Source organism: Dipodomys merriami, unplaced genomic scaffold (genome assembly GCF_024711535.1).
Source record: "Dipodomys merriami isolate MVZ:Mamm:240054 unplaced genomic scaffold, mDipMer1.0.p SCAF_12, whole genome shotgun sequence".
NCBI classification, from domain to species: domain Eukaryota; kingdom Metazoa; phylum Chordata; class Mammalia; order Rodentia; family Heteromyidae; genus Dipodomys; species Dipodomys merriami.
In genome coordinates, this window is record NW_027202493.1 from 26,225,978 (window position 1) to 26,298,066 (window position 72,089).

Sequence of the window (72,089 nt, forward strand, 5' to 3'; positions counted from 1 at the left end):
TATTAATAAACTATACTGAGTATCTAAAAAGAAAAGTTGGTGGGGTATGGATTAAAGGCTCAAAAAATTAAGTTTATAAATCAGACTTGAATTCATTGTTTCAACATTATGTTATGTAAGATTCTATAAATCAGTATTTTCAGTAATGATTGTTTAATTTTATATGAAGACTATATTATAGTAATTTTGTTGCTTTAGTTTCCTCTTTGTGTGAATTTTGCTTCACAATTTCCTGATTTTTATGTCTATTACCAAAGAAACTTTTCACTTTCACAAAAATATGTCAGTAAATAATGTATAGATTTCTTTGATGAACCTAAGAAACTTTTGAAAAGTTTCATGACATATAAAAATATCTGTATAACAATGGAATTCTATGCCTCCATCAGAAAGAATGACATTGCCCCATTTGTTAGGAAATAGAAAAACTTGGAAAAAATTATATTATGTGAAGTAAGCCAGGCCCAAAGAAACATAGGTCCCATGGTTTCCCTTATTTGTAATATCTAGTATATGTATGAGTCAAGTGGAAAAGGTCAGATAATGTGATGTCAGGAAAATGAACCCTTAAATGTTTATTTTAAGGTTTTTTTCTTTCATGAATGTGCTTCTAACGCATTTATAAGATTATCTCTTTGTTGCTTTGTATGTCCCTCCCCCACAGTATAACCCCTGCTTTCACTATATTTGATGTCAGTATAACTTGTGGAGGAGATGGGGAAAAACCAGTTGTTTAAGGATACCGGTGGACCTGTTGCAACAATGAGAAGTACAAGTTGTCATGTCCAAAACGAGCTTTACAACGTAGGTGGGGGTGGGGGAGGAATAGGATTGGGATGGGGGGGAGGGGGGAGGCTGGGAAGGGATGTGAAGGGTAAACAAAGGAGGAGGCTGCAATGCTTGGTAAGAAATGTACGCATTATCCTGCCCATGTAATTGTAACTCCTCTGTACAGTATGTTCACAAATAAAATAAAATTAAATAAAAAATATCTGTATATTTCTGCAGGATCAAATCAAGCAAACAGGCTAAAATTTTGAAAGAATTTACAAATTATAACTCAAGATAACTCAAGTTGTTTTGATAATTTCACTTATAATTCAGGTGAATTTTTCTTTAAGATCTTTCATATTAGGATGCTTGTTATAATATGAAAGATAACATCTAATCTTTCTCAAGTCAGAAATTGAAAGAAAAGACATTGTAAATAGAAAAACGTTGACATTTATAGTTTAATAATCCAAATAGGGACAAAGACTTTCCTTTTTCAAAATGTCACCCTGACATACAAAATTCAAAGATTAAGAATGAGGAGTAAAGAGTAAGTGTACATTAGTACCAAGGAATAAGTTTGTCAAAACTCTGAATTGTTTGGGATGTGTTATTTTCTACCGCTATTTTCAGACATGGTTGGCATCTTGAAACATAGAATCATTCACTTGAGAGAAGGGTAGACTCCACCCTTTGATAATCTTTCTTTCATTTGCTCGTTTATATGAATTAAATTAGAAAAGGAAGATATTGATATCTGGAGAATGTGGGTTTACTTGAAAACTTTTTTTAAGTCGCACTCTGTTTGTATGTAATTCCATTGCTTTATGTTGAGTATACAAATTACTGGATAAAGTTATAAACAAAACCTTCTAAATACAAGTAATTGTCCCTGAAGCAGTGACATTGGTCAAGATGCATTCTAATTTAAAAAATTCAAATACGTTGAATCATACCTCTTTCACACAATTACTTAAATATTATACAATAAGAAAATAAAATACCAAATAAGTTGCTTGAAAATGAGTTTCTGAGCATTTATTGAAGAACTGTTACATTTCATATTCATATATAGTAAAACTAAAGAGCTTTGCTTACTTTTCATGCATTTAAGATGAGAAAGAATTATCTCTATTTTGTCATTCAGTGAGAGGGACACATATTTAATACATATTTTCATGTAGATTATTTATTACTTTTACACTTAAAATATTCTTCCACTAAAATATATTATAACACACCATTATATGACCAAAGTAGCATTTTATTTTTTTTTTTTACTTTTTTTTCTGAGATAACACACTGGTTCATTTTTTTCTTTTTTCTTTCAGAAATATTGTACATAGGGGTTATAGTTACCTGAGTAAGGTAATGGGTCCATTTCCTATCGAGCATTGTTACCTCCTCCTTTGTTTTTCCCCTACCATCCCTTCCTTCCCCACCTCCCCAACACCCCCCCACCAAAGTTGTAAAGGTCCTTTTCAACATAGTGTCTTCTACATCTCATTGTTACAATGGGCCAAACTGAATCCTTATTTCAGAATTTTGTTATTTTCCTTCCCCTCCCCAAATTAGAAAAAAATGTATATACAAGTTGCAGGGAACCAACATCAAATACAGTGAAAACAGGGGTTATATGGTGGGAGAAGAACATAGAAAAGAAAAAAAAAAATCTCATGGTTCATTTTAAATACGTTAAAAACAATAGCAAGAAAGAAAAAACAAAAAAAAAACAAAAACAAAAACAAAACACAGTTGTGTCACTATCTTGGGGTTCCTTTTACTTAAGATCATCTTATATGTTCATACGTACATAGCTTTTGACCTTTTCTGCTTGCCCCAGTTAGACTGGCTATAATCAAGAAATCTAATAACAACAGATGCTGGAGGGGATGTGGACAGAAGGGAACATTACTGCATTGTTGGTGGGAGTGTAAACTTGTTCAACCACTTTGGAAAGCAGTATAGAGTTTCCTTAAAAGACTCCACATAGAGCTCCCCTATGACCCAGAAATCCCACTTTTGAGCATTTACTCAAACGATCACAAACAAGACCATACTGAAGCTACCAGCACAGCTATGTTTATCACAACATTATTCACTATAGCTAAGATATGCAATCAGCCAGGCACTGGTGGCTTACGCCTGTGATCCTAGCTACTCAAGAGGCTGAGATCTGAGGATCATGGTTCAAAGCCAGCCAGGGCAGGAAACTCCATGAGACTCTTATCTAAAATAAACCACTAGAAAACCAGAAGTGGTGCTGTGGCTCAAGCGGTTGAGTGCTGGCCTTGAGCTGAAGAGCACAGGGAAAGAGTGCCCAGGTCCAGAGTTCAAGCCCCATGACTGACCAAAAAAAAAAAAAAAGGTATGGAACCATGGAACCAACCCAGATGCCCCTCAATAGATGAATGGATCAAGAAAATATATAACACACACACACAAACACACACACACATACATACACACACAAACAAACACAATTGAATTCTATGCCTCCATCAGAAAGAATGACATCACCCCATTTGTTAGGAAATGGAAAGACCTGGAAACAATTACATTAAGTGAAGTAAGCCAGGGCCATAGAAACATAGGTCCCATTGACTCTGTTATTTTTTTCAGTTTTTTGTGTGAAAACTTTAACATTTGAAATTTTGACAGTATCTTAAAATGTGAAACAGAAAATCGTAAATAATAATTCAGGTTTGTTCACTTAATCGTACGTGTTCTATTGATATGCACCAATTTAACTTTAAGTACTATATCAAACTTCAGTCAGGCTAATCCAATTATTTAAACATTATCAGGCAATATTGTACCTTTTCAACACTTTTTTCAATACCACTCACTTAAGAAAATTATATCCTAAGAATAATCATTGCTTTTAAAACTTTCTAGACATTGCTGAATATTCATTATTTTTCATTGCACAGAAATAACAAACATTATACTTTGATTTTGGTTAATGCTTTTTGAAAGGCATCATTCACAATCTTAACAGTTCAAACAAAGTTTGCTTTGACAAAATTTACTTCTTATTAAGTCAAATAGATCTGGAATTATGGGAAAGTTTTAAGAATAAAACAACATTTAAGATTAAAACATTCATGTTCACAGTCCTTTTAAGTACAAAATAAAGTACTCATGAACAAGCTTTGTCTAAAATATTACTTGGAAAACTGAAGAAATGATTGTGAAGTTTTGAATTAAAACAACACAAAATTTCAATGTGCCTCTGTGTATGTTCCTTTGAACTTTAACCTATTATTTTATGCCATTCAAATCTAAATAGTAGAACTGACAAGATGAATTGTCTACATTTTACAATTCATATAAAATATAAAATTGAATTTCAGTAGGCAGTAAACTCAATCTTAATTTTTATATCACTAGTAATTATCATGTTTTGTTTATTATTCTGAATTTTGTTCTTTTGGATAGATGAGTTTTTCCTCTTTGAAATTTCCTATTCTTCATTATTTTGCATAATGAATTATTGGATATTTTTAAACTGCTTTGAGTACATTCATTGTACATTTGGGTCAATAAACACATATTTCTACTATATAAACATAGCTATATTCAAAAATCTCTATGAATACTTATATATACTATGAATACTTATGTATAATACATATCCATATATCTATATATTATTTCAGTTGACATTAAATTTTATTTATGACATGTACTAATTTAGTTGCCATTTAAGTGTCTTAAATTTTAGATCAATTTATTATTTTAAGGTTAGAATTTATGAATTTTACTATGTGCAGTGTATTTTTCTAATATATACTGAATTTATTTCATATGTATATGCATGCACCCTATAAATGCTATAATAGTAGCATGCACTAACTGCTCAAGTTCTCTGGAATTAAATTAATATCTGGAATTTAATATTCTATATTTCTTACACAAGACCTCTTCATCTCACTGAAAAAGCAGTTAGGTTTAAAAAATTAAATGTAAACTTAACTTTTCTAAAAACAACAGTCACAGTGTATCTATCCATCCTTCCTTCCTTCCTTCCTTCCTTCCTTCCTTCCTTCCTTCCTTCCTTCCTTCCTTCCTTCCTTCCTTCCTTCTTCTTTTCTTCCTTTCCTTGTCTTTCTTACCTACTAACTGTTCTCTATAATCTAAGTGCTCAATTTTTCCTTAATATTTTTAAATGCTTACTTGTGTAAAACAGAGAGAATAATATAGTAAGTAACATGCTAAGGTTGATTAAAGAGTCTCCAAAGTGAATATATATATATATTCAATATATATATATATTCAATAGTTTCTGTTATTATTGTTTTATATATATAATATATTTGCCAATCCTGGGACTTGAACTCAGGGCCTGGGCACTATCCCTGAGTTTCTTTTCTTCAAGGCTAACAAGCTAGCACTTGAGCCACAGTGTCTCTTCCAGCTTTTTTTGTTTATGTGTTTCTGAGGAATCAAACCAGGGCTTTGAACACAGGGAATGGAACCCATGCATACTAGGCAAGCACTCTATCACTAAGCCTCATTCCCAACCCAGGTGTAGCTCTTTATAGTAATATTGAATGGTTATCACTAGAATCTTACTAGCTGTGTTAAAACTAAATTTAAAAACAAAATTAATGTTTAAAATTTATTAGCAACATAAAGGTTAAAATTTATCTAATATATTGACAATAATAATAATAAATACACATCGAATACTTGGTATTTGTTCTAAAAAGAGTTGCATATATAAAACAAGAAAAATAAAGCTAAACATTATCTTAGTTGTAGTTACATATAACAGAAGCTGGTGTTTTTCAACCAGTTATTTCATTATATTGTAATATAATTCATAGTTATATGTATTTATCAATGTAGGTGATAGATTTGACATCTGAAAAATATACATTTAAAGCAAATTATTTTTATGAACACATTTTTCTATGTATGTGGTCCTGAGTGATGGAAACCAGGGCTTCAGGCATGCAAGTGGGAAATGTGGGCAGTTTTTTCTTTCCATAATTATTTTTCTATTTGTATTATAGCATGCTTTAAAACATTTCTTTCAGAATTTTATTCCATTCACTCTAGGCTTTGATGTTTAATTTGTGGGAAGTAGAAAACATCCCACTTTTATCCTTTGCTTTTTTGTACACCCATACACAGATTTTAACTACATGATACTAGTGAAATTAGTAGCTGCAAACTTTATTGAAAATCACCAGCAGCCACAAACACAAACAAAAGAAATTGACAAACAATAAAATTAGGTACTTGTGCATAAAGTTAATATGTACAACCTAATTCTTACTCTTAGATTATAGGCATTTATTTTATACATAAAATTCATCATAACCTAATAAAAGATTTATTTATTAATAATACCAGTTTTGTGTTATTGCGTTACTCTATTCATTGATTCTAGATGAAGAATATATTTTTAAGGACATTATGTTTTACCAATCAGATTCTATTCTCCATCTAAAGCTCACCTCCTGACCAATTTTTTTGAGAGAATTAATGTGATAGTTACAATTCATTTAATAATGATTTCTTTATTTTCATTTTTTTATTTGTTAAAGGTCACATGTGAACTTCCCTTTTCTATTGAACTTTAAACTTACTACCAGATTGTGGGAATATAGCACAGTATTTCTGAATATGTTTTTCCATTCTCATGATTCATAAAGTCTTGAATACATGGGTAAGAGTAACCATACAATTGTTTGTTATCAAGAGAGTTCACATAGAACTCCCCTATGACCCAGCAATCCCACTTTTGGGCATTTACCCAAATGTTTACAAAGAAGACCACACTAAAGCTACTAGCACAACTATGTTTATTGCAGCATTATTTACCATAGCTAAGATATGGAACCAACCCAGATGCCCCTCAGTAGATGAATGGATCAAGAAAATGTGGTATATATACACAATGGAATTCTATGCCTCCATCAGAAAGAATGACATTGCCCCATTTGTTAGGAAATAGAAAAACTTGGAAAAAATTATATTATGTGAAGTAAGCCAGGCCCAAAGAAACATAGGTCCCATGGTTTCCCTTATTTGTAATATCTAGTATATGTATGAGTCAAGTGGAAAAGGTCAGATAATGTGATGTCAGGAAAATGAACCCTTAAATGTTTATTTTAAGGTTTTTTTCTTTCATGCATGTGTTTCTAACGCATTTATAAGATTATCTCTTTGTTGCTTTGTATGTCCCTCTCCCACAGTATAACCCCTGCTTTCACTATATTTGATGTCAGTATAACTTGTGGAGGAGATGGGGAAAAACCAGTTGTTTAAGGACACAGGTGGACCTGTTGCAACAATGAGAAGTACAAGTTGTCATGTCCAAAATGAGCTTTACAACGTCGGTGCGGGGAGGGGGGGGTGGGGGGGTGGGGGGAAGAGGGGGGAAGGAGAAGGATTGGGTTTGGGGGGAGGGGGGAGGCTGGGAAGGGATGAGAAGGGTAAACACAGGAGGAGGCTGCAATGCTTGGTAAGAAATGTACACATTATCCTGCCCATGTAATTGTAACTCCTCTGTACAGTATGTTCACAAATAAAATTAAATTTAAAAAAAAGATGTGTCAGTTCATGGTTACAACCTATTTACAGCTTCAGTAAAGCTATTACAGCATATATCGTTCATTTAATTACAAATACTATAGTCTACAAAATTCATACCTGCTTTGAATTTAATTCAAAATTATCTTTCCATCAATGATCCATGAAAGATAATTTAACAGTAACCAAAAATAACTATCACTCTTTGCCCATTATGTCTAGCATCAACAATACAATTTGAAATTTATTAGATTAGAATACAATGAAGGTGAAACATGATCCAGTAATAAAACATGTCACACACACCCTGGTTGCAGAAGAAGATATAGTTTGTAGTAGTGAACAAGGGAAAGTTGTCAATAACTTTGCACCATATTAGATGTTCAAAAAATTCTAAGATAGGGTACATGGCATGTGAGAATGTAATTGATTGGCAGGGATACTTTTAAAGCCCAAGTACAATAACTTTGTGTTCTTCCTATTCACTACTGGAAGTAACTGGTTATTCTACCAATGGCTTGTAAGTGGGTCACTGTGGAAAGGACAGGGCTGCCAAGGAGAGCCAGTGATTTTTTCCCCTCTTGTGTTTATGCACAGTAGCTTAAGTGAGGTGAAAGAGAACAGTATGATAGCACTTAAGAGTGTGATGCTCTCTTGATCAGCATTGTCCTTTTTCTCTATCCTGCGTAACTTTGCTGATATACATAAATCAGAGTACATTAGGGAGCCCTTGTTCACGAAGCATGTTGAGAGTTCCCGGGGAGACATGTTGTAGAGCACTTCCTACAACCCAGACTGCTTTTGTCTGATAGAGAGATTTATTTCCTGACAGCTGACAGAGTGCCCTGTAATATCTGACAATCCCTGGTGTGTCTAGATCAGTAGCTTCAGGAAGACATTCTCTGAACTCAAAAGCTCCCAGTCTTGACTTTGCATAGAATGACTATTTTAGCACTACCGAGTATCTAAGTGGCTTATTCTCTAATCTTTTAAAATTTAAACCTGTCCTCTTCACTGCCTTTAAGCATAAAATTTCCTTCATAGCCTGTCTCTTTTAGCTTGATTTTTTTTGTTGTTATTTGCCCCCTGCCCCCAATTCTATCCCACTAAAATAATGCTGGAATCAAACAAAAAGACTTGTCCAAGATCCTAAGTCTAAGTACATCTTCCAGTTGGACTAGACTGCTCAATGTTTAATTCTCACTCAATGCTTAATCAGAAATACAAAAAAATCACCAGAATTATCTAGTTCAATTCCTTTACCATCAAACATTAACAAATATGCTAAAAGACTGATATATGTTAATTTAAACAAAACATAATGGATTTATTTAAATATTTTTAATTTTTCATTTTATCTGTTAAATATAATTGCCTAACATAACTAAACTTTATAAGTTATAATTCTAATAGAATTAGAAATATCTGTGGTCATAATTCTTTATTAAGGACGCTTTTATGTAAATGGCTTGTAGATTTTATTTTTAATTTTGCATGTTTTCTTTTCTAGGAATACAGGTGATAATAAAACTAAAAGCTAATGCCATCTTTTCTAGTCAGTCTAAATGTAATGTATTTATTCTTATAATTATTGCATTAAAATACAAACTGATTACATTAAAATTACATTTTAGGGGACTTTATATTCCCATTTAGACAAGAAATATCTAAAGTCAGACCTCTACACCAAGAGATTCCATATTTGCATATTAGAAATACTTTTAACAGTTGTTTTTGCATTGATGATGTAGATGTTTTCTTTCTTGTCATTATTCCATAAACAAATACAGCACAACAACTTATTTACACAAGATTTACACTGTATGAAAAGTTTAATCTAGACACAACACAAATTTATGTCTATGGGGTAAATGCATAGGTTACATGTAAATACTCTACTGTTTTACATTAAAGACATATGCCAGAGCAGGTTTCTGGAACCAAATCGCTGCCGATATTAGAGAAACACACATAAAATATTGTCTTACCTGGATCATACAGTTTTAGTTATAAAATCTTATTTTAAGATTGTGATAACTGTTTTCTCTTACTTTGTTTATGGAATTATAAAACTAGCTGTTCGAAAACATCAGTAGCTTGACAAGAGCCGTAATGGATGTGGCTTGCCCAAAATCAGACTTCAATCTTGATTTACTGTCATGCGCTTTCAACCATTTTCTCTCTTTTAAATATCACATCTTTAAAGAGAAGATTATTTTTTCATTGCTTTGTATGTTCCTCCCCCACAGTATAACCCCTGTTTTCACTGTATTTGATGTTGGTATAATTTGGGGAGGGGAAGGGAAAAAACAAATTGGTTAAATAGGGATACAGGTGGACCCATTCCAACAATGAGATGTACAAGTCGTTATGTTGAAAAACGAACTTTACAACTTGGCTGGGGGAGGGGGGGCGGGGTGTACGGTATGGGGAGGGCAGGGATGGTAAGGGAAAACAAAACAAAGGAGGAAGCAACAATGCTTGGTAAGAAATGTACTCATTACTTTGCTCATGTAATTGTAACCCTTCTGTACGGTATTTTCACAATAAAAAACTTATTAATAAACAAAATAAAGAGACTGATACTTTCATGGTTCACCATGAACTATGGTCACTTTCCAACCCTTAATTAGTGACCATATTTGATCCAAATTATTGATGAAAATAAGAAGCAATGTCTGTTCCTATTATCCTCCTATATCTAGTTTAGAGTTTCTTTCCAGAAAATCCATAGTTAGCATTCTGGAAATTGTTATTAAAGCAATAATATATTTACTCTTAACGGCAACCAAGATATACCTTGCTTCATGAGACAGACGCAGTGATAGAGTTAGGATGAAAATGTTAACTAACACCTATTTTGCCTCTTGGTAAACAGGATGTTTTTGTTCTGAAAAATTCAAGGAGGTTAAGATCCTTGAATTTGAAGATCTCTCTCTTTGGGGAAAAACAAAGGAAAGGAGAGGGAAGAAGGGTTAAGGAACCTGAGATGTGAAAGACAGAAGAGCAAAGGGGAAGAAAATGAAAGGATGGAAGAAAGGGGAAAAGGGGATTTCGAGAAGAAAAATAAAAATCAGTCTAACAGCAATGTGTTATTTTGGTAACTGGAAACAATAAAGTTGACTCTAGGACCGTATATGGATTTATAATATTCATCCATTTTGATATTCTGGATTTCTCCTGTTTTTTAATCACTTGAGACTCTGGTTCTTTTTCAGAATGTTTACAAGGTATTTTCATGCCCCAAACGAAATAAATCTTAGGCAAGATATTTGGATTACTTTGCTGCATTACAAAGCTATTCCACCTGGAAGAAAGTCAAGTATATTCTTAAGAAGAAATTTTGTCTTTCTCTTTTTATCACTTCAGGAATTTAGTTCTTTTTTTATCTTTCCTATCAAAAAGGACTAAATATATTTTATAACAAATCCACAACCTAACGTTTTAAATTCTGCCACAAAGTATATTTCTGGGAGAATATTCCATTTGCTTAACTGGAATCTTAAAGTCTTAGACTCAATTTAAAACCATGACTTCCCTGCTATTCATATGTATCAACTTTTATTACAAAGTAATAGGACTATAGAATGTATTGTTTTATGCAATCTCATTTCCCAGAAATAACCATTAAAGATGATTTAATACCATACAACACTAATTTATCCCCAAGCACTGAAAAACATTCATGAAGATGTTTAAACAAGAATAGTTAATGTTTTCAAATACAACTGGAATAAACCCTTTACTGTAATCTCAGTTTTTAGCAGTATAACTTTATTTTTTGAACATTTTTTCATTCACTTTTTTTTCTTCAGTACCAAGGTTTGAACCCAGGGCCTTTTTGCTTGCAAGTCAGGCATTCTAACACATGACCATATAGTCAGACCTAACTTTATTTTTTAATATATAAAATTCTGAAAATCATCAGTATAAAGTTCATATAATTTAAAAATAGGACTAAAAAGAAACCTTGCAATTCCTATTCATTATATTGTCTTGCTAACAAACGCTAGCTTGTAAAAGCCAATGATACTTCAAAATATACCATGTTATTAACTTGGTTCTTAATTTAAGATTCTCTTCAGGATACTCTTCCTCACTTTTTTCTAACTATTTTCTATTTACTTTAGCAAAAAATTGTATGTCAAATATAAGGCAATCTCAGAATTTTTATTCAAATTTATTTATAGTTTTCAAGTTATGTATCTTCATTGATTTTAAATGTGGCCTACATAAGGCCATTAGAACTTTCAATTGATAGCTGGGCACCAGTGGCTCAAGCCTGTAATCCTAGCTACTCAGGAGGCTGAGATCTGAGGATCATGGTTCAAAGCCAGCCTGGGCAGGAAAGTCCGTGAGACTCTTTATCATCAATAAACCACTAGAAAACTGGAAGTGCAGTAGCTGTGGCTCAAGTGGTAGAGGGCTCGCCTTGAGCTGAAGAGCACAGGGACAGCACCAACACCCAGAGTTTGAGCCCCACGACCCAAAACAAAAAATGAGATTTGTCACTGATCACCTTTTGCATAATACCGTGGTCTGAGAAGCTCAGCATTGTTTCTATCATCAATAAAGCAATGGTCCACAAAGATTTAAATAAAAATATAAGCCTGATATTTAGTCAAATGATCTAGGCATTACACAGGAGAATTATATTATTCTCACATTTTCCTTAGAACTGTACTTTTTTGTAACGGAAAAATATTTATTTTGTTCTCTCAAGCCTAAATAGTTAATATAAGAGGATTACTCGGCAGGCTTATATATTACAGCTTTTATTCTTATCAAATCCTTAATTTCCTTACACTATATATATATATATATATATATATATATATATATATATATATATATACATACATACATACATTTCAGGGTTGCAAAAAGTACCCCAGAATTTCTTCTAACAATGCAGCTCATGTAAAAATCATGATTCAGAGTTGAGGCTTCTTTATCAGATAGGTCAACCAGAAAAAAATGTCAAGCTTCTAACACTTTTCTGTAAATATGATGCTCTGAGATTTTTTTTTCCTTTCAAATGATGTTTTCACCAATAAAGTAACATTTAAACTTTTCAAAAATCGATGATCCCTGAAGTTTCCAAAATGAGTTCTCCCCAAAATTATTCTTCACTGGTTGTGAGTATATGTAGAAGTTAATTGTTATTTTATTTACTCATTGAGGGGATATTTTTATATTTCCCTTTGATATTGATAGTAGTAGGTAAACTATCACTAATATAAATATAATAGTTAATGATAGGTACTGTTTTAAAACATGTTTCTTCATTCCATCATTGGACATTGGGCACCTGAATGATTTCCAAAACTTGAAAAGCCTCAAATTAATTATGATTTGTTTCTTTTGCTTAGTTGTTTGGATAGCATCTTGTGTATTTGTTCCACCTGTTTGTACCATATTCCTTCTATGTAAGGCTCTCACAAAACTGGAATCTAAGGTATGTGTATCTATGTCCAGATTTTGTTTCTGAGATGGGATCTTACTAAATTATTGCTGATTTTTCTTCATCTCTTTCTTTTGAACAGTAAGAGTGCCGATATCGGAAATCTTGCACTGCATCAAATTGATAGCTATACAATAGTTACCTTGAATAACAACATGTATAACAACAGCAATAATAATATACATTTATGTTTACAAATTTTACCTATGACATCAATTAGGTTTTAATCATTTTCAATCAGATTTTTTTCTCTAAGGAAAAGTTTACCTTTTAATGGATTTTATTACCTTTTTCACTCTGAGGTAATTATACATCCCCATGAAATCAAAGGAAAGATTGGGATATGTCTCCTGTAGCTTTATCCAGATTTTTCCAGTGGAAGTATCATACCATTGTATTCTGTCTTTTTGAGACCAGGATATTTTCATCGGTGCAATCAAGATGAAGATTACTGTTACCACCACAGGTGACTCTCTGCACTGCTTACTCTGCCTGAGCCCTGGTACCATCAATCCATAAACCATGAAGTTTATTTTCAATACTATCAGTGTTCTGTACTCACATGTAATAGAATCATAGAGGGTACAATATCTGATGATTGGCTTTTCCAAAACAAGGCAATGTTATTCCTTAAAGACTTATACTGTTATGTGTTGTGATAGCTTCTCTTTTAAATTTCCAAGTAGGGATAAAAGGCATGGATGTTTCAAAGTCTACTTAATCATTCACTAATTTGGGAATATTAAAATAAAGCTGACATAATTTCATGTGTAGATTTTTTTGTGGAGCAGTTCTCTTGGATATCATAATTTCATGATGGACAACAAGCTATCATCACCTTCAATCTTGTCAAATTCACATTTACTTTGCTACTACTTTTTCTGCAAAAAGAATTTTCAGTTTTGTGTTCAGTTTCATTAGAGATAAAAGTAGTACCACGCATTCATTCCCGATGATTCTAAGTTACAATCAAAGGGCACTAATTGTCCCTGATTAAAACAAAAAAGGGAAAAAAAAGTACAAAGGAAGATATTAGGATAGCATCCAGAGGCAGCAGACAAGGAAACTAAGTTCTTGATAATAGTCAGAGAAATTCTAGATAACACTGAGGATCATAGTAAAAGGCACAGAGAAGTAATGTAGCAAGTCATTCCTCTACTGTACCCATGATAATTGTGATCTCCTCATCTTACATACTGTCCAGAACTGCGTGAACCAGAGGATAGTGATGATAATGTTACTTCTGTTCTTAGAAATTAAATTATACTGTCACTATTATAACTACTGACCAAATAAAGCCTTCTTTATCACCAGCACACAGCATATAATTCTTCTATGCTACAGAATACTCCTTTAAAAACCTTCACTAATGAAATAAGTGCTGCCATGTATATATATATATATATATATATATATATATATATATATATATATGTAATTTACTGGTTATTATTTAAACTGCCTATTTAAATTTAGGACCACTTCACTGAGAATATCTCCAAAATAAAGAACATCATATTAAGCAAACTGAAAATGTAACTCAACTATTACACAAAAATCCATTCATTCTGCTTTCTGGTTTTAAAGCATGCTGTATTTCTCTCTATAAATCTATGCACACATCAATAAACATATATATATATGTTTAATTTCATTTTAAGCAACTATGTTATTAATATTAAAGAGCAAGATACCAACCAAAGCATCATGACATTCTGTAGTTTCAAATATTGATTCATCTACCTACTCTTTCATTTCCCTTTCTTATCTTCTCCATGACCTTTTCCCCACAATTATGCACACTACTTTTATATTTTAAAAGGGATTAGTTTATTCTCATTGTCTCCATGTGCAGATCTTCCCATAATTTCTGAGCTGTGGCCATCTGGTTTCCGACCCTTTCCTGACTGTCAGTATTTTGAAATCCTTCTTATATTTCTAAATGGCTAGGACTCCTTTTTCGTAATTTTGCATTAGCTGGATTGTTAATTATATATTTACCAAATCAGTCCACTGCTTCTTTAGCAACATTCAATGTCCTTCTTACAATACCAGCTATTCCTAAGCATATTTCCACTTCTTCCTATAATATACATATTAAACATGAGTGTTTCAAGCTTTCATTCTTTTATGTATGATTTTTATTATACCAGAGAATAAATACTGTCCTGCTAATGCTGTAACACGCTCCTAAATCTTTAGAGCTTCTTAAATTTCTTCAACAGTACCAAATAAATTAACAAGTAATGACAAAACTATAGCTCACACACTCCACACACATCTCCTAGTAATGTTGTTTGCTTTTTAATCATTTACAATATGCATTTTCTGCAGGTATGGTGTATGATTTTTGCCTATTTTCTAGATAAAGAGAAGAGAATTTAGAAGCATTATATATAATTTACCTATAACTATAAATATTTTCAGATTTGGATACTTAATAGACTGTTCTATTCAGAGCCATATATGAACAGTATCTTGTACTCCAAATTTGTGTTTCAAATGATTTGTGTATACAAAAATGACCAGAAAGATAACATTACAAATAAGATAGAAGATGTATCATTCCCTCAGAACTTATTCTTTCAATCGAATTCTTTGATGGCACACAATTCTCTCAATTACATCACAAAAAAATCTAGGGTTTATTTTCAAATTCTACTGCAGGCTTACCTCCCACATCTAAGCAATAACTAATTCCAATTGATTGTGACTGCTACCAAATATTCAGCCTCTCTATTACTCCCTCCATGAACCTTCTTGTTCAGGATCTGCATCGTCTCTGCTGTGGAATACTGCAAGGCCCCCTAAAGATTTTGTTTCACTCAATCTTTCTTGTACTGTGATCAATGTGTGATTTTTGTGCTGAAATGCCTAATGAAGTGGTTGCCCTCAGGATTAAATCAGACCTTTGTATAAAACACCTATCTGTCCCCTGTCACCCTTTTTGTCCTCTCTTTCAAACTATATGTTCCAACCATTTTAATGTACTTGCACTTTCCAGAATCATTTTTTTTCTCACTCACATCTCTATCGTTGCAATCTGCTCAGATTCACTTTAAAGCCATGTCTTCTGGAAAGCTTTTTCTGACCACAGAATGCTCTGATTAACCCCTCCACCCTACTGTGATCCTTTTTCCAACTGAAAATTCTTTTATCTTAGAAAGCCAGCATGAGCTTCTAAGTCAGCCACCTTGTCCAGGAGACCTGGATGGATTTTTATGTGAGATTCTGATGGATTTACTTGAATTCTATGAATGCTTTTGGCATATATATATATATATAATATATATATATATATATATATATATATATATATACTGTGTGTGTGTATAATGTCTGCACTAGTAGCTACATCAAAATTTTGTTGTAAAGATATTGGTAATATAAATGACATATCTAAGCTTTTAAATAAGCCTGCTTTATCCATGAACCCACTGCCTTCATGTGAGGTCTTGATGTGTTTACTTAAATTCTAGGACTGCTTTATCCACCTATAAAATGATTGGACTAATAACCACATAAATTTTTGTTGTTAAGACAGCTGCAATATATAAAGACTCTCAATACAGTATAAATACTCCAAAACTGCTAGATATCATTATCATTTCTAAAATATTGGTTAGCTAATGTTATATCACTAGTAGTAAAATCATGAGTCTTTCTTGTTAGTTCATTGGATTATCTGATCCACTGTAGAGTACTTGTTTATTTTTCATGTATAGTGAAGTTTTAGTATAGGTAGTTTCAGACCCTCATAGGGTTACATACATTTATTTTTATACAGAAGTCTGAAATGCTAACTTGAAAATAAATTAACACACAGAAGCCAACCATGCCAGGTTTGTGCCAAACAAAAAAGCAGAGGAAGCAAAGAATAACTTAAGTAGGTTCCAGTAATGGGGCGGGGGGGCGGCGAGGAGTTAGCAGTGAAAGAGAAGACTGAAGCCTAGCAAGTGTGTGTAGGTCAGCAAAGGCTTACAGGTAATGGGCTCAGAAAGACCCTTGATTTAATTAAGTAGCAATGAGAACACCTGGAACACTAGAAGTGCATCTACCTCTCTGTTTTAATCCTCTGTGGGAAATAGGCTGCGGAATGAAAGAAGAAAGAGCTATTGTAGGGGTTATGGAAGTATTTTAGAGATAAAAATGTATCTGGTGATAGTGAACAGTTACTTTACATAAGGCTCAATCAATTAGGTATTTAATGAAGTATTAAAGATTCTATTTGATTCTTCCTTTGTCATTTCTTAACCGTTACCTACTCTGTCCCAGCATTATTTCCAGTCTCAGAATCAGCAAGAAAGCCAAACCAAAAAGTGACCTGCACTTTATTGGTGATGAGGGATGAGGCAGTAATCAAAAATGAAAAAAAAAAAACACCCAAATTAAAGAATGTATATAAGGTAAAACATATAAACAGAATTAAAATATCTATGATGGGTAAAGTAGTACAATTCCAATATTCTAAACAGAACAAGTATCATGGAGAAAGTGGCATTTGGATCAGGATTTTACTATAAACAGAAGCAAGTCATACAGAAATCTTGAGCAAGAGAGTTCCAAATTCATAAATGCAAAGAGTAATTATAAAATATTCCATTCTAGCCAGGTACGAGGGCTCACTCCTGTAATACTAACTACTTACTAACTACTCAGGATGCTGAGATCTGAGAATCATGATTTGAAGACAGCCTGAGCAGAAAAGTTCCTGTGAGACTCTTAACTAATCAACCACTCAAAAATCAGAAGCGGTTTTAAGCTGGGCGTGGGTGGCTCGCACCTGTAATCTTAGCTACTCAGGAAGCTGAGATCTGAGGATCGTGTTGCAAAGCCAGCCCAGGCAGGAAACTCCGTGAGCTTCTTATCTCCAATAAACCATGCAGAAAAATGGAAGTGGCACTGTGGCTCAAGTGGTAGAGCGCTACCCTTGAACTGAACAGCTGAGGGATAGTGCCCAAGCCAAGAGTTGAAGCCCCACGGCCGACAAATCAGAAATGGCGCTGTGTCTAAAAGTGTAGTTCTAGCCTTGAGCAAAAGAGCTCAAGGACAGCACCCATACCCTGAGTTCAAGCCCCAGGACCGACAACAACAACAAAATGCAACCTGGGTATCTATAGGTGGGTTTGTATATACTCATTTAGGTTCCTCTAATAGATCATAATCTTGCTGGGATATTATTTCTAAAATACTCATAGCAGTCAACCTAGGCTAAGCAACTCGTGCTTAAAATAGGTGCAATTTGATTCTGAGTCTCCAACAACTTTCATGTTCTTTCTACTACACCATCGTGGCTTTTTTCCTCTCATCTTAACTTCAAGAACTATAAGTAATATAACATCATCAATGAAACTCTGAGATGGTTTGGCCTCCTCATGAGGAGTTATAATATAAATTTCTGCTTTATCAAGACTTACAGAAATAATCTTATACACTTGCAGATAAAATAAATAATGAACATATTCATAATGAAAAAACTCATGTAGGCTTCAATTCAGGATCCTAAGAAATTATAGGAAAGGGAACACAACCAATAGAACCAATGTAGTGATAAATGTGTGTTATCACTAAGATGTATATCTACTTTTTTATTCTCTCAGACCACGGATAGAGCTCTTGAAAGACAATAAATACAATTGCTGCTTTTCATTCTGCATTCAGAATTCTTCTAAAACTAATACTTCCTCTCTGAGCTGGGTTCTTTATGCTAGGAATTTTAATCCTGTATAGTCATTTATTCAGAGATTAAAAAGTCAGTTTTCAGGTCAACAATTATTTCTGGCCCATCTTACATATTTATTAAGTATGTCCAGATGCAACACATCTAACATGCACTGAGGAGGGACACTATATAGATATTTGTTATTTAGCCCAAATAGACTATATATAAGAAAGTTCTATAATTTCTTAAGTTCTTTTTGGTAAATATTAGCCAAGACCAAATGAACACCAAATATCTACATCTACCAAACAGTTTGATTTTTGTGGGCTGAGATAAATGCAAAACTACTTAGAACTTAGTTGTGTTATAGTCTAATTTAACTGTGTTATACGCATACCATTCTAGTGTTCCCGGTCTGTAGCTGATTATCTGTCTAATGAATGGAAATTGTTAAAAGCTGTCACGTTCTTGTTTCTGTCGTCTTTTTCCCAGTTCCCTAGCTTGTTATCTGGAAAGTGCTATGCTCTCAATAAATGGTCACCCATTCAATACTAGATTATTCAGAAAAAAATGAACTAGACAATTCAATTGCAAAAAAACTCATTAATGAATTTATGATGTATTTCATTCTATAATGTTCAACCTTCCAGCTTTAGCCACACTGCACAGATTTTATAGGAATAGCTGCTCTATTTTATCATGTCTTGCAGATATTATACAATGCAGTGTGGCTTTTATTATTTGATGATATGGGCAAAATGAAACAAAATGTCACCAATTTCTGCTTCATTAAGTTAGGGATTTGTGATTATTTAAAATGCTCCTGCCTAAAGGCCATCTTTAACAGTGTGACAAACAAAATGAGTAGCTTACAGTATATTATGAGAAAAGTTAAACCCTTTAGATACAATGTACACTATATGTCAGCTGATGTGACTAATTACAAATACATTTGAGCTGAGTGTATCTATTATGAAACAAGTTCTACTTATCAATTTAAATAAAATAAGTTATGAATTTCTTTTCAAATTAGACTGTCCCTTCATTCACTGTATATATTTTATTTATTCTTTAATAGTCACTTATTACAATGATAAAAGTTATTATCTGGATGAGAGATTACTAATAATGTAATACAAGTTTTTATTTTGTAGATATGGAAATTGAGGTCATCAGGTAATTTATGTGACATACCTTATTAATGTTAATATCATCGCATATTTCCTACCATTGCATGATACTTTTCTAAATCTTTCTTCTCATTAAAAAGAGTTAGAGAAGTCATAATATAGTGACAGCACTTTATTACAAAGTATACTATTTTGGCCTTTAAAGACAGAGATAAGTTTAAGTGATAAGCTCTAAAATTATACTAATTCTACACATATATAATCTATTTCATGTGCCTTCCTAGAACAGCTTTACTTTTTTTTTTTTTTTTGGTGGCTTGTGGGGCTTTGAACTCTGGGCCTGGTTGCTATCCCTCAGCTCTTCAGCTCAAGGCTAGCACTTTACCACTTGAGCTACAACACCACTTCCAGTTTTCTGATAGTTTATTGGAGATAAGAGTTTCACAGACTTTCCTGCCCAGGCTGGCTTTGAACTGCGATCCTCAGATCTCAGCCTCCTGAGTAGCTAGGATTACAAGCATGACCACCAGTGCCCAGCTTTTACTTTATAATTTTTTAAAGAAATAGAAATATTCCCCTTCTGTAAGGTAGAATATTCTATTTGTAGATATTAGAGGACATTATATTCCATATAAGACTATCATTACAATGTGAGTCCCTTTTGTGGGTAGTCATTAAGTATTTGTGTAAAAATGTTGGCAAGAGTATAAATCCTGTTCTTCTTTGAGTACAGCAATATACTTAAGAACAATGTGGTAATTTCAAATAAAAATATTCTATTGGATAGAGGTAAACAGCTAATTATTTTCTCCTTTCTCAATGCTCATAGTACCTTTATAACTGAGCATTTAGACTTCCAAGATATATAAACAAACTATCCCATACCAGTAAAATATTTTTACTATATATTTTAGCCTTTAGATATTTTCTTTATATCTATCCCCAAACTATATATAATGTAACAATCAATGACACTACAGTAGCAGCACTATACATTCTGATTTAGGTTTATTAAAGTCAATGAATATAATTTTGCATTGTATTTACAGTTGTCCTTAAGTGTGACTACTTATAGATTCAAAAAATTATTTGAAATGAGCAAAACACTACTATCAATATGACAGAAAATGTATTTTATAGGTTAAGAAACTGTATTCAGTAAAATGCATTTCCTTTGAGATTTCCTAACCAGTATTAATGTTTCTTTGGTAAATCATCCATAATGAGAATGAAATATCTAATGAAATCTCTCTTTCTCTCTCTCTCTCTGTCTTTCTATACATATATATGCATATATATATATATTTTTTTTTGTCGGTCATGGTGCTTGAACTCTGGACTTGGGTACTGTCCCTGAGCCCTCCAGCCCAAGGCTAGCACTCTACCACTTGAGCCACAGCACCACTTCTGGCTTTTTCTGTTTATGTGGTACTAAGGAATCAAACCCAGGGCCTCATGTATGTAAGGCAAGCACTCTACCACTAAGTCACATTCCCAGCCCCTGAAATATCTATTGTATGTTTGAGGAGATTAAAAACAAATTTGGTTTGTATTTATTATTTTCATTTCATTACTCTACATCACTCATTTTCTCAGTATAATCATGAGTCTCTTACTGTTACATTCTGAGAAGTGTATTGTTAGTCCTTTTCACTATTCTGTAAATGTGATACAGATTTACACAGACCTGGACCATTTGGGTCAGTTATTCAGTGTGGCAGGTTTAGAGGTACAGTAAGCATAAGAAAAAATCTTTTTTTATTTCTATGTAGAAGGATTGTACTATAAAAAAACAATCAAAAGGATGTTTAATATATATCTTAGTAGTAATATAATCATATATTATCATGTATTATATACTGTATATAAATTCTGAGCCACACTGGCAGACTTGTTTGCACCACCATCCTCAAGAACATTACTATCATGACATCACTAGGCAATGAGGAATTTTCAGCTAATTTTCACTCTTACAAGATCACCCCTCTTCATGTGGACTGGCCTTGACTGAAATGTCTTTATGCACAGCACAACCGCAATTTCTTTCTGTTTGGCAGAAAATCTTTCCCACACTAAATTCTTTTTTCTTCTTTTGCATTGAATCACTGTGTGAATATGAAATATGGGTTGGCACCAAAGCTATTTATTTGCTTGGAAAAAATAAAATAAAAATATCACAGACACACCAAGTACCTTTGAAACTGTGATCTATGAACCAAAGCATTCATAGTTAAAGTTAAACTTCCTTTGTAAAATTTTATTCTGAAGTTCTTTAAAAAAGTCACGGCAGCAATGAGAGACCTTGCCAGAGCTACTATTTCCTACTCTGTGGCTACACATGATTGTAATGCCACCCAGGTCAAGTCTGTGGTTGGCAGAACATGGGTGGGGGTTCTCAAACCTCTCATTTAATCTCAGTGCATTGGTATATTTCTGGAAAAGAAAAAAAACTGCTGTATTGAACTGTCTCCAGACATGAGTCAAAGTGCTGTATATGCTGCCAGCTATTTGCTGGAAACCTCCTCCTGTTAGTGCTTTGGAGTAGGAGAACAATGGAGACAACTGCCTCTCGGCTCCTGGCAGATTTTTTTGTCTTTCTTTTGGCCCTAAATTAATACAAATATGCATTGTACCCTCTCCAGTCTTCTTGATGGTTTTTTCTTCACATTCTATTCCCTTTATGGTTTGTCTCTGCCCTAGAATTCCCTCCCTGTTTTCCCTGTGCCCTCTAGCTCTGTCTGTTTCTTAAACCATAGAAAAGGTTTCACAATTCGTGTAAGTGATGCATTTCATTTTCTCCACCAAAACGTTTATCATTCTGTCAGTGTTAAGTATGAATAAGAGAATCAAAAACAAAGCAGATATTTATGTAACTTTAAACTAATGCAACCAATTAGCTTTTAAAGGATTCCTTTTATTGATTTATCCTTTTATTAATAGAATTCACTGATATAGAGTGGCTAAATGTTGCTAGGAAGGAAATGAAAAAAATATTGCCTTTCAATGGGCCAAGTGTGCCCATTGGGATATAAAGATATAAATCCTCACACTTCCCCTTAAATTCTTACAGTTATGGTATTGTTGATTGTTGAGGTATGAACAGTATGTCAACTTAGATAAATAATTGTATATGAAAGAAACCAAGTCTTTGGACTATTAATCCATGCTGAATTCTAGGAGTAGTAGCAATGATTTAATAGATTTAATTATTGCACCAACATTCCTAAGACAGAGAGACTGGAAGCTGAGAGAAAGGAAAAAAAACTGTTGTGTTTATTCCTCACTGAAATATTGAGGATCCAGGTCACATCTCCAGGGGTATATTGGAATAAAAGAACATTCAGGAACCAATCCAAGTGTGTGAGAACCCCCTCAGGCGAAAACAGTTTCCTGGGCTACAATATGAAGAAACACTTAGGGTATTTCTGGGGAGCCCTGTGGCATGTAAATCTAGTATGGAAATAGCAATATCAGTTTACCTCAGGCCAAAATGTATGTGTCTACCATCATGTAAGGCACATAGGATGCATCCAATAAATAGGTATTGAATGCGATAGAACGTTTTCAAGAAATTAAAAGAAAAGAAAGCTCAGGTTCATCTTATAGTCCACATATATTTGCTATACAGAGATAATAGTACAAGATCTGTTGTATTATAGTCAAACATATTTCCTAATATATCCTTAAATATGAAGTGTATATTGGTTGTATCATTTTATTTATAGATTCAAAATTATAAGATCTTAAAGAGGGGCACTCTACTATTAGAATTCCAACCATAACTTTTTGTCTTGATCTGGTTTATATTAGCCTTGCTATTACCTGCATTAATGAAATAAATTGAATAACAAGTATTTACAAGTATAAAAACATGGACAAAAAGGCTGTTCATATCTGAAAATTAATTAAGTAATGCATCATTGGATTTAGCAATGAGTTTTATGATTGTTAGTTTCAAGCTTGATTTTTATATAATGAAGATTTTTATTTCAAATAAAAGGTTTTTGAAATGACATAATTATGGACTTTAGAAGTTTGAGATTTGAAAAACATTGTAGTCTTAATTTTTTACAAATGTGAAAAAGTAAAATGAGTAAACTCACATAACGATTATAAAAGTTTAAGGGAAGATTTAGCTGAGAATCTAGATTAAAATTTTGGTTAATAAAAATAGCTTATCGATAAACCATTTAAGATATTATTGGAATCAATAGTTTTTTATCTTTTTCTTTTTTAAAATGTACTGTTTGCAGATATTTCACCTTTCATCTTTGTTTTTGTCCTCTGGTTTATTTTCTATGGTCATTGTTTCTGATTTTGCTATCCTTTGTCTTGTGTATAAGTTCATCTCATTTGGGAAAGGGAAGAGGAATTATAGAAATGGTGGGACAAAAGGCGAACCAATGCAACAGCAATAATCACTAGATATTATGTTGGAATTGAGGAGAGGGGAGTGGGGGAAGAAGAGGAGGGAAAACAGAAAACAAGGGACTGGATGACACTATTATAAAAGAAATGTACTCATTACCTCGTTTGTATGACTGTAACACCTCTGTATATCACCTTTACAATAAAATAAAATTTTTAAGAAAACATATTATGGGAAAGAATAAATTATTATTTTGATGTTGAAGTATTGGAGATGAATGAGAGATGAAAACTGAATGGGTAAGTAATGTAAATAACACAAGAGTAAAGAAAATCTAAACAAAGTGTTTCATGAGAGGTTTGGTATGATGATTTTGTATATCCCTGATGCAATTTCTTAAAAATTGAATATATTAATATCAAAATCATTAATATTTGTCATTATTTTAATAATTATTTAATAATTATTAATTTTAATAATATTATTACTTCAGTTGAAAATGAATGAATCTGTTAGTATAGAAAGAATATATTTTGTTCAAAAACCATGAGTGAAAATAAGTGTTTCACAATGAATATTTTATTATTGTCTTAGACTTGTGTGAATGTGATCAGTGCATTCACTAGTAATATAAATACAGAAGAAAGCAAATAAAATAAATGCCACATTAAATTTTAAATTAAAAGATACCATTACAGTATACAGAAAGCTTAAATTTTACTCTAATTCCTTTTAAAACAACATAGATCACATCTTTGGAATAATACACAGTTACATTTGATGAATCTTTATCTACACACATTTAAGTAGAAAAAACAGGCCGCTCCACCGCAGAGTGGTGAGCACCTGGAGAAGACCAAGGAAGAGCATTATGGGACAGTAGAGTAGATGGAATTTCCTCAGAATCCCTGACATCAAAAGCCTTAGAAAAGGTGTGATGCATTGAACTCTCTGACATATGCAAGAGGTTGAAATGGTGGTTTGGTGAAACATTTGTTCTTCGCACAAGAATCCACATTATCAAAAATCTGGTAGCTGGAAGAAGCCTAGACTAATTGTGGAAATATTCACTTCAGCTTGAGCAGAGATAGACATACAGGCTTTAGTGTAGGTGGTCTAATTTTGAAACAAAAGATTCCAGTTAACAACCTGCAATTCGTATTTCAAAATATTTGGTTTGCTATCAGAGCCATAGAAAATGATAGAAAAATTGTCCACATGAGGCTACTGATCAAGAAAATGTGAATTAGTTAATGAAGAAGGGTTATCAGGGACTTCTTACGTGCTCTACTTTTACAGGATGTGTAACGATTAATATAAACAAAAAATTGAAGAATAAGTTGAACTTTGGGGATCTTAACTATCAAATAGCATATAGTCAGACAATAAAGAAAAAGAAGTCCAAAAGAACAAAGGCATGTATCACCAGGGTTAACAAAATGGATGAGTTTCATATCTTGTGTTATTCCATGTTTTCTTGTCATCAATTTTGCAATAGCAAAGACTGAATTCACTATATAGAAAATATATTTACCTTAACTCATAGTTCCATAAGGCCAAAGTTGAGGGGTCACATATGGTGATGGCCTACTTGCTGGTAGAGTTTTGAAACACGTTGGGACATCACCTGGCAAAAGACAGTCTGTGCCTATGTTCTCTTTGCCTCACTTTTCTCTTATGAAGTCACCAGAATTTCATCCTGTCGAAGCCGTGCTACTGACCTGACCTAATCCTAAACAGCTACTAAAGTCCTTACCCCTAAATATCGTAGCCACATTTTCAGCAGACTCAAAATTTCAAGATATGGGATGCATTTTAATATTAAATCAATGAGGGGCACACCAAACCCCTATTCAAACTCGAGTCTGTGGCAAAAGAGTTGCTCTGGCAAAAAAATGTGTTATGGTGGAGAGGATGATAGACAAATATAGGAAATGAGTTAGATCATAAAAAGTGGGAAATGAGCAAACAAGTTATTTGGTATAAAACTGATGGCTTTGAAATCAGGAAAAGTAACATGGAAAAGGTCTGAATTGTATACTATTTTTTTGTATAAGGATTATTTCAGTGGCAAATAGAAATCCTATAGAATTCTCTTAGGCATAGAAGTTCAAGCTCCCCCAGAGGATGCACGCTGATTAAGTAGCCAGACTGTGAGCTGTACATGATCAAGAGTGTTGCTTATCACATCACTGCTAGGTTCACAACACCAATGTAATTTCACAGTAGATGTTGAACTATGACAAGAGAAAAGTTGAGGATGGAAATTCTTGTTCTGCAGAGAGATGATGCACTTGTTTTTGTGTATGTTTGTTTGGGATGGCTGTGCATCTCCACGCAATAGGGGAGGAAATTCCTTATGGAAGTCAACTACATACCTACACAGCTTACTTGTTCAGTACATCACTATGCACATAAATCTCAGATTGGCAGAATGAGAAAGGTAACAGTTGATAAAAGGTCAAATTGTTTAACCCAAAACTTACCAAGGAAGAGAATACAAAGCAGCACATAACAAGCCTTCCTGGAGATAATGTAATCGCTTGGACATGAGTAGTAGGAATAGGAAACATGTTTATGGAAAATTTAATTTCTCTCAAAGTAATGAAGTTGTCAGAAATTTGGTACTTCCTAGCTGATAGATTTCAGCACAATTTCAAAAAAATTTACATTAGCTTTAGTAGAACTTAATTATACTTGAACTGATTTTGCAGTAATAACTCAAATCATTGTTTTCTCTTTATCTTGTCATTTGAGTATCTCTCCCTATGTATAAGTATCTTAAAAAAATTGATGACAATCTCAAAGATGTGAAAATATAAATTTTAAGTGTATTCCCTCATAATTTTTTTTAGGAAATAACGATGAAAATGAGTCTTTATGAGGAGACTAAGGTAGCTAAAAATTGTTGGAATTGTAAAATATTTTATAGAAGTATCATTAAATATATTAATAGCTATTAATATTTGAAATAATATTAATTGTGACATGTTGACTTGTAAAATAGTTTCATAAAATAAAAATTTTCATGAAATTTAACTGTAAGTTGTGATTAAATGTATTCATTATAACTTTTGCTTTAAAGTTTAATTTGAAATTGCTTTTGAATACAATTTTATTCTTTCCAATCTACCAATTGTTATAAATTATTTTCTTACAGGAAGTAGACTTCAGTTGTGCACAAATTATTAAAATCAATAAATAAAATATCACTTATTGAATTTAATTTTTTTATTTTTTATTTTTGCTGTTTGTGGGACGTGAAATCTGGGCCTGGGCGCTGTCCCTCAGCTCTTCAGTTGAAGTGAGGAACTCTATCACTTGAGCCACAGAGCCACTTTCAATTTTTTGGTGGTTTATTGGAGATAAGAATTTCATGGCCTTTCCTGCCCAAGCTGGCTTTGAACCACGATCCTCAGCTTTCAGACTCCCTGAGTAGGTAGGATTACAGGCATGAGTCACCAGCACCTGGGTTGAAGGGTTTTTATTGGGTTTTTTTTGTTTGTTTTCAATTTTTGTCAGTTGTGGGGCTTGAACTCAGGGCCTCAGCACTGTCCCTGAGCTTCTTTGTACTCAAGGACAGTGCTCTACCACTTGAGCCGCATTGCCATTTCCAAGTTTTGAGTGGTTAATTGGAGTTAACAGACTCACTGGAACTTTTCTTGCCAGACTGCCTTTGAACCATAATCTCAGCCTCCCAAATACATAAGATAATAGGTGTGAGCCACTGGTATCCAGCTTGAAGTTTACTTAGAAGTTCATAAAATTTTAATATTCCTCAAACCCTTTTTTCTAATCAATGAATCAGACTGATCCAAAGTATTTGAAAGTATACACACACACACACACACACACACACACACACACACACACACACACGTAGTGGAAAATTTGATTTGGGATTACTCATGTTTGTATCAGCAATAAGGAATTTATCGGCTGTCCCTACTTATATATAAATTGCAAGCAAACGATTTTAGAATAGAGAAAGCTATTTCTCGATAAGTATTTAGCAACGTCTATTAGATATATGTGCCTTACCAAACTAATGCATATGTAATAAAGGTTTACAATGTTGGAGTGGACAAGCTTTTTAAAGAGCTTAAGTACCTCCAGAATAGCTACAGTGACAAGATCAGAAATTCTATTTCTCTCTTAACTAGAGAAATAAGGTTGAGCGAGTCATATGATTTTGTTTTGTTGTGTTTTATTTTGTTTTGCTTGTGAATGAACCTTTTCAACATCTCCAGATCTTAGTACACATACACCTGAATTGCCCGCCTCTAAGGACACCGTCTATTGATTTTGTTTTTCCCTTTTTTCCCAGGGAAATTACATTTCCATAGAAGTACCAGCACCTTCTCTTCCAATTTGTTTGTTTCTGGCTACAATTCTTTTTTCTCATTACATTGGGATAGTTTATTCTGGCACTGAAAACAGTAAGAAATATTCTTAACATTTTCTTTGCTCACAAGCTACATCTGATCAAATAATGCTATTAATAATTCCAAAGAATATTATACAAGCATGAGAGGATTTTTATGTAATCTAATCAATTTAAGCTTACAAAACAAATGGATCTTTAAAATTAAAAATGTATAATTGTTAGCCAGGCACTGGTGGCTCAAGCTTGTAATCCCAGATACTCAGAAGGCTGAGATCTGAGGATAGTGGTTCAAAACTAGCCCAGGCATGAAAGTCCACAAGACTCTTATTTCCAATAAACCATTCAGAAAACTGGAAATGATGCTGTGACTCAAGTGGTAGAGTTCTAGCTTTGAGCTGAATCGCTGAGGGACAGTGCCCAGGTCCACAGTTCAAAACCCATGAATAACAGAAAAAAAAATCCCAAAATTCTCTATATAGTGTAATCTATTAAAAGTTAATGTGATAATAATTATATTTATGTGAATTCATTTCATCTTCAAATAAAAACAAAAATTTGTATTTAAAGAATGATCCCCTTTCTCTTTCTTTTTTCTTTTTCATTTTTGTCCAAGACTAGGACACTAGGACACATCAGTACCTGATGCTTTCACTCATTGGCTGCTGTTTTATCAACTGAGCCACATCTCCAAGCCTGGACTTTCTCTACAATGAATTTCTTCATTCCTATTTTGCTTAATGCCATTTTAATCATCAGAAGATCAATCCTTAAGTATCATTTGAGAAAAGTATATAAAATATGATGTGCAAAATCTGCCCTTTTGCGAATTAAGAATAAATTTTGATCATAGCCATATTCAAAAGCCAGAAAATTGATTTCCTTGAGATATACATTTCCTATTACATAAATTCTCAAAAGATTAGGATATCACATGAGTGTATACACCATCATGCTTAAAAATGGTCTTAAACTACTAACAATTAATAAAATAAATGTTCAATTGACAGAGTATTTATCGGAGAACTAAATATAACCATTTTTTAACTACAAAGCAATACCTACTAAGATCTCATATTTTTCTAGAGCTTTTTGTTAACTCTGATAAGTCTCACACTATTTCTATTAAAAATGTCTAACGATGATAGTCCAAGGGAGAACATACACTTGTTCAACTTTTTTAACTCACATAACGAATAGGCAGATAATTTATTATTATTTGAGATCAGTATTTGCCTGGAGGTTGTGTGATGTTGCTTAATCTTATTGCTGTTTTTTAAAGGAGCATTTTCTTACCCTTCAATTATGTTTTTTTTAATTGGGTTTTTAAATTTTTAAAGGTCTTTAATAATAAATTATCCACAGCATGTCTATTGCCAACCACAGATGCCACCTCACCCAGTGCTGTTTTTAAGTACTTTATAATTAATCACAAAATTAACTGATTTTCTGAAACAATTCTGCCTCCATCTCCACTCCATTATTTTACTTTCTGAATCTATGCATGGTTTGTAAACATTATATCTTCTGTACAATGTGTGGTGTGTATAGTTATGGAATATTATAAATGCAAAAATGAGATATATTATTTAATTATATTAACTATTATCAACATCAACGATATTTTTCAATGTTTTTCTTCCTTGCTTCATCAATTTCAAAGCTCATTTTAGGACTGAAATGGAAGGAATGAATTTCTAGTTGGAAATATCACTTCATGAAATAATACTGTCCCTTGAATAGAATACATGTAATTGAAGCAGTTACCATCTGTGAATGTGGATGCAAAAAGAATATAGAGGATGATTTCAAGAAGCTCGGTCCTGATAAAAACTATGGAAATCATCAAAATGCTTGGAGCAGGAGAGCATTAGATTTGGGCTTTTGCTGTTTTTGTGTGTTTTATGTTTGTGTGTTTTATGTTTGTCTAATCTAAAGGATATGGAAAAATACCCTAGGAAACACAACTCACAGGAGGGGCAGGGCATTTTTGTAGTGTCTCAATCTACTGATAAGGAACAGATAAATAATAGCTCTTAGATAGAGTGAAGAAATTTTGGGACCATACCAAGAAACTTCAAGGAAGTAAAATGATAAACATGCCCGTACTTGAAACAGGACAAAGACATGTCAAATATTACATCCATGGGTTAAACATGTTTTTGAACTTTCATGTCCCAAATCTATACTTCCTAAGTAACTCTTGGTAAATTAACACTTAACTCTTAGTTTTTCAACCTAATTAACATAGTTATAATTCATGTCATTTACTTTCTAGGATTGTTTTAATGTTTCTTGAGATGACGCATGTAAAATGACTAGAACAATGTTAACAATATACCATGAATAGAGCAAATGATAATTAAATATTATCATTAAAGTGATCTTTTGCTATCACTAAATGAAAGATATAGAAAGAATGACTATCTTAGGGAAAAAAGGATAGGGTTTGGACAAGTCTAGATAACTGTTGAAGAAAGCATTCTTGTGGATTACTCATGATAATGCATTTGCTGTCTCATGAAAGGGAGAATATGCTGATGGAGAAGATCAATGAGACAGTAATAAAACCACACAAACTTGAAGCTATAATACATTAAGAGCAATTTAAAATGATGAGTCTTAAAAGAACAAAATAGAAATGAGAGAGGCTCCAGTCTACTTTGGAGAGTGTGGTATGATAGCATCCATAAAGATTAGAAGTATCAAGAAGACCATGACTAACAAAATAAAGCCCATTTCTAAAATCATTGAAATTTCTTAGTGAGATTACCATATCGGGTGTTACAATCTTACTGAAACAATGTACACAATGTGAGGTGAACCCAGAAAACAAACTTGTATGGGAGCAAGATGTAAAGATTAAAACAGAGAACCCAGATGTCTCATAAAACCAAACCAACAAATAAAAAACAAAACAAAATGGTAAGTCAGAGGAGGAGCACCAGTGAAGGCTGCATGGGTTAAAGGTTGCTCTGTTTGTGGGAAAAAGGTGAATATACACAGTGAATGCTAAACTATTGTGGTCGTGTCTAATTGTAAGTACCATAGCATTGAGATTATGTAAAGAATAAAATGTTCTGAGAGAGAACTGACCCATGACACCACTCATAAAATGGTTTATGCATAGTTTTGAAGGATATAAGTGATACCTGAATTAACCTTGTGGGCAAATGATTTGCCTTTGAAGTAGGTCTTAGTAGTTATACCTGGCATAGTTTATAAATTAGAAAAAGAGCCACAGCAAATACTTGCCATTGTCTCAAGAGGGAGAAAAACGAAACAATATAAAACAGCTCTTCCAGATTCCAGGCATCTGATAATGAGAAGATTGGTGAAAGTTCCAGGGTAATGCAGGGAGTAGAACTCGAGCTGACCGGATTCTAAATGGCTTGGGCAGAATTTGGAAATATTGAGCATTCCGAAACGAGTAAGGAAATCAGAAGGAAGGTGGAAAGTGAGAAAACAAAAAAGGGATAGAGAATGGTGATGATAGTCTATTTATGTTTAGCACTGAACATTAAATGTGTTTCTGAAAAGGAAATTAGGAGGGATTGGCTCTGGTTTAGGGTGGTGTAGAACGGTGTTAGCAGGTGGCTTTTCCTGTGTTTTCCCATTTTGAGTGAGTGAAATTTTATTTGTAGATGAATAAATGTAAGTGAATGAACCACGTAGCTAATTTAGTGTATTTCAAGCATTGGTAAAGAAAGAGGAAGATAAGAAAGAGGATGAAGAAGAGGAGAAGGAAGATGAGGAGGACAAGAGGAAGAAAAAGAGAAAAAGGAGGAGGGGAAGGAAGACAATAATAATTTTTATCCAATTAAATGATATTCATTGGCTTTTCAACATGAGTCTAAAGTTGTATAAAGACTAAGTTAAAATTAATCAAATTCTAAAGATAATCTTCCTGATCTATCTAATTGGATTAGTGTTTGGAATTCTTCACAATTGAGAGTATTACTAGGGAATAAGACAATTCCCAAATGAATTCATAAATGACAATTAATAATTAATCAGCTCTTGCTTTCCACTATAGATTATTCTATAAGAGTTCAATGTCGAAATTACAAGAATAAAATTCATATGTACAGATACAATTAATTAATGCATCAAACACTTCATGGAATATTCAAGTATATATTGGATTCTTGTTCAAGGGTTTAGTCAATCTAATCACCTCAACGTTTCTGTCTCATTTCAAGGCTGAGTTTGAAGTATGAGGCTGATATCTCAGATAACTTTTAATCAAATAAATCTCTTGTCCCATACACAATCTACTCTATGCATATTCCCAATCATCTGAATGAATGTTACTGGGTAATTGAATGTTATTCGGTAATTAAAATATTCTATATATTTTGATATTCAAATATAATTAAGCCATTTTTATTTAACTTTTGTGATCAATTATTTTGTTCAACTAAAAATGAGAGGATTCAAACAATGAGAGCTGTTATCATAAAATAGAAAAATAAATTGCCTTTCCTTAGGCAGGTTCATTTAAATCCAGGTTTCAAACTGCTCCTAATGTCCTAGTAATTTCTCTCTTTTGTCTAGTGTTCTCCTTGGGATTTAGAATGATTCCCCTAAGGATCAAATCAATAGGAATGTTGTTTTATTTTCTAAGGCTATATACTGCCCAGGACACCAATTTTCCTTTAATTGGTTTTTCCTTTTCCATTTCCTAGCACAGGCATTTTTACATATGATTTTAACTTCAGAGTCACTAATGGCTCAGATTGTATGCTTGGAGTCAGTCTGGTCAGGATTTCATGAAAAGTGTAGAGACATTGGCTAATGATGGAATATGACTCACAGATCTTTCCTGGTGAATAAGTGAATGTGAATATTTTTATTGTACTTTGCATTACTCACTAGATCTTAATCACTTGTTTTTGATGGACTCCATATGACATGTTCCTCAAATCCTTTCCCCTTAAACTGCCTTAATATATGAGACCATCCTCTGTTTTTTCAGATTCTAGTTGAGAAAACAATACTGTATACAATTTACCTAACAAATATAAAATGGGTGTGCAATCAGAACTCCTTACCATTGACTGAGAATAATCACAAACACCACAGTTCTCAACCCAAAAGCATTTTGAAAGTTTATACACTGTCATGTTTTATCACATGGCATCTGTGTAGGTAATTCTATTTCTCTCTCTCTGTCTCTCTGTCTCTCTGTCTCTCTGTCTCTCTGTCTCTCTGTCTCTCTATCTCTCTCTCTCTCCCTCTCTCTCCCTCTTTCTCTCTCTCCCTACCTACATATTTATAATATGTATATATAGAGAAACTTTATTCTCCGAAGTATAAGATCATTTTTATATATCTTAATACTTCCAGTTTTAAATATAGCCTTAAACACTCAAAACATTTTATTAAACAGTGTATGCTTGGGAATTCTTTTTTTTTATTTTTGAACTCTTTTATTTTGCCAACTTTTTGAGAATAATAACATAGTGATCCTACTGCCACAATGATGCTTTCTCCTTCTAAAAAGTAAATTATGGGACTTGGAAGGTGGCTCAGTGGCACAATGCTTGCCTTGCATGCACAAGGCCCTGGATTCATTTCCTCAGCACCACATAAAGCAGAAAAAGCCAGAAGTGGTGCTGTGGCTCAAGTGGTAGAGCATTAGCCTTGAGATGAAGAGCTGAGGGACAGTGCCCAAGCCCAGAGTTCAGGCTCCATGACCAACAAAAAAATAAAAATAAATTTTAAAAAAAACAGAAAGAAAAAAAAAGAAAACAAAAGAAAGAAAAGAAATCTTTTTTTAAGTAAGTTATAAGCACTTCAGTCAGTAAGACAGTTATTGGATCACTGCATAAATCCTATAATGTGGTGTTGTATGTATAGATCTCCTCACTACACATTTTTAATTCATAGAATTTTATATAAACAGATATGCCCACAAACACTAAGTAGAAATATATGCAGGATTAAGACTAAATTGTTGTCTCTATGAATTATTTCAATATCATCATTGCATACAAATGTAAAATCAAATTTCATGTTAATAAAGCATGGGAATTGAGATTTCTTTATAACAAATCTTGGCGATTTAAAGAAATGTTTCCTCTAGTAATCATGTTTCATTCACTTATACACTTTTTATAATCCATTGTGATTAATTTAGTTAAGATTTGCATATAAATGTTTAGGTAAAGAACCCAGTTGCCCCTCAGCAGATGAATGGATCAAGAAAATGTGGTATATATACACAATGGAATTCTATGCCTCCATCAGAAAGAATGGCATTGCCCCATTTGTTAGGAAATGGAAAGTCTTGGAGAAAAGGATATTAAGTGAAATAAGCCAGGCCCAAAGAAACATAGGTCCCATGGTTTCCTTTATTTGCAATAATTAGTATATGCCTGAGACAAGCAGAAAAGGTCAGATAAGTTGATGTTAGGGGAATGAACACTAAGATAAGTATTCAAATGGGTTTTTTTTGTTTTTTTTCCTTTCATGCAATTGTTTCTATCATATTTATAAGACGATTTCTATGTTGCTTTGTAGGTCCCTCCCCCACAGTATAACCCATACTTACACTGTTTTTGATGTTGGTATAATTTGTGGAGGGGAAGGGAAAAAGCAAATCATTTAAATAGGGATACAGGTGGATCCATTGCAACAATGAGATGTACAAGTCGTTAAGTCAAAAAACGAACTTAACAACTTTGGTGGGGGTAGGGAGGAAGATCGGGTGGGGGGAGGGGAGGAGTATGGGAAGGGATGGGAAGGGGAAACAACGAGGAGGCAACAATGCTTGATAATTAATGTACTCGTTATCTTGCCCATGTAATTGTAACTCCTCTGTATGGAATTCTCACAATTAAAAAAAAAAAAAAAAAAGAATAACCCTGAAGGGGCTGGGAAGGTGGCTCGGTGGTAGAGAGCTTGCCTTGCATGCATGAGGCCCTGGGTTCAATTTCTCAGCACCATATGAGCAGAAGAAAAAAGCCAGAAGTGGCACTGTGGCTCAAGTGGTAGGAGCTAGCCTTGAGCTGAAGAGCTGAAGGACAGAGCCCAGGCCAGAATTCAGGCCCCACAACCGACCAAAAAAAAAAAAAGAAGAACCCTGAAAATAGAGTGAACACACATTATTACAATATGGCAGGAGAGTTTACTGGCTTTACTGTTCAAGTTCGAATATCTATGATAATATTCCCCGAAGTAGCGATAAGTTATGGCTTACTGCATAGTATGTGACCTCTCTGCTTACCATTTTCTTTTGCTTCTAAATATCTGACCCCTGTAATAATTTTCCTACATATTTTCTCTGATTACCTTAGCCCATTAATATCCTATTAGCCTTTAACTCTTAAAACTCTTAGTAATCATAGTATATATTTTTGAAAATCATTTAGAACATGTTGTTTCATATAAATCAAAGGATTTCATGGAATAATTAGCAGTTCAGAAAAGACACATGAATGGGAACAACATAGATTCAGTACAAATTTAAAGCATTCATAGCTGAAACTATTGAAAGACTGAAGATACACTTTTCAGCTTAATAATAATCTAATAATCTTTAAATCCCAATGAACACTTCAGAGTTTTAGAAGATGCTCTTTTATAATCACATAGTCACATTAGTTGTTTACTTTTCCTTTTTCAGAATTCAAGATTTTTTAATATACAATATTATAATAAAATATATAATTAAAATATGTGTCAAAAAGCAGACATATTTTTCCTCCCCAATAATGATTGTTTTCTAGAAACAGAAAATATTTACTTTTAGGTTTTAAATTTTATGTTTAGTCTTTTATATCTTCATAATTCTGTCAAATCACTTCTTATTTTTAAATTTGTACAGATCAGCCTCAGTCTAAATTCACCTAGACAATAGTAATAATGTTTGAACATATTAACTTTTGAAATACATTTATTATTAAAAGAGATCATGTCTAATCAAAGAAATAGCTAAATGGATAGGCTCTCTATCTCTTAACAATAATATAGCTTTTAGAAAAGAATGTGTGCCCTTAGGATATTACTCCAAGCTCAGATTAGAGGTGTCATATGTAATTATTTAGGAATAATTTGCTTGTAAATGCTGTAATAATAGCATTAACTTTGTTGCAATTGTAAATAATATTTTCTTCCTTAGATGACAAATGGGTAAAGTTCTTTCAGACAAAAACAGATTACAATAGGAACTATTCAAAAATAGTATAATGATTTAAAAGAACACATGGAGTAATATCTTTTCATTTTTGCTGGACAGATGCTGACATCTGGAGCCACATTAAAAAAATGAATTAACTTTACCAAGTTTTATCAAAATTCAATAATAATTAAATTCCTCCTGTGATTGTCATAACACAATACTGATGGATATAGCTACTTTTTGCTTCCTGATGTTGAAGCAGTTAAAAGTATAAATGATTAAAACCTAATTGAAATAATTTACATAATCAATCAGATCTAGGATAGCAGACCCTTGCATGTTTTTTAGTCTGTATGTATAAAGAAAAAAATATAGCTGGGCGCTGGTGGCTCATGCCTGTAATCCTAGCTACTCAGGAGGCTGAGATTTGAGGATCACGGTTCAAAGCCAGCCCGGGCAGGAGAGACTGTGAGACTCCTATCTCCAATAAACGACCAGAAAACCGGAAGTGGCGCTGTAGCTGAAGTGGTAGCTCAAGCGCTTGCCTTGAGCTGAAGAGCTGAGGGACAGCGCCCAGGCCCAGAGTTCAAGCCCCAAGGCCAACCAAATATATATATATATATATATATATATATATATATATATATATATATATATATATATATATATATATATATATATAAAGAAGACAAAAATGCAAGAGCCACAACACTGGTTTTGCATATTTTAAAGTACAAGTAACATGAAATGACTGATGTGCCCCAAATTCAGTGCTGTGATAATATGCTATTTCTCAGGCCAGAAGATCTATAATAAATGAAGGAACTGCTGGACACAGAGTCTGCAGAGATAGTTAAGATAGCCTTGAAGGTATTATCAAGAATAACTGATTAATGTCAACTAATGTGACAATATTTTGTCACTAAAGATGTAATATGAATAGGTAGAAAATATTTCATTTTATTATCTATGTAAAATAATAAGCCATCAGAAAATATCAGGCAGTTAAAATGTATTATAAATAAGTTTAAAACCAAATATCTTTTATATCACCTCCATTAAAGCTGGCCTAAATATATAACAAAATGAATAGATAGCCTATTTATAACTTGGGAGGAGAGGAATCAAGGAAAGCAAATATTGTTAGACAAATAATTGTTTGAATATCCACACAAATAAACGTTAACTGAAGGATTATAGATAAGGTCTTTGTGTAGCTCTGGAATCTCACATGATTGCAATGGTAAATGCTATTCTGTTTCCCAAATCTTCAGCATTATGCGTAGAATAACTTTACTCATTTTATTCTGCATAGTCTATAGCATATCCCAGTATCAGCCATCAGTCTTTCAACAGGGCTTTTTTTCTGAATATATTGTTCTAGTGTAGCAGCTATGTGAAAAGATTCATCTGAGGAAAAAGATGAACAAATAGGAAAGAATAAAGCAGGAAAAGTGATACTTTTTAGGAAAGAAACTGCATTAATGGACTTTGAGAATTATTTTATACAGCAGGATTCAGAGGATATCAACTTCCCTCAGAATTTCTTTTGTTAAAGTCTTATATTTCTCTTGTTCAAAGGAACTGTAATCTATTGGAGGCCTGAACATCACTTGAGGGGAAAGCTAGACAGGGGAAATATTTTAATGTTCTTAGTACATTTCAACATCAGAGGAGAGCTTCTGAGCTAGCAGGTGTGATACTAGTGTCTTCCTCTCAATACAGCCACAGGCTTTATTTTTGTCTATGATGTGATGAAGGACAGAATTTTATTCGAGAATCTTGTACAAATTAAGTGTCTCATTCTATGGCTCAATCAGAATCTAGCCATGAGAAATTTTTTCCTACCCCATTCAAATCCTTAAAATATAAATTCTTTACAAGTTATTTTAAAAATAGAATCTACATAAATTCAATAGTGCATTATGGACATAGTTTGCCTACTTTCATTATTTTTTGGGGGGGGGGTGGATGTGCTTGCACACATGGTGTGTGTGTTCCAGTCCTGGGGCTTGAGCTAAGAACCTAGCCTCTGTTCTCTGCACTTTTGTGATCAAGTCTAGCACTTGACCACTTGACCAACCGCTCATGTTTGGCAATTAAACATTCACACAGTGAGAACAAATGAGGACATTCTTAGGAATGAATCCCCAAGGGCTCAATAGCCATAGGCAGAAGATCATAGGAAATGGTGCTTATCGAAATGAACTCGAAGAAATGGAAGTAAGAGATTATTATTATTATTATTATTATTGTTATCTGTGTGAGATTTTTATTCTTTTTTTCCCTTTTCTCTCGTTTTTCTAAATTCCTTTTGTTACTGTTTTTGATTTCTTTACCCTTTGTCTGGTATATAAGTTTATCTGATTTGGGGAGGGGAAGGGGAAACACAGAAAAGTGGGACAAAGAGCAAATGAATTCATCAGAGAAACCCAGACACTATGTTGGAAATCAAATATACAACTTTGGGGGATGGGAAATTGGGAGATTGGAAAAACGGGAATGAGGGAGAAGTGACACAGTTCAAAAGGAAATGTACTAATTACCTGATTCACATAACTGAGCCCCTCTGTACATTACCTTTTCAATAAAATCTGAAAATAAAAAAGTCACACAGACTATCCTCCTTTGTCTGGCTTTGGCTGTGCTCCTTAGATCTCAGCCTGCTGAGAAGCAAACACTACAGGTTTGAGTAACTAGCTTATTTTCACTATTTTTTTAAAAACTTGATTGTAATTTCTCATGGCAGATAAATGTATATAAGTACTTACCACATAATTATCTGTTTTTAATAAGAATTTGTTCTTATATTAATGAGTCAGTACATATGGATTAGTAAACTATAGAAACAACATTATAACAATTAATAAGTATAATGCAGTGTCGATAGTTTGTAAGGAAAATAGAATGTAACTACAATGACCACAATTATTGAATTAAAATTAAAAATTTACTGGGAGATAAACTAAATGTTAAATGTCAAGGACATAATTATACACAATATTTCTTTTTTATGAGGGATTTCTGAATTGTCATAAGCATTTCCAAGGAAATGTCTTACTTTTCTTACATAATCACTTTTAAAAATTCCATATATTTCAGGAAAATTCTTCCTTAGACATATGAGAATATATAAAACTAAATGGGAAAATACCATAGTTTAAAAAATGAAAGTAGAGAACATTAAAATTTGTCAAGTACATATAATAAATAAGTTAAATATTGTACCTGCTGGGAAACCTGTAACCATTATTTTCACAAACATTTTAAAAGTAACCCAGGTAGTTCTGTCATTGAAAATTTCTCAATCAATTCCACTAATTAAATAAACTTATTGTAGGTGTACAAGAGCCATGTGGTCCCAAATAATGAATAAGGAAATTGATGGGCTTATGTTAAAGTTGTCAGAACCAAAACAAAATAAATAGGTTCAGTGAGAGAAAGCATAGGGTATCTTGCATGTCAAGACAACTTTCTGATAAATTTTCCTCAGTTATTTTTGGAAGAAAACAAAATCTAACACGGCATTTTTCAGCTGCTGTCAATTAAGTGTTGGTATAAAGAAAGAGTTCAGTTCCAATGCATCAGAAAAACTCACGTTCAAAACATCATTCAATATCAAAGAAAGTATATTTCCCCACCTCTCACCTTCCAAAACCAGTGTTAACTATTTTAAGGGACAAGTTCCATGTGGCTTTTGGACATCACAATTCTCTGGCCATTTCATAGACTCAAAGTCAAGTTCTTCTAAGTCAGGCCTTTTCCCTGCAAAGATACAGGATGAAGGGCAAGATGCTCAGAAAGATTTAAGGGCAATGTAGTAACTACCCTGTGATCAAAGACAATGTCAGTTGTTCCACTCAGCGATTTTATTTTGATCTATAAGGAAGGAAAATGAAATTCTATATCAAGTGGAGTTTTGAAATGGCAATACTACACTATCTCCCTTACAATGTTATCCACATATAGAAAATAATTGTGAAGGAGAAATGCAGGTAGGATTTTCCTGTTGGTTCTCACATTTTTTGTTGTTGTTTTTTGTGTGTAGAAGAACTTTTTGTGTACATTTTATTTGCTAAAAATAAAAATTGTTTTTCTCCAGTTGTTTCTGGTAGAAGAGAATTTCTTTTACATACTTGGCTCACAGTTAATGTTTGACGTATGACTAAATGATTTGTTCATCAGATACGTGTATTGCATATTTAACAGCTATTCCAAAAACAGTCCCAGATGTCACAACCAAGTATCTATCGCAATTTGAAACATGTAGCCTTTGACAAAGAGAACAGATTAGAGAATTTGGTAAACATTCAAAATTTAAAAAAAAACTACCTATTACAATATAGAATAAAAATTATGTTGCAAATATTAAGAATACTCTCTTTGCTTTATGTTCTTCTCAGTTTTAGAACAGTTATCCCAAAGTTACAAGAAATCATTTTCCAAAAATTTTGTGCATAGTTCTCTACATTTGGTCCCTGTCTTGAACCAGAACATAGCAGAGAATGAAAAGGTCTGTTATATGAGCCAGAACCCAGTTCTACCCTCCGCTGGTCTATCACTTCACTCCAGTTACTTGATAATAGGAGACCACCATGGTGCCAATGGTAGTTTCATGCTCAGTGAGCCTTGGAGGGTTGGAGAGCAGTCTATTTCTCCAAATGTCATGTTCTAAGTTACCACTTACATTCTTAAGCTGCTGAGAATAACAATAAGTCAATTGGCTTTCCAACACTAAAACATAGGGTGAAAAATGCTGTCACTATCTCTTATAATGGTTTTTTAATAAGCAAAGCTGAATGAAATGGTAAGCATTTTTATCTATTTTCCTTCTCTATAACCAAACATATTGGATGGATTTGGTTGGATAAAATGAAATGAAATCATGTTGACTTCAAATATGTTGACCTTCCTGCTCTTGGTCAGAATCTAGAAAATATAATTGTACAAATTTTCACCAAAGGGCAAGTAATTATTGTTTCTGAAAATGATACTTGTAACTGAAAAATTCTTAATTTAATTCATAGGGCAGTTATGTAGAATTGTATTTTATAATGCAACATAAATTTAGGATTGTTAATAAAGAGTTATTACAAATACTGAATCACTTTATAACTGGTTGATTATCCTTGTACTTTATGACTCTATGATTGTTAATTTGTTGTTAGTTCTCTAATTTTAAAGATTTTTACAGTAAAAATGTGAACTCCTTAGCATCCTTTGTGGAACATTATTTAGAAAAATATTTATTGAAGAGCAATCAAACAGAAACAAATAAAGCAAAGCATGTTAATACTAACCATTCTAAAACATTATATAATATTCATTTCTTCTAATCATCAGAGAATTACTTGGAAACATGTTACCAGTGAGACCAAACAAAGCCAAGGGAAAATATACATAAAAACAACTGAGACAAAAAAGCTCAGAAAATAGTAACATGCTACATATTGATATGCGATGCATATAGGAACACAGGTTCCTTCTCTTTTAAACTGACAATTAAGAACTGAACATAATACTATGTTCTTTTAGAGTTACTTTCCTGAAAAAGTACCAAGGCTCATGATGAAGAATAATAGTGAGAAGTAAAAAATTAAAAAAATGTTATTCCAAATTAAAATGATTTAAAACTCAATTGTATTTATTTTGACTATTTTCTTCTACTGAACAATTTCATTTTCAACTAAGGATTACAAGTTAAAATAATTGTGAATGTGGGAGTAAATGGTCATGGAACATGTCAATAAGAAAATAATTATGAAATTTGTATTTTAACAATTTTGAGTTAAACATTGAAAAGTCTTACCCCAATTAATAAAAAGTCATTTTAAAATGCCTTTTGGAATAATTCATAAAGTACCTGATATACAGAAAATAAATTTTAGTTTACAAATTCAAATACAAGTAAGAGCATCAGAGACAAAGGAATTTTCCAAGGAAAATCTGCATTTCTTCTCTTCTTATGGTCATCAGCGAAGAGCAGATCAACTCAGAGTCATTCCCAAAGGATTAATTTAGCTGTTTCTGACTTTCTTCACCAATCTCAACCTGAACCAGCTCTCAATGTTAATTACACTTTATATAGAAGATCAAACTCTGAATAATCTTAAGAACATTTGGCCCACAGAATTACTCAGCATAGATGCAGGATATATTTAAGGAGTTAATATAAATTATAAACTAGCATAATTATTCAAATTGGTAATGCAGAATTGTTTTCAGATCATTAGTAAATAAAAAAGCTCTCAAATCATCAAAGTAGTAATCAAAAATGTAAATACATTTCCACAGCGATTCTATTCTAGTACAATCGTTAAAAAGAAAAAAAATAATAAAGACCAACAAAGCCATCTTATGCTCCTGTCTTCATCAACAACAGAATGTTTTAATAATAATGATTACTGTGAACATCAACTCCCTTTCCTAATAAATAAAAAATATTGATAGATTTATTATGGGCTGTTCTGAGTCTTACAGGAGATACTTTTTTATTGTCTTTGAAAGTGGTAAAGTGGACATTTTCATTATAATTATATGCACAGAAAACATACATAATATATATTTATAATTATCTTAGAATAACATACCTAGCATAAAAGTGACGATTTTAAGTGTTTACATATTTTAAAAATTAGCAAAAAATAGAGAATTTTACTTTAAGCTTTATTTTAAAAATTCCAAAAGACCAAAACATGTAATTGATTTGTCTATTTGTCTAAGTTTACTTGTCTAGCAGTGTGTCTACCACTGGCATTTAAAGCAATCCCCAAAGTAGTAAATGAATGTAGTTAGATGGACTCTGAATGTCACATAGGCTGTATCAAATACAAAAAAAAAAAAACTAAAAACACATAACAGGAAGCTTAATTTTTTGTTATTTTACTTGGTATGTGTCCTATGGACTGTCCATCCATTGTTTTTCAGTGAGAAACAATGATAGAATTCTTCATAGTCTGTATATCAAGTGACCTGTCACCATAAGATGTCATAATCACTAGAACCTGTGAATTTATTATCTTAAATGGCAAAACACACTCTGGAAACTTTTATGTGGATAAAACTAGCATCCCAATATGAATTACAGGAGTATTGAAAAATGAAGAATTTTTGGTGGGTGCTGGAGGAAACTGCCTGTAATCCTAGACACCCACAGGATCATACTTTAAAGCCAACACAAACAGAAAAAAATCATTGAGACTCTTGTCTCCAATTAAGCAGCCAAAAGCAGGAAGGAAGGTGTGGCTCAAGTACCTGAGCACCAGCCTTGAATGATAAAGCTAATGAAGAATGCCCTCGTTGTGAGAAAACCCCAGTAGGGGGAAAACTTTTTTTTTAATTAAAATTAAAAAGTAGATTTCCCACCTTAGTCAGTGGAAGAGTTGACTCCAGAACATCTGAAGTGACAGGCAGATTTTAGCTTAGCTAGGAAAATGTAGAAGAGAAATGGATTGCCTATTATCCGTGGAAGAGAATGTGGCCTTACCTTGATTTGAAACAATTTAGACTTTTGTTGGACTTCTATGTAACTGTAATATGGTTTTTGAAAACCATGTACCTTGTAATAATTGGTTGTAGTAGTAGTAGGAAACTAATGCAATACAGTACTGTCCTGAGCACTATCCCATTGTTAGGCCTGCCTCTGACAGCTGATGCTAAGCATGCTCTGTGGCTATGGCAACAAAGGAAATGCCTTCTCACATTTCTCAGTTCCCCTGAGGGAGTAGAGTACTTCCCTTGGCTGAGAACCACTGCATTAAAGAACAGTACCTTGTAATAATAATTGCTAATAATGTAATTTGAGTCAAGGTAGAAATTCAAAAATTTTAACACAAAAATAACCTTAGAACCATCTGCAGACAGCATTTTCATTTTCAAATAAACTTAACTAAGCCAAAAAAAATTTGACACTATACCATTAACTCTGAAAATCTCAGGAACCATCAATTTCATTTCTATCTTTGTGGACAATGCCTGCATGGTGATTAGGACATCTCATTAGAAACCATCCCTAGTGAAAATAAATCTAAGGAAAGCCCAAAGGCCAGGAGACTTGTCCTTGTGATTCTAAAATAAAAAAAAAAAAAATACCAACACTAGTTTAAAACTACCTAACTATAACTGTAGCACCATGAGCTTGATCACTAAAGCCTTCATGATTTCTAAAGTATATTGCTCCTTACATTCCTATATTAAACCATGGAATAAAAGGTTTATTCTACTCTCCTAAGTAAACAAGAAATGATGAGGTATAATAATTTTCTACTCTTAAATTCCATGAACAATATTTTTATAATATTAAACTATACATGCATCGGCCACCGGTGGCTCACGCCTTTAATCCTAGCAATTCAGTAGGTCTGAGGATTTCGGTTCAAAGCCAGCCAGAGGAGTAAAGTCCATGAAACTCTTATCCCTAATTAAGCACTACAAAACTGAAGTGGCACTGTGGCTCAAGAGGTAGAGCACTAGCCTTGAGCTGAAGAGCTGAGGGACAGCACCAAGGCCCAGAGTTCAAGTCCCACATCAAAACAAACAAACAAACAAAAAACCCATATATGCATATATATGTACATATATAAATATATATATAAATATATATATAGTTATATAACTATATAGTTATATGTAGTTTTATATATATAACTATATATGTACATATATATGCATACATATATATTTTAAGTAGAGTCATGTAGCTTGAACAGTGTTTCAAACATTGTGACTACATAAGTGTCAATAAGTAGCCTTTCAAAATGCTGCAATAAGTATTCTCTGTTTAATAACTTGAACTAAGAATGCTACTATAAAAAAATCACATTTTTTTCCTTTCTTCTTAAATGAGTATTCCAACAATATACAAATATAACTTGAGGGGATGAGGTGCTTTGGGAGAGAGAGAGAGGAGAAAAATGGAAGGGTGACAATGGCCAAGATGCCCAATACTCATGAATTGTCGTGTTTACTTGAAACTCCTTTGTAAACCTATGAATATACAAAGTTAACAAGAGGAAATATAAATAAATTTTATAGAAATATAACTGTGTTTTAAAACTCATAATTCTCCCCTGGGGTTAAAAATGAGACAACATAAATTTGACATTTAAATTTTTGAAATATTTAAAACTTACCTTTTAAGTATTTTTGAGTGATTTAAGTCTTCATGTACATTACAAAGTTCTCTAAAGTAACAAGATTTCAGACTTAAAATAGTAAACCTAACAGAACTAAGCAGGAAATGTTAAAATGATGTTACAAGCTTTGTTTCAAACCTTGCTATAAACAAAATGCTTTATGTGATAATCTACTTAAATATTTATCATTTTATCTCTACATAATAAATATATCACCTCACATAAATACATAGGCTCTTCACTATTCAGAGGCACAGACAACACGTTCTATTTTTTTAATAATATATTGTCTATTAATCAGAAAGAAATAAAGATCACCTCATAACCACTTGGAACCCAAAACAAATAGTTCGTGATCTACACTTTGAGATATTCTTAATCAGCTTCCAGCAATAAATAGCTCAGAAAGGGAACACTATAATTTTATTTACTGCAATGCTTATTATGCAGTCGGATGGTTTTCATCACAAAGGTCTCCTAGACTTTCATCTTCACAGAAAAATAAAAAAATGTCCTTTGAAACCAAACAGACCTTCCAAAGACATCAGTCAGTCCATTGTGAAAATATTACAGCTTTGTCACTTTCACCCAAGAGAATTCTGTCAGTCGCCAATCTGGTGTCACTATAGAATTACAGCTACAGTACACTATCAATGCCTGCTGTGTCCTTTGGGACACAAAGCTTTGCTGGTTGAACTTTATGATTTAGTCCCAAAGGCAGAAGAACAAAGCTTTGAAAAGCAGACAGGACACATTCTTCTTCCAAAATTCTAAAGAGACAAGATAGAATCTATTTGCAATTTTTTCCACTATATTATAGATTAAATTGAATATTAAACAAATTTATCTGGCACATAATTAGTATTAGCTGTCCTTTTGTGTTTGCTTCAACAAATTACATTGCTTCAGGAATTTCAAAAGTACCTGTTCATTTTTAATGTGCTTCATTTTTCCAGGCAGAGCCATTACCTGCATAATGATGTCCCCTCCATAGAGATGCGAGTAAAATTAACAAATCTTTCCCTTTTCTTATTCTTAAAAGCCTGGTCCCAAGGAGCAATTCTTAAGGCTAACTGTGATATTTCAAATTTTAAGATAAAACATTAAAGAAAAAAATCAATATTAATTAATTTTTACTACAAGTATCTCATTTTTTTTCTATCATCTTATAGCTTCAGCCTCAATGACATCAAACATAGGTTTAGAAAGAATGTTTCTTGGCTGACTATAATGTACCTTTTTAATCAGAATTTATTAGCTGTGTATTCTAATATTTTAATAAAACAGTATAGGGATGGATTCTGAATGGATCACAACTTTCTTTTCTTCCTTTTCTTTTAATCATATTTCTTTTCTTTTCTTTTTTTTTTTGTCGGTTGTGGGGCTTGAACTCTGGGTCTGGACGCTGTCCCTCACCTCTTCAGCTCAAGGCTAGTGCCCTACCACTTGAGCCACCTTCCCAGCCCTTAATCATATTTCTCTCTAAACTAGTTCACTTATTTTAAAAGACCCTCTTTTACTGACTTTGACCACATTGTACATTCTCATAACAACAAATTTATTTACCAGGATGAATGAGATACAATAGTGTTTTTAATGGCTAAAGAAACACCAATTAGCATAGGATTATTTTGCTTCTACAGAAATGAAATGTTGGGCTGGGAAGGTGGCTCAGTGGTAGAGTACTTGCCTTGTATGCATGAGGCCCTGGATTCGAGCACCACATAAGCAGAAAATAGTCAGAAGTGCCACTGTGGTTCAAGTTGTAGAGCGCTAGCCTTGAGCTGAAGAGTTGAGGGGCAGAGCCCAGGCCCAAAATTCAGGCCCCATGACCAACAAGAAAAAAAAAAAAAATAAAAGAAATGCTCTCTAACCCCGTTCATTGATTAATAATGATCAAAATCATACAAATACTTTTAAGTGAAATATTTAGAATACACATAAATTAGAACATTGAGTAAAAATTATTTGATTTGAAGTGGAAACAAATAAAACACATGGGTACATTCACTCTTTGTTTGACTTTATAATGACCTTGAACTTATGTTCTGTCTGAACTTACATATTTTATGTTCATTGATAGCCACAACTTGAATCCATTTGAGAAAATAAATAATTCTAAAATCTAAGGTTTGGTAGTATAGTGTACAAGACTTCATAGAACTGAACATATGCATTTCATGCTTCATTAGAATCATTAGTAAAGTTAGGCAGAAAAAGATGTTATTGAGTGTTACTATATATTTTGCCAGGGCTAATTATAATAATGTTTTAAGATTCAGAATTAAATGTGCTCATAGAGATTAAATGTATGCTAATTAAAAATACACCTCAGAAATGCAATCAGAATCAAAGAAAGATACTTTTTTTCCCTCTAAAGAACACCCAGTTTGTCTACAGTACCATTTCAGAAGGCAATCAATATTTTACTCCTTTGAAAATTAGTCTCTGAGTTGATGGAAATCTTTTGCTGTTGTTGTTTTGTGTTTTTTCAGTTTGTTTTCTTTACTTGTATACAGCAGATTTATTTGCAATTAACACACACTGCCTGTGTGTATGAGTATGTACATGTTTTACACTGACATAGTAATCAAATGTTTTATTAAGTCTAGTGACCTCTTTACAGTGTGTTTCTAATGGCTACTAGTTCTTTTCAAACAAAACATACCTTCAAATCCAGGATAATTTGTACCGTAACATCCATAAGTTATTTTTAACCTTTGCAGAAGTACAGTATCAGAGGCTAAGGCCAAAATATAAGACTGGTCATTTATATTTTACTCTCCATTCTGGTTAAGTACAGAACATATGTGACTAATAACTTCATGAAATGTGGCCAATACTGGAAATAAAACTCCACACAAAGTTTTGAAGACATGAAAAGAAGTCTGCACAATATCTTATTGGTTACCACATTATATTACAACATTTCAAATAAATTAAATGAATGACTTGATCTCAATTATTTTCTTCCAGTTTTTAATGGGTTTTCCAGAAGAGCAAAGAATACCAATTAGGTAAATCCTCTTGTGTTTCTATTAGAAAGATTTGGTCTATAAACTTGAAATAACTGATAAAGTTTACATGGGAAAGGACATTAGAAGAAGCCCTTCAGAATACCAACCAACAACCAAAAGCCACACTTTCTTACTGAGTAGGAATAATAGAAGATCATCTCAGCTTATTTCAATTTGTCATCATCATCATTTCTGTTTGAATAATTTACTAACTTTGTGAGCCAACAAGTAACAGGGTAAGGCAGCCACTAGTTTTGCCTTGGCTACAAGTCAAATTTAATCTATGAAATGTTTAGGATATTCTTACCTGAGTCCTGCGCTATAGATTCTAACTATATGGCAAATATAATTCTAAGCCCAAGACACTAATGTTTTTAAAAATACCTTTATTTATTTATTTTTTACAATTCAATGAGCAATTACGTTCTTTTTTTATTTAAAAATATTTTATAAAGTATGATTTCCATATCTTTGATTCTATTGTAATACAAGAATGTGAAGCCCAAGTCATTAATCAGTAAAAGTAAAAAACAAAACAAAACAAAAAGGAATTGTTTAGAAAAAAACAACCCCATTTCTCAGCGGATGCACATAGCTTCAACTCTTGAGTCCATTTTGATTCCACGAATGTTGTATTGTTGAGTAGAACTTAGAGAGTGCATCAGGTCTGGCAGGAATAGTGTTCTATGACTGATTGTTATTGATATCCATGGGGAAATAGAATGAGAATTGGGGTTAACTGTTTTAAGAATTTATCTTGGCCCACATATTCACTTATCTGATTTTTAACTTTTTTTTCTTCACTAATGCCAGGTATAAACTGAAAGTAATTTATAATTTATCCCCACCTCTGATCCCACTACAGCATCCTTTAAAAGCCCTTCCTGGACTCCCTTTCTCTTACACGGTGCTAGTGCCAATTTTGCTCCATTTCTGTTACTACTAAATAAAATGTCCTTAGAAAAATAGTTTCCTAAGAAAGCCATGCAAAGCAGTTCTCCAGTTCTCAGTGACTTCACGTACTTCAACAACAGGTTGCTGCTTATTGAAGAAGTTATTCTTCTTTGTTGCTGCCATTTGTATAAGTTTTTCATAATCAGAAGGCAGGTAGGTGAGATATGAGCTCTGACGGCTCATATCTAGGTGCTTTAAAGTGCTAGCACACAGGAAACACTGAATAAAGATTTATTGAATCAATGAATTAACAACTTTTTAGATAGTATTGACTTTAAAGATGAATGCTTTATTCATAAGGAGGGTAACTTAAAAATACCTCTCTCAAATAATATGATTTGAGATTTATTTGAATTGTTCTGGCATAAATTACACTTCCTACCAAAAAAAAAATCTGTAGAGCTGCTTACCTGATGTCAAGTTGTAATTTATTGAGATCCCATATGTGTATACTTATAAGCAAACTGGAATGATTTCAAGGGCTTATTTTTATTTCTGGGATAATAGACCTAATATTTCTTACAAAAATGCTTGACTTGGATCTACTTATGCTTAAAGATTTTATCTGGAAGCAGACTCAGTTGATAAAAAGATTAAATCTATATTTTCATTTCATATCTTAGAAATACAAATAAACATAATGGTAATTAATGTTGAAAATGAATCAAATCTGAAATTTTATATTATCTTAATCCATGTCATAATGGCTCAGTAACTGTAACAATCACAATTTACTAATCTCCTACTAATTCTTTCTAAATTTGGGAAGACTTGGATTTCATGTATAAAATACAAATTTGAAATTAATGGGGATAAATTATTGTAATTTACAGTGACTAGGTTAATTTCCACATGTTTTATTAATCTTAAAATTTTATCTGCTTTGACTAAAATATGTTAAAGTCTCTATGTATTGAACTTTAACTTTTAAAAGACACTCTATTGTGCTAATAAAACATAGCTGTGAATTAATTTTTATTAGGCCATATTTTTGAATCTGTTAAAGTTAAATAAGATGAGGTAACTTTGAAAAATATTTAGTCAGAGATGAATGAAAGATTCATGAAGTTTTGGGGACTTTTAGAATGAATCAGTAACGTCAGTGATAAAATGTAATGGACTACTACAAAAATATTGAGGATATAGCGAAATTATAATGTGATAGCTTAATAATGATTTTCAAAATAAGATAGTAACTTGTAAGGGTATGCAAAGCAATCTGTAAGAATGTGAACAATGTGTTTGAAATAATTTTTGTTGATACACTGGTTAGGAATTTCTACATGAAGATTGATATTTATCTTACTTTACATATAAGTTGTAGCCTTAATTTAATTCCAAAATTGTATGCTCTATTATTTTATTAAATTGTGAGTATGGCCTAAGATCCTTAATCAAACCCTCATTCTCTTTAACACATGATCTCTTGTCTACAATTTATGGCATCAATATGGTTCACTTCTCCAAAAGAAAGTACTTTAAAGCCATATAATATTTGTTACTGTTCATAAACAATGCTTATTAGAAATAAACAATACTGTTTTCCCATTGACCGTCTGCTTAATATATGTACAAAGGAGAAAAGAGGAGGGATAGAATTTTTTAACCCCAAAGAAATAACAATTAAACAGCAATGACTTAGAAATATCTGCTAAAAATTCATAACACCTGTTGTAACTTTCATTCTCAGAACCCTCACAGCAAAATAAAAATTACACCTAAATAAAGATAAAAACTGTCAATACTGAGTTAACAATTACATGCTTTATTTTCCTGATTTACATGTATTTTTGAAACTAGCAATGGAGAATTAATATAGACACAAAGTTAATATAGGTGTTTTAATGACTCCAAAATAGACACAATTATTTATGTTAATCCCTATCCAAAAAGGAGTAAATTCTTTTTTGTACATTTTTTATTGTAAAAATATACAGAGAGGTTACAGTTACATGAGCAAGGTAATGAATACTTTTCCTATTTGAGCACTGTTGCCTCCTCTTTGTTTCCCCCTTACCATCCTTTTCGTGGAGGTGGGAGCAAATTCTTTTTGATTTTAAGAAAACTCAGCTTATAGACCTCTGTATCCTGGATCTATGTTTATATGAATAAATGATTTACTGTCTTACTGTCTTATCAAAGAGACGATCCCATAATGAAGCACTTTAATGTGATAAATGAATGAGTGGATAGCACAGATGAAGCGATTATTGACTTTGCAAAGCTTTTAAGTAGAAAATATTTTGAGTAAGAGCACTTCAGAATCATTAAAAATATTAAATTTTGTGATTTTTAGAATACTTTTAAAATAATAGTGAAAAGGAAAAAAATTAAAAAAAAAAACACTTGGAGTGCACTGCCATCCACAGAGCAGAAATGACCAAACACACCATTCCATTCTGCCCAACAACACTCAAAATACTCTAAATGCACGTGTCCACACCTAGTTCTGTCAAATGCCGTTGTAAAATTGCAATCCAACGTATCATATTCATTTAATGCCAGCATTTGGGGGTGGTCAATGGTGTGGCTTGAACTCTGGGCTTGAGCAATGTCCCTGAGCTCTTCAGCTCAAGTCTAGAGCTCTTCCACTTGAGCCACAAGCCACTTCTGGTTTCTGGTGGTTAATTGGAGATAAGAGTCTAATGGTCTTCCCTCCCCAAGGCTGGCTTTGAAGTGAGATTCTCAGATCTCAACTTCCTTAGTAGTTAGGATTACAGGCATGGGTCACCGGCACCCAGCTTCATTTAATGCATTTTTAACTACTATGCTACCTTTGCAAACTATTTACAATTTTCACACTACAGAAAGGTTAAATATGTTGACACAGTATTGTTGATAGTGCATTATGAAGATCATGTTACACTTAGTGTTACCGTAAGAAAATAAATCTTGTTCGATTAGAATTTTCCAGTTACAGAAAAAGCCTAGTATCAGTGTAAGAGTAAATAAAATGATGAAGATGCAGTTGATATCAGTGTGAAGCCAAACTTGGCTGTAAAGTTCATGATATTTTGAATACAAAGCAACCAACAAAAAGGCAGATTGGATGTATGGCTCTAGTAGTGCAGTGCTTTCCAAGCAAGCCTCCCAATACTGCGAGAGAGAGAGAGAGAGAGAGAGAGAGAGAGAGAGAGAGAGAGAGAGAGAGAGAGAGAGAGAGAGAGAGAGAGAGAGATTGAGAGAGAGAAAGAGAGAGAAAGAGAGAAAGAGAGAAAGAAAAAGAAAGAAAGAAAGAAAGAAAGAAAGAAAGAAAGAAAGATAGAAAGAAAGAAAGAAAAAGAAAGAAAGAAAGAAAGAAAGAAAGAAAGAAAGAAAGAAAGAAAGGAAAGAAGGAAGGAAGGAAGGAAGGAAGGAAGGAAGGAAGAAAGAAAGAAAGGAGTAAGAGAGGAAAGGAAGGAGGAAAGAAGGGAGGGAGGGGGGAGAGAGAAATGGACAGATTCTTTTCATAATTTTTCCTTTTTTAATATATTGACTTTGCTATTTTTTTATTATTTTTTCTTTTTACAGTACTTAGGACCTCACATTTATTCAATTTCCTTAGTTAGCCCCCTACAATGTGATAGTAAACTTTAAATAGTACATTATTACATGTGTGGAAGTAATTTTTTACAATGTAATCTTCAAATCCTTCCCATAACTTATCATCTCACTTGGATAAATGTAGATATATCAAATTTTCTGCTACTATAAAATTCCATCTTGCCACACCTAAAAAATCCTTTGTAATTAAGCATCTTCTTGAATGGATATATCTCTTGAAAGTATGGAGAACAAATTAAAATTACTGGAAGATTATGACCATAAGAGTAAAATAGCACTCTGATTAAAGCAGAACAAAAAAGAAAAGATAATAGAAAAATATGTCTAAAACAAGACATTTTTTCTTTCCAATAGATAAATATAATTTTACATTCTTTTTACAAATAGAGGCCAAACTTGGATATGCCACCATTTAAATGGAAAAAATTGGTATTAACCAAACAGCAAGAGATGAGTTAAATTCAGAGAGAATAGAAGACTCACAGTCCATCAAGAAATTAAAGTTAAATGTCATCCAAAGTAACACTGTTACAAAGCGTTATCTTTGATGTGAGAGGAACAATCCATGAGAATTTCCGTGGCATATAATGTTTACCATGTTTACAACCATTAGATCTTGGGAATAGTGGTTATAATGCTTTCCTGTCGGTTTTTGAGTAACTGTAACAGCTATGGTAAATGGACTCTTGTTCCAAGAGACTAATGTCAACAAGTTAGGCACAGCTTTCTCCTCCCAATGCATCCTAAGTTTAAAAAGTAGCATTCCCTTCTTCTGATCTTATGCAAAATTTCTATTTTCTGAGAGCTACTTACATCACGGTGAGATTCTGAACAAACTGTTGACAGGATGGGTCAAAAGACTATGATTGGTATCATATTTAATAAATATGATAAGAGATCGTATGCTCTTGAAAAGTCTTCCCAAAGAGACATTCAGAGAAATAATTAGATAGTGCAAAATACCATAGTAGGTGTAAGTTTGCTAACATTTTTCTGAAGACTTTTTTTTTGTTGTTGTTGGTCGTGGGGCTTGAACTCTGGGCCTGGGTGCTGTCTCTCAGCTCTTCAGCTCAAGGCGAGTGCTCTACATCTTGAGCCACAGCGCCACTTCCAGTTTTCTAGTGGTTTATTGGAGAAAAGAGTCCCGTGGGCTTTTTTTGCCCAGGCTGGCTTTGAACCGTGATCCTCAGATCTCAATCTCCTTAGTAGCCACCGGCGCCCGGCTTTCTGAAGACTCTTTAAAGTGGTACACTATGAGGTCTTATATGCTCAGACACCAGTCTATACTACCTTGTTTTATTGGTAACATATTAAGTAGTTTCACAAAAGACAAATCTACAGTATCCATGGAGAGATAAATGATATTTGATTGTTGAACATGACATGATGCATCTCAAGATTCTTTTATCCTATATATGTAGTTTCCTTTTCCATTTCTGGCTATTATAAACAATGGCAAAATATGTCTGAATATTAATCTCTTCAAAATTAGATGGCATCTTATTAAATCTAGAACAAAATTATATCTAGAACAAAATTTGTTTTTCTTATGATAAGTATTGTAAAACTGTGCTACAGAAAGTCTGAACTTGATCTTAAAATCATGTGTCACTTTCCCAATACTGGTCAAGATGGCATTTTTATAATACTTTCAGTATTCAATAATAGGCAAAAAGCAAAGCACAGGCTTTGCTATGTCAAATCTTTAAGTTGTATTTTATGAATCTTTATTACAAGATAATAAAACTGAAAAACTATGTCTTAAGCTTTCATCCTCCATGATGCTCTTACCTTCTCTGATCTCCATCTACCCAAATCCATACTTCTTTGTTCCCTAAAATGGCCTCAGCGAAGCTATGGAAATCCAAGTACAGAAATTGTAGTAGTCTAACCATTCATCTCACTTGAAATACAATTCTATATTTTATTACTTGATCCTCTACATTTCCTTTCAGAAGTTTACCTATATCACATATCACAAATCCATTTGTCTTTAGAAAATAGATCATTTCTTTCTATTGCTGTTAAATATCTGTTATCACTCACTAATCTATATTAATTAATATGTATATATTCATTTTAAACTCTATTGTATTATTATACAATTTAAATAGAACTTGATGATTCCTCTTCTAATACTTCCAAAAATTATTTCAGTTATTTAAAGCTTTTATGTACTTTTATGTATTTTTCAGAAGTATTTTAAAGCCACTTGCATAGTGAATAGTGAATGACAATGAATACTTCAGTGTGTATAAGATTATGTAAATACATTATAATTAAATGTTATTATTGTTTTTTGACATATGTGGAAAGTGATATTTAGAGAATATTTAGATGTCTGGTGAATTGTCAAATAGCCAGTGAACCCTAAAACAACTATGCTATGCAAGCCCTTGAAAGGATATGCCATAGACCAATAGCTGTAATAGGCATAGTTCTATACTCATCTCTCACAGTTTTTCTAGATTAAATTTTTTTCCAAACACAAATGCAAAAATCTAAAAAAAGTAATATTAACATTTCTTTTTTATACAGTTGTGATTTCAAAGATTAAAAAGCTCATGTTATTTTCCACCATTGTTCTGCAAAGAACAAAAGCTACTGTGTTCATTCAAGGTTACTTATATTTCACTGATTTTAAAGCTGGTATTTTCAGATTATACATACCTTTCTGTATCTTCCTTTCTATATTAAGAAGAAAATATGAGCCAGTCCCTGATAGCTCATGTCTGTAATCCTAGATACTCAGGAGGCTGAGATCTGAGGACAACACATCAAAGCTGGGCAGGAAAGTTTGTGAGACTCTTTTTTTTTCCATTTATATTTATATTTGCTTTGCTTTGCTTTGCTATAAAAGTAATGACCAGAGGTGTTACAGTTACATAAGTAAGATAATGAATACATTTCTTTTTAAACTTTTACCCCATGAGACCTTTGTCCCCAATAAAATACTCAAAAAATGCCAGAAGTGGCACTGTGGCTCAAATAACAGAGCACTAGCCTTGAGCAAAAGAAGCTCAAAAAGAATCCATACACAGAGTTCAAGACTTAAGACAAGCAAAAATAAAATACAAGAAAAGAAAAAGAAAAAAAGGAAAAGAAAGAAAGGAAAAAGAAAGAAATGGTGAATTTCTTTGTATGCAGGGAATTGTTCTAGTTATACTCTTCAAATGTAATAGCATAGCATGGTTAAATTAAGTTTATATTAAGATTAACAAATTCCAAGTGTTTAATATGTGATTACTATTTGGACAGCATAGATAAGGGTACTTTGATCATCTCCGAAATTTTTTCAGCAAACACTATAGGCAGGTTCTTTTCTCCACAAGATATTTCTTCCTTTTCTTTTCAGAAGGACAACTGGCATTCAGAGAAAATAAGCATCATATTCAGGTAAAAGATACTTGTAATTGATGCATCTGACTTCTAATCTCTTTTTCCATTTATCAAGAAGAATATATTGAAGGAAAGAGATCATTAAATGGCAGGGATGGCTGAAAGAAATCCTTCCCATTAGCATATGATAGCCTTAAAAAATCTTAAAAGAGGTGGTCTTGGCACAAATCATCCATGGGATGTTTACTTTGTCCCGGATACATACTTGTCTCTTTTTCAAATTGCTAAATTGTATTTAGGGCCCTATTAGTCTATGTGTTTTTTGAATTGAATTTGGTTGTTTTTTTTTTGTTTTGTTTTGTGTTTTTTGGGGGGGAGGGGAAACCATGTCATTGTGATTTAATTTGGGATCCATTTTATTTATCTTAGGAAAAAAGTTTAACAATCATGCTGACTAGTATTATGGTTTTTTTTTCCATTTTATATCACCTATTGAGGTTTTCTCTGCAGGTTATGTAGTCTCGACAGGGGGTAGAAACTTAACCATTTAAGTTCTACCAGGAACAACTTTTTCTACTATTATGGATTGAATATTGCCATCAACAAGTTTTTCCCAATTATTAATCCACAATATCTAGGAATGTCAGCATACTTGGAAATCATATCCTGAAGATGCTGATGTGTTCAAGATCTAGAGGTGACATGACCTTAGTAGTAATATATGTGATGACAGAGAGAATTGACATAAATAGGAGACACAGAAACAAAAAGCTGATTAAGACAGAGACAGGAGAGTTGAGTGATGTGTGTCCAAACCACGGAACACCAAGGATCCAGGACAAAATTTATGGTCAGATGGGAAATAACCAGGTTTCCAGGAAACCAAAAATCCAACTACCAACATCTTATATCAGACATCTAGACTCTAGTACTGTAAGAATACATATTGCTGTTCTTTAAACTGGATAAAGTTAGTTTAAGTTTCTGTGTTGCCCAAAGAAACTGACAAAGCCACCATCCCCCTTTTCAATGACTTCTAGTGGTTTAATCTTCAAAGCAGTTACACAATCTTTGACATGTCCCCAAGATGCAATCAACAATTCCTTGTGATTAACTTCCCTGTCAACTAATATTAGAAAGTAAGAGCTAAATGAAAACCTGAAGAATGAAAAATATACGTATTATGATCTTACTTATGTAACTTATTTAACTGTAACCCCTCTGTACAACACCATTACAATAAAATAAAATTTTAAAAATACATGTATGTTAAGAAAATTATTATCCCTTTTAAAATTATGTTGACTGGCAAGGAGCTAAGTTCCTTTATTTATAAAGTTTGAGTAGGGTTTGAGTAGAAAAGCTGAAGGACACTAATATATGGAAATATAGTGTTGATCAAACAATGCTGGAAAAGGAACAGAAGCAAAATGATACCAAAGAATAAAAATATTTCTCATTTAATATGATGCAAATTTACTTTTATTTTGCATTTTAAGGGGAAAGTAAAAAGAGTAAGAGTTTTATTTTATGTCATTGAACCAAATTATTTTAGATCATCTCACGTTGTATTTCTCTAGCATACCCCAAAACTACATTTCAAAATTAAAATAAAATTGTATTTTAAAGCTTTTGACATTCTTTACATGCCTTCTACATCTCATACTCCAACACCAAGTTATAATCTGTATTCAGAGCCCTAATTCTGTGAACTACAGTCAGTGTCCTCCTAAGGTCGACTGCTGAGAACTATGTGGTCTCACCTCCATATCCACCTAGGAGAATGTTCAAAACCTTAACACGGATGATTACCTTAATGCAGAAGTCTATAAAAACAAGGTCAAGAGTAACTCCAAAGCAAGAGAAAGAAAAGGAATGACCTCACATTTACAGGGAAGGTAGAAGAGGATTAACTCAACAGACAGAAAGGAGGTGACCAATCTTCTGGCAAGGTTCATCTGTGCAGCATGAACATTGGAGACAACAGAGCAACTCCTGGCTCAAGAACAGGCATTCTCATTAGGAAAGAATGAGACTCATCAATAGGCCATATATATATATTCTGTACTCTAAGATTAAAAAAAATCATCTAATAGTACCTCATGATTTTCTTTCAGTGGAGAAATGAGGGGAAAACAAAAACGTGTGAACGAGAAATGCTTTGGATTTCACAGGACAGGTTTCCCTGCTCTTATGGAAAATAGCATATGATATATAGAACATGCGCAGAAGAAAATGGTCAGAAAGCACTCAGGCCTTGATTGTTTAATTCAGAAATAGTCTTATCATTTTTATTTGTTGTCCTTGAACTCTGTGTTCTGTAAAAAATAGTTGATACAAAGAAAAAACAGGCACGTTAGAGTAATTGGAATGCTACTTTCCTGGAGGTTTCACTGTTAACAATAGGGATACAGGTGGACCCACTGCAACAATGAGATGTACAAGAAGTTATGTCGAAAAACAAACTTTACAACTTTGGTGCTGGGTAGGTAGGGGGTCGTGGGGAGTGGGGTGTTTGGGGGAGTAGGGGGAGAAGATGGGAAGGGACGGTAAGGGGAAACAAAGGAGGCAACAATGCTTGCTAAGAAATGTACTCATTACTTTGCTCATGTAATTGTAACGCCTCTGTATGGTATTTTCACAATAAAAAAAATATAAATTACAGATAAAAATATTAATAAAATCCTGAGAAATCCAACTAAAGATATGGCTGAAAGTTTAATGTGCCTAGCATCCTTCATAAAATTCCAATATTGTCTTACCTGAGTTCTGTTTTTAACCCTGTGCAATGGGACAGTTCATGGCTTGCTAACTCTATAAAAGAATGGCAGACAATTAGAATTATTACAGCAAGATAGAGAAGAAATCTGTCTGCTGATGGAGGGCTGTATTAAACTTTCTAGTCTAAATTAAGGCCCTGTACACAACTAATTTGAGTATAGACTCTTGAAAAATGTAGCCAGTGACAATGGCTTGGACCTCTTATCCTAGCTATTTAGGAGGTGAAGATTAAGGGCATGACAACTTGAAGTAAAAGCTAGGCAGGGGTGGGTAGAATATGCTTGTCATTCCAGTAGTGGGTGGTGGAAGCATAAATAGGAGGATTATGGTCCAGGTTAACCTGGGCAAAAGTAACCAGAGGAAAAAAAGAACTGGACTGGACTGTAGAGCAGTTGTCTGTCTGTACCGCTATCAGGAAATCCTGGGTTCAAACATTAGTTAGTGTTCACCACTTTACTCATACCCACCTCCCAACACACACTCTACACACAAAGGGAAAAGTCTCTGGGAAGATGGGGCACACTTTTTAGAGCTGGAAGAAGAGAAAAGCTGAAAAAGGAAAGATTATTTTTGAGGAACTGATCCTAAATAAGTAAATTTAGGTTGCCTAACCAAGTAATCAGAATTAATGCAACAGAGAGATATAATGTATAAGTTCATTTAATAAGTGTATCTGAGGTGTCTCTGAAATATATTTAATTTAGAGAAAAATCAAAACATAAAGAAAACACTTTCCCTAAGAATGAATTTGATCACAAACAATATTGTTATTTTAATGCCAAATCATATTAACAATGTTGATATTTATATGCTACAAGCATAAAAGAATAGAAACCTATATTTTTGAAGACTCCAAATTTGTTCAAGAATGAACAAATACACACATACATGCACAATTCCACACACACACACACACACCTCCACACACACACCTGCTTACGTAAGAACACATAAAATGAATCAAATAGAGGAATAATACGAGACACTATTACTTCTATGTAGTTCACCATGTTCTATGTAATTATTTCTTTAAGTAGAACTAAAAGATAATAACTTGCACATTTCATTATGAGCTTCAATCCAAATAATGGATTGGATTTTTTAATCTGCAGGAAAGCTGACAAGAAAACACATTGCAGCTGCAACACTGATAGTGAAGGGTTAATACTAGTAAATTTTGGACGTATATACACTTGTCCTTCCTCCTATTCCTAAGTATAAAATGACAAAAGTGGGATATACAGATCAAGCACAAATACTCTTGAAGTGTGGCTAGAAATTCCCAGGTTTATCGATGAGAAAATTGAAACTAAGAAACATAAAACTCAGACCACACAGCTTTGTATGAAAATTAAATATCAGTTTACAACAGCATTCAGTGTTATGTCTCTGATATAAAGTATCAGAAATTTTTTCAAGTAATGAATCATTTAGGTGCCTCAATACTTAAGAATATGCTCACTAGTGGTATTGCATTACATTAATGAAGATAAAAAAAACATTCAATAACACCCTCTGATATAATTTTGCTTGAAGCATTTATTTTTCAGTGCATATTTCTGTTAAAAAGTCACAAATGAAAATAAAACTTCATTTAAATTCCTTTCTATCATGAGTATGTGAACTAGAAAATCCAATGACAAAAGATGGCTAAATAATTTTGGTTAAACACATATAATAAAAGAATGTGAAGAAAAATAACGGGGAGAGATCATTTATAACAAAAAATAAAACATTATGTGAGATGTTATAGTAAATGCATTATAGTTAAGAGAACTAAAATGTATGTAATATGTTTGCTTGATCCTACCATTCTGTGTTTGGTAATGTATTTCATATTTGCAGTCTGTGCTTTAATGTATTAATCAAGAATGATTTGGGGCATCAGAAAGAAATGCTGAAGCATTGATTAAGCCATATAGTTATAATAAAATATTACTGAACACTTGATATATTGAATCACCGACTGTTTTATGCAGAAATTAACAAGAAAACTTGCATAAACATATGCTGCACAATAAAGCAAATTTTAAGTTGATAGACATCTAAATTCATAATAACATTTTAGAAGTGATTTCTAAATTGAACTCTAATTTTCATCTTAAAATTTTGGCCTGGGCCTTGTCCCTGAGAATTTTGCACACTGCTAACTTTGTTTCACACTTGCCCGTCCAGCTTTTTTTTTTTTTTTTTGGTGCTTAATTAACTAAGATTCTTCATGGACTTTTCTTCCTTGGGAAGGCTTCAAACTGCAAAATTCGTAGTACAAGCATGAGCCACGGGCACCCAGCCTGTTTTCCTTTCTTTCTTTCCTCTTACTTTTTAAATAATACTTTAATAAAAGAGATGATTTAAAATAAGATCAGCTGTTTTCATACTCTGTTTTGTCATTGCCATGCTCAAAAGAAAAATGTGTTCTAGTGGCCTGTGATTTCTGCAGGTAGTTGCTAATGTAGTGTTATTCTAGTGACCTTAGATGTGGTTTTAAGGGATTCTGATGCAGAACTATTTAGATTTGAAGACAAAGTAATAAACAGAGTATGCAAATTTATTCATTTCTAATCAAAATATAACACAGTTACAAGATTTTTTTTACCGGAGCATGGAAACACTTACTTTCACTGTTGAAGACATGTGAATAAACCAATTATAGTAAAGTTGTGTGGTAAGCCCTAAGTTAGAACATAGATGTACTTACATGTACATATTTAAAGGTCATGTTCCTAATGACATCATACCAGATATTCTTGTGGCAACCAACATCAGCCAAGCAGGTATCAGCTTTCTTCATGGAGCAATACTACATGAGTTTTATGCAGTCTTGCCTGGCTTTTGGTTTGCATGGTTTTCAGTTTGCATACCTCCAAAAGCATAAGACACATTTATCTCATCTATAATGCTGATATTGTTGTTACAATTAAAGCTGCTGCCTTAGGAATAAATTCTGTTTTGTTTTTTTTTCTTTTTGTTGGGAGGTGGGCATGGTTGTAAAGGTCTACATACTAAAAGCCTAGTAATAACTATTTCTTGACCCTTTTACATTTTTACATGGTGAGATTTTTGAGATGTTCAAATGCTACATTTGTCCATAAGTACATTATACTATATCAACTGTATTGACTAAATATTTTAAGCATTTTTCATATTTTAAACAAGAATGTATGTGTTCTTACATTTAACTAGATCAGAAATCATTTTAGGTGGATCCCTCAAGTTCAATTATTTAACTAATATTATACAATTAACAAAATCATCGCCCCTTAATGTTACCCGTAATTTGTTTCACTGATTTAAAAGTTTTATGTAATTTCTTGAGGATTGTGAGGAAATTAACTTCTCACACACACACAATGAAAAGTATAGATTAGTAGATTTTACCATATGATTCTAAAGCTGCTAATTTCAAAGTAATTCCAAGTAGTGTAAAAACTAAGATGAAATAAGCTCTAGAAACATGAAAAAACAAATAGTTTCTATATAGATGTTACAGGAACCATGCTGTCTGACATCTAAAAGTGAAATACAGAAGTAAAAAGATAAGCTTGTTCATATACAATTAATAATGAAGTTGCTTTGGGGGGAGTTTCCATGTCAGAGGTAGATTGTGATTTCAGGATTTTCCTCAAAAACCTTGCTATTTTAATTGTTAACATACTAAAACTGTTTTTGAAAAAAGTAGTCATTTCAAATTTTAAACAGAAACAAAATACTAAGCCATAAGCATTAAATAAAACATTAAAATAAGTGTATAAACTTTCTAATATTATTAACTTATTTTCCAGGTCAGGAAGCAAGACTTGAAAACTTATGAATATTATTAGGATCATTTCCTTTTACCTCTTCAAGGTGATTTATATTACTATCTGTGACTATAAATACTGAGATAGTACCTTTAGCATCATTTGGATTAAGTTACCATATAACCTTTTATGTCCTAAAAAAGTTATTTTTACATAAGTGTGGTGTCCATTTAATAACTGTTTCTTTTCTGATAAAATGAATTTGTTCACTATTTTAAAGGCAAGCTTAAAAAGAAATGTGGCTTTATTTATTTCATATATGTTAGATGTAGGTACGTAATGTATGTAAATTAATGTTGTAATTTTATTATAATGTATGGTTATTTTTATCCTATAGTAACCAACATGATTTTGAAGCAATGAGGAGCAACTTTTATTCAAATAACTTTGAAAATATATAGTTTATAACCTCTGATAAATATTTTAATCAATATTTTACTCAAGATAATATATGCATAGTTTTGTTCCTTGAATATAAGAACCAAAAATATTTAAGTATGCTATGAAAAGTGTGAATAGGGATCTTCACTGTGATAAATAATTGTAAACCTTATATTTTTGGAAAACTTGGGGGATGAATTGTACATCCAAAAATTTCATTTGATATTTTGATACTCCATATCTACATGTGAAAGTTAGGATGAAATACATTTTAGTTTACTTCAGTGCCTTAATTTTACCATAAAAGAAAACTATTTTAGCAGAAATAATCCTTACATGAACATAAAAATAAACTACAATTTTAAGACAGTAAGAAGCATCAGTTATCTATAAAAAAAATATATATATTACAGTTGTTATCCTCTTAAAATTGTATGCTTATTTGGTTACTAAAAAATATCACTTTCCTCTTTATTATTTGATGTTCAAAAGTAATCAAAGGTACGGAGATCATAGTATTTATTGAGGATTAAGTTTGACATTTATACTTCAAATAATTTTATCAGGCTTTATGGATGCTTTTTACATTGAGGAAAATACACTTTGGGAAATATGATTAGGGACTGGAGGTAAATTGGCATGTTTATTTTTCAATACAATCACTATTTAACCTTTAAATCTGTGTTTCCACACAACACTGCTATACTCTTTGGATATTCTGTTCTACGCATACTACAGATTAATTAATAGAGAAAATTAAAACTACATATAGAAGCACATTTATCATCTCAAGATGTCAAATTTGCTGAAATATGGGTTTATTTATTTATTTAGGCTGCTGTTCATTTCAAATACAATCATAAATCTAAAACTATTTACCTTCCAAATAGAATTCCTACAAACCACATTCAAATATCTCTCTTATATTTAATAGAAAACTGGTCTCAATCAGCTCAGGAAGATATCGCCTGCACCTGCTGAGATACTCTTTGTTCAAAGATAATGAATATTAACTTTTAAGTTTTAGTCAACAATTATTGAGTTATGCATTGAGCTACTGAAAAATAATATTAAGCAGTGACACAACCAATTAACTAATTGATATTGGTGACCACTATTAGTTGTCATAAAATGTGTTCATTTTTTAAAGTCCAAGCCAAGTTCATTTTGAAAACTGATGGTATGTGCACTAAAAAACACATAAAGGAAGATAGCCTTCTCTGCGTTTCCCTTGATCATGTAGGTGTGTATAACCAGGGGATACGTTCTGATCTTCTATATTTGGGGGTGCTTGTTCTGGGAATTCTCTAAACCTAGAGCGCTCTCTCTCTCTCTCCCTCCCCTTGTCCTTGTAAATAAATATATACATATATATGTACATATATATTGCATGGTAAGATAATAAATCTTTTGCTAGCATCAAGGGTGTGTGTTGTACAGCAATAATGATCAATATTTATTGTAAAAGCTTAGGAACAGAACCTGTAGATTCTTAAAAATACTGAACTTATCAAAGGTAGAAGACCTTAATGACTGTTGACTTTGCAATGAATAGCAAGTCCTAAGAGTACATATATCAGTAATATCAATTTGAAATTTCCCAAATACTGTTATCAATATCAATATCAATTTGAAATTTCTTAAACACTGTTATTCCGTCCTTCAATTTTCCTAGAGGATTTTACCTGCCTTCAATCTAGGTGTCAATTTCTAAGAATTGGTCTTATAGCTCACAACAGTTAAGGGTATTCATATTGGAAAACTGAAAATTTTGGAAATATGGTATTATAAAACAAAATCATGAAACCTATAAGAATAAAATGTTCACACTTGTTTCTTTGCATAATATATGGAAGTAAATTATTTCTTGCTGTGTTTTAATTGTATCTCTCTAATTCTCTTAAATATCCTACTCCTTGAAAATAATAATTAGAAAGACATGTGGAAAGGGATGACATTGTTCAAAGAGAAATAAACTCTTTACCTGACTTGTGTAAGTGTACCCTCTCTATACATCACCTTTACAATAACAAAAATTTAAAAAGAAAGGCATGAATTCATACTCTGATTCTATTTAATATTAATTTTCACTAGTTTGATATTAATATTTTTTCCTTTCCTAGAAAATGTGGAAATAGATTTATATCCTTTCAAAAGAAGGGGAAGGCAAAGAGAGGGGTGACATTGTTAAAAATAACTATATTTATTACCTGACTTATGAAATGGTAACGTCCTGTATAGCATCTTAATGATAGCAATAAAATTATATTTAAAAAGGATATGACAATGATTTCAATATTTAACATAAATAGTATGTTTGTTGCAGTTTACTTAGGTTTTCATTTTAAATTAGAGAACAGTAGGAAAAATAGGATGTTAGACAAGTTTGTATTTCTTCATCTCAGAATATGTAAAATATTCTAAAATATGTGTAAGGTATGTTCACAATAAATCATGCATACACATATGTATATATAACTAACCTATATTCTTAGTTTTATATAAGGGAGTATTGGTTGAAATGGGACAGAAAGTTCTTTAAACATAAAGATATTTACACCCAACAAATCAATTAACAGTCTAAAATTTAATTGAAGTTGTACTGAAAGTTGGAAATATTTGAAATAAATTTGAGAGCCTCATCAGTTTGCTATGATTTATATTGCAAGCTATATTTTGGACTGCTGTACTTATCCAATATAATTCTAATTTTAAATTACAATCTTTTTAATATCTATACAACTGAAACTTTTATTTAGTTAAGAGCTAATAAGATCTTCTTTACCCTCAAAAATAATAAAACACAAAGCTCAAATGTAACCATTTTCGATAAATTGCAAATGAAATTCATGTACAGTCTTACTTTACACTACAAGAGAAATCAAGCAAGAGGTGACAAGATAGAAATTAAGGGATAAAAGGTTTCATCTTTTGCTTGATCTTCACTGACTGATAAAGCTTTTTATCTCTTAGATGACAACTTAATGGAGAAAAACACAAAACTCCCTGCTTCTTCATAATCTCTGAGTTCTATTATATTATTTTTAAAGCTTAATTCAGATAACATATTTAAATGTAAACTTATTAGCTACAACATAGGAAGCTTTTAAGCAGATTAAATGAAAATACAAATATAACAAAAGAGGGAGATAACCAAAAGCTATGTGAATATGACCATATAAGTTTATGCCTCACATGGGGACACAGAGGTTTTTACCTTTCTTGCTGTTGTTCTTAACATACTTATAATATACTATGTGGTTTGTTTTAGTTTCTTTTGTATATTCTTCCTCCATGGTAGAACCCCTGTTTTCATTGTATTTGATTCCAGTGTCCTGCATCTTCTATATACATTTTTCTAATTTGGGAAGGGGAAAGGGAAAAACAAAATACTGAAATAAGGATACAGGTTGACCCATTGTAACAATGAGATGTACAAGACACTATGTTGAAAATGAACTTTACATTTTCCGGGGTGAGAAGAGAGAGGAGTTGGGGAGGTGGAGAGGGAAGGGATGGTAGGGGAAAAAACAAAAGAGGGGGTAACAATGCTCCATATGAAATGTACTCATTTCCTTACTCATGTAACTGTAACCTGTTTGTACAGTATCTTTACAATAAAAATACATATTTAAAAATTTTTAAAGAAAATACAAATAATGTGGAAAGAGCACTGAAAAGACTAAATGAAGAACCTCAAGTAAAATCACTTAGTCCAAATTCAACCATTATTATGAGGGTTTAGTAAAATGTTGACAATCAATTTAATAAATACTCATTTTGATCAAATGGGAATTAAAAATTGATAAGGACTTTTCAAAAATGACTCAATGGTAGCTCCATTTCATTGTGAATATGACATCCTACTGCAAATTGACTACATCGATATGAATACACTCATGTATACACATATTGATATGTTTTCTCTACTTAATCTTGAGTTCAACTTCATTAGTGATCTATGATTCTACCAAGTCAACTTAACTGAAGAAGCTCAGTACTGCAGAAAAATATTATTGAGCAATTACTTTCTTAAAGTTTTGAAATATAATCTATTCATACATCATAGCTATATCTATTTAATACATACCTTATTCATATTGAATTAAAGTGAAACATTTAAATGCATCTTATTTTCTTCAAAGTTATGTATTACACAAATAATGATCATGACATATACACTTCATTCTACATTAACATTGCTGATAATAGCTGGAAGTTTTTTAGTAAGACTTACCTTATTTAACGCTTAACCTTTCAAAGGTTGTACATGTTTCATATGGATAAGAAACTAATAAATGTGTGATTTCATGAAATAAACTTTCAACATGTAATTTTCAAACTCTTTTCTTTTCTCTAGGAAGGGACATGCGTTTAGAATGGGGTCAACTTAGAAAAAAACCAAAATCATTTGATATCTTGGCATAAGGCAGGACAAAATCAGTTCCTTCACAAAACTACTTATACTATGTTATTAGTACTAAGTTTTCCTAGGCAGATGTAAATGTAAATTTTATACAATTTTTATGATTCACGAGATAATTTTCTACTTGCATGTGATGTGTTAGAATGCAGTTGCATGAATTTATAAGCATGCATGCTCAATGGAAATCATATTTAAATGAAAAGATTGCTGGTACTACGTTTCTCTAAAACTTCATGACTGTCTCTGTGTTCCTAAAAAAAGTTTAATGTGTGAATGTAACTTTGTAATTGTTAAACAATGATATGGGAATAAAAGCTAGCTGAATTCTTGTACACTATTTAGATTCAGTTCTATCACCGTAAAATCAATAGCAAAATGTGATCAAAGGAATAAATAACTGGAATTGGACAAGGTAGATCCAACAACCAGCTCTTTGTTAAGACTACAACAGACCACAGACATTACCTCAGCCTTTTCTGCTCTGCCTGTAAAATGGGCAACACACATGTGTTATCTTCAAACTTGCTGAATCAAATATATGGCTGACTGCTGGTCCAAGTATTTACATTTATATGGAAAGACAAATTATGTCTTCCTGTTATTTCTGCAACCATGTTTACTGGCATATAAATAGAAAAATATAAGTAAAGAGATAGTGTTTTGAGGTTTGTGCCTTTGTAGCTAAACATCTGATTAATGTCTTCAGGCCACACCACTGCGAAATTTCAGATGCTTCTTTGGAAAGAGAAACATCAACTTACTAAAATTGCTCAAAGTTTTCTTAACTTTTCTCAACTATTTTTAAGAAATAAGTAACCTCGCCTAATAAACTTTGCAAGACAAAGCCCATGTTGTATTCAAATGACTAAGACACTACTCAAACTGGAGTTGTTTACTGTCAAATGCAAGTTTACTTAATCCCTTAAACTAAAGCACAAAAACTATTAGACTTGCATAAGGGCAAGAATACATTCTTTTCCACACTGTGGGGAATCACCAATAACTCCAACAATAGAACTAGCTGGTATTTCTGACACGAATACATCCTTCTTGTAAAAAGAAACTCATTGGAAATGCTTTATGGAAGGCAGGACAGTTTAACGTATTGGATTTTCTGTAGACGCATTCCAATCTTATTTCAATTGTGAGATTTTTTTGTTTCTGTTGTTGTTATTCATATATAACCAAAAATGCACTATCTGTCCTCAAGTCAAATTCCCATCCATTTTTTGGCATCACAGAGATTAAATGCCGTGAAAGGAATGTTCTGTTTGTTCCACTACAATTTTCCACTGCTCCATCTACTGGATGTGACTCCACGTCCTCTCAAAAGTCACTAATTCAGCAGGTGGCTCAGGCATGTAGCTTGGGAAACTTAGAATGACTTTTACATCTTTGTCTCACCACGAGTTTTTACTTTGGTAGGAACAAAAGAGGAAAAGAAGTCCAAGAAAGAACCCAGCCTGGCAAGGAAGATACCCTTCGCAGTAGGTGGTAATTTCCACAGAAGAAGGGACTAGGCTAAATTCATTGTTCAGGTTTGCTCACTGAGACTGGTGAACTGATTTTGACATTGATCTGACATATCCTATCATCCTTCAACCCCCCCCCCCAAGGAAAATCATATGCAAGAAAAAAACAAGTTGTAAAGATATATACGAAACAAACAAACAAAAATCCCAAGCCTGACCATCAGCACATAAAGATCACAAAAGGAATCCTAACCCTCAAAATGAAATTACCAAGTGTTGGGGAACCATAGGCTCCCTCCTCTTGGCAGGAAGCTCCAGTGCTCTTAGACAAGGCAGCCTCACTTTTGGGCCTTTCCCCAGTCACCGATGGGACAACTTAACAGCTGTCACCCCCAAGGGCCAGGCCACTGTCACGGCTACCACTGCTGAGCTGCTGCTCCTTCAAAACCCAGGCTGCCGTTGCAAAGAAAGGGTTACACCTCCTAGGAGTCAAAGGCTCAAACTTCCCCTGTTTCCCATATACCTTTTTCATATATATATATTTTTTTTTTCTCCCGGTAAACTTGTATGTCCTTCCTTGCTGAAGGGCCGGAGCGCTGGGGGGAGAACCCCATTATACGCACCCCAAGAAACAGCATGATAAAGGACACCCCCTCCCGCCTGAAGGCAAAACCCACGAGTTATTCTGAAATTCTCTAACACAATCTTACTCCAGATGCTTCCAGCAGATCCCCCCATCCTCCTCCCCACACACACACACACCACCCCTAAACACACCCCGTACACTGGGTTTCCCACCAGCAAGCGATGCCCACATTGCCAGGGAAGGCGGCCGCCCCTGCCCACGGGGCATGGGGATGGTGGAGGTAAAGTTTAACAGACGATGCCCACTCCTGCTACCAGAAGGCTACCAGAAGGGCTGAAGAGACCGCGGTGGGCACCCAGCAGAGAGATGGAGACAGATGCCTGCAGGAAAAAAGTGTCACGTACCTTTTCTGCGGTTGCCAGGCGCGGAGGCTGAGCCGAGCGAGCGAGTGGCTGGAGGTGGCGGTGGGGGGCGATGGTCCAGCCCTGGGCGCGGGCTCCCTCCCGGGGCGTGCGGGTTGGGAGGGGGTGAGCGCGGGGCCGCAGCCGCCGCCGCCGCCGCCGCCGCCGCCGCCGCCGCTGCCGCTGCTGCGCCCGGGCGCAGGGCCGAGCAACCAGAGATGCGCCAAGGGCGCTGGGCAATGCCAGTCACTTTGACCCAGAGAAGTTGGGCAGTGCGAGCAGGGGGAGGGTGAGTGTGTGCGTGCGTGTGAGTGTGTGGATGTGTGGATGCGAGCGGGCAGGGGGTGGAGGGGAGGGCGCACCGCCAGCCGGGCGAGCAACACGTTTAGTTTGAACTTTCCAGCAGCTCCAGTCCCAGCGAATACACACTCACGCACGCACACGCGCGCGCCCAGAACCTCTCAGAGGCGAGCGAACGGGCTCCGCGGGCTCTCTGGCCGCGTCTCGCTCTCTCCCTCGCTCTTATTGGCGCGGAGGTGATTGTTTTATTTATTTATTTCCTCCTCTCGTGCACCCTCCCTTCGCCTTGCTCCTCCCTCCTCCTCCTCCTCCTCCCTCCCTCCTCCTTCCTCCTCCTCCTCCTCCTCTTCCTCTCCTTCTCCTCCCCAGAGCTGGTGAAAGCCACCGGTCACCACCGCTCCAGCTGCAGCGTTGCGGGGCTGCGCGCGCCTGGCGGAGGCTGCGGCTTGACGGACTCTACGTGGGGTGCTGAGGGGGTGGGAGGAGAAGGGGGAGCGGAGGAGTCCGGGCAGGGCAGGGAGGCGGGTTGGGGGGGGGGGAGAAAGGGAGGAGGAGAGGGACCTCTGGTTTGCCCGCCCTGGGGTGGGCGATGAGGGGCGTGGGAGGTGCGCGGGAGCGCTCGCTCCGGGCTCACCACCGCGCCTCCACCCCTCGCTCCGCCCCGCGCGCCCCCTTTTCCCCCCCGCAGCCAGTAGCCTGGGAGAAGAAGCCCGCGAAACCGGTGCAGAGACCTCCCCGCCCTGGCCGAGTCCGTGTGCGCGCGCGGATGCTGTCCCCGCATCCGCGCGCGCGTCCTGATCGCCGGCCTCCGCCGCCCTGGCCGGGGACCAGGCTCAGCCCCAGGTCGCCGCCACCCACCGACGGTCCGGCTGCCCCCGGGCTCCGCGGGAACGCTCCGGTGCGCGCAGACACGGGTTAGCTACAGGAGACGCGAGTTGGATTGTTGTTGTTGTTATTATTATTATTATTATTCATGGTGGGAGAAGTGCGTCTCAGTGTTAGCCTTCTTCACCTTCCCACCTGGAGTCTCCCGAGACATCCAAGAAAGGCAGGAACCTTCCCCAGGTGTGGCACCGACCTGGTAGGGGCAGCCTGGACCCTCCTAGGAAAAGCGGGTGGGGTCTGGGAACCGCAGCCTCCAGGGTGCGCCTCGGGTGCACCCCACACCCACACGATCCCGGGCGCCAGGGTCTTGGCCGTTATCTTTGCACCCCCCCTCCCACCTCCCGCCCCCAAACTGAGCTCTCAAATGGCCATTCCGCGCGCATGCCACCATCTGTCTGGTGCTCACAGCCTGACGGGTCCTAAACCTGCAGAAGCGATGACCTTACAGACATTCGCCCTCCCCCCACCCCATACTCCCAGAAATCGGGTCGGGACTGAGCCGGATTCTGGTTTGAGGAAAGCGTTCTACCACTTCTTCCTGACCCTCCTTGGCCAGCGGCTTTTCCAACGCAAACCCCATTTCAGGCTTTCCATTAGGTAACATGCCTGGGGTTTACGT